The following is a 72,089-nucleotide window of genomic DNA, read 5'->3' as shown; positions in this document are numbered from 1 at the left end:
CATATCACGCTGCGCCTTGGTCCTCCTCTCTTCCACATTACGACGATCGTGACACTGACAGCATTTTAGCAACATGAAATCTTATTAAAATCTGTTTATATACACCCCCAGGAAGAATATGACGCTTAAAAAATAAAATTCTGATAGTGACCACTGTCACACCCTGATCTGTTTCACCTGTCTTTGTGCTTGTCTTCACCCCCCTCCAGGTGTCGCCCATCTTCCCCATTATCCCCAGTGTATTTATACCTGTGTTCTCTGTTTGTCTGTTGCCAGTTTGTTTTGTTCATTCATACCTAGCAGCGTTTTTCCCTGCTCCTCCCTGTTTTCCTGCTCCTGTTTTCTAGTCCTTCCCGGTTTTGACCGTTCTGCCTGCCCTGACCCTGAGATTGCCTGCCGTTTTGTACCTTACCCCACCGTTTTGGATTATTGACCTCTGCCTGCACTGACCCTGAGACTGCCTGCCGTTCTGGACCCTTTATACCTTCTCCGGATTATTGACCCCTGCAATCCTTGACCTGTTGTTTGCCTGTCCCTGTTAGGAATAAATGTTTGTTTCTTCAACGCTGTCTGCATCTGGGTCTTACCTTAAACGTGTTATCCACTTAGACATGGTTATTTTAACGTTTTCATAAATTCTTAGAATGTTTGGGAAGTGCCTATACTAAGGCATTTGTGAAAATTCTATAGCGATATAGAGTTGGAAAGTGGACGTGCACTTGGACAATTAATAGACACTGCAGTAAATAAAACCTGAATAATAACATCTGTCTTGTCCAGGACCGGAGTCTACACAGACCGGTGCACTATAGCCAATCAGAGCTACAGTAGACCTTTATACCTTTGTACAAACATGCCATTTTCCACACAGGCCTGCCATCATTCACCCCTACCGTTGTCTGCGGTGGTCTGCGAATCCACATCTTTCTGGCTACCTTCATTACAAAATGCTTACAAAATGAAGAACAGTTTCTAAAACTGCATATCTAAAGCTCTGGTCTGTCCTAGGAGTGAGGGTAAACGTAGGCACGTTCTCTGCTATACACTTTATGTTTTTATTATTATTTTGGGTATAGGAGAGGGTCACTTGTTTTTTCCCCCCAAGTGTTTATGGCGGTTCGGTTAAAAATATAGTTTATTGCCTCCCGAGTGGCGCAGCGGTCTAAGGCACTGCATTGCAGTGTTGCGGCGTCACTACAGCCTGGAGTTCGATCCCAGGCTGTGTCATTACTGGCCGTGACCGGGAGTCTCATGGGACGGTGCACAATTGGCCCAGCGTTGTCTGGGTTAGGGGAGGGTTTGGCCGGGGGGGCTTTACTTGGCTCATCGCGGCTCCTTGTGGTGGGCCGGGTGCCTACAGGCTGACTTGGGTCATCAGTTGAACGGTGTTTTCTCTGACACATTGGTGTGGCTGGCATCCGGGTTAAGCGAGTGGAGGACGCATGACACTACCTTCGCCTCTCCTGAGGCCGTTGGGGACTTGCAGCAATGAGACAAGATCGTAATCACAAAAAGGGGGTGAAAATTAAATATATATATATACAGTACCAGTCAAAAGTTTATACACACCTACTTATTCAAGGTTTTTTCTTTCTTTTAACTATTTTCTACATTGTAGAATAATAGTGAAGACATCAACACTATAAAATAACACACATGGAATAATGTAGAAACCAAAAAAGTGTTAAACAAATCAAAATATATTCTATATGTAACGGTTTTCTTCCTGGGATGAAGGAGAGGACCAAAATGCAGCGCGGCTAGTGTTCAACATGTTTAATGAACAAAAGAGACGATAACGTGAACACTATACAAAATACAAAAACAACAAACGTGAAAACCGAGACAGTCCTATCTGGTGCAGAACACAAAGACAGAAGACAACCACCCACAAACCCCAACACAAAACAAGCCACCTAAATATGATTCCCAATCAGAGACAACACAAAACACCTGCCTCTGATTGAGAACCATATTAGGCCAAACATAGAAACAGACAAACTAGACACACAACATAGAATGCCCACCCAGCTCACGTCCTGACCAACACTAAAACAAGTAAAACACACAAGAACTATGGTCAGAACGTGACACTATATTTGAGATTCTTCAAAGTAGCCATCCTTTACCTTGATGAGAGCTTTGCACACTCTTGGCATTCTCTCAACCAGAATGAGAGAATGCGGTAGTCACCTGGAATGCATTTCCTTGTTAAAAGTACATTTTGTGGAATGTACAGTCCCTTACTGCTGAGCTACTGTAGGGCTGTTTGAAGTGATTGTCTCTTACCTCGCCAATCTGTAGCAGCTTGGCACAGCTGTGTGTGTGTGTTACAGCTGTGCCTGAATTGGCTGGGCTTCCTTTATTTGTTCTCGTTTTAATCCAAGTTAAAGCCATCCACACACACATGCACGCCCGCCTGCCCGCCCGCCCACACACACACACACACACGCACGCACACAGTGGATGGTTAGGGCTCTACAGTGGATGGTTAGCAATGTTATGGTTTGTTCATAACCAAGTGGGAGGTGGGAATTTACCACATCTTACCACAATAGAAATGTAAACTTGGCTGGGTTTTTTCTGTTTTGTCCTCTGTTATGTGATGACATTTTAGTAATTTATGTAACATCTGAAAAATTCATAATAATAAAACAATAACTTTTAAAAAAAGAAGTTTTTTTTTTGTCCTATGTTATGTGAGTCTCTCACACACACACACACACACACACACACACACACACACACACACACACACACAATTTGATTACCATGAGGTGAACTTTGCCTCTGGTCTGTCTTATGTTGGCAATGAGCTGACCGTCAACATCACAGGGTTTGTATCCCAAATGGCACTATTCCCTATGTAGTGCACTACGTTTGACCAGGGTCAATAGGGTCCTGGTCAAAAGAAGTGCACTATTAGTAAATTGGGTGCCATTTGGAATGCAAGCAGTGTCAATTTGTGGCCGTTGCATTTCGGAACTTAGCCAACTTCAGCAAATGATGGCTTGGAGTTCTAGTGAATAAAATCTTATGTCCAAGTTGTTGTAAGAGAGAATGGAGAATACTAACTGTACCCTCTTCCTCATAACATAACGTAACACAAACTTAATAAGACATTTTTCTTCATAAAAGGGAAATATTAGAATGTTTAAACCTCATGTTTGTTAGAACAATTCCAGTGGGCAGAACAGGTTGAAGTTACATTATTATAACCAGATTACAACTGGTTATACAACTGGTTATACAACTGGTTGTAATGTCATTTCAACCAGCTTTGCTCACTGCGTTTAAGAGACAATTGAATTTTAGACTGAAATAGAATAGCTTTGGTTTGTGCTTTTCTACTCCAGTTGGAATTTTGAGATATGCCAGCCTGTTCATCGTCAATGGGAGATTTGCGCAACAAATTGTATTAGGCAAGCAGATCTAAAGTAAGTCTTTGTTCCTCTGTTATTATCTGTCATGATTTTTGACCTACTTTTGTCGTTCTTACTGTATTGTACTGCCTTTTGACGGCTTGTCATCAAAGCCTACAGAATAGTCAATGATAACTCTGCCCTCAAGTGTCTGAATCATTTTAGAATTGCGATGACTCTTGTATCCCTCAACTTTGCAACCATGAAAAACACTTTATAATGACAAATAGTTACACATCATACATGGTTTTGTTGATATTGATCTGTTCATCAATGATAAACCATAATGCAAGTCCTTTGTACTGCAAAACGTTATTCTGCAGTATAAAGGACCCCATATGGGCATTGGTCAAAAGTAGTGCACCATAGAGTGAATAGAGTGCCATTTGGGACGTACATTGATGTTCCCTGGTACGGGGATCACACTCTAAAAAGGCCCTTCCTGCCTGTCAACCAATGCTAATTACACAATAACAAACAGCCATCAAACACTGGCTCTCCGTCTGGTTCATTTCCATCCTTCCATGCGCCCTGATGGAGTTGGAAAAATGCCCAGGATTCACATCAGTTGGTGCTGGAGAATCGCTCGATGGGGCGTGTAAAATCCAGTTGTAGCCGGCTGACTAACTCGTCTTCCACCAAGTTCCTGTGCGTGGTCCAACCAACCCCCCCCTTCCTCCACCCCACCCATGAAAAGGCACTTTCTTTCAGTCTTTTGTGTGTTGCGTGAGCATTTGAAAAGGAGGGAGGGAGGGATGGAGAGAACACAGTGTGTATCCAAACCGGGCCCGACGCACAATGCGTCGTCTATATATCCCACTGGAGACACAAACAGAGAGGCTATTATACTGAATCAACGGCTCGACCAATCCCAAGCCAGCAATCCTCTCTCTCTGTTCCTATTTATTCAGTGAACGCATGCAAATTCACGTGCCAATCACGTAACACCGGCTAGCCCCACTTCCACGGACCAGACATGCATCCTGTGTACAATAATGAAGACAGCAAGGAAGCATTTGGTGCAAGAGGAAGGAAATAGGAAGGAGGAAAGACGAAGGAGATGTGTCGCCAGTTAATTGCGTAACTGCTTCAATAAAATAATGGGCACAGGATGTTTCTAATGGTTTGAATATTGCTGTGGGAATACTCCAAAGCTCTATACGTAGTCCCTTACTATTTTAGCTGGGAATCCCCCAAGGCTCTGCACTGGGTCCCTTACTATTTTAGCTGATCTGAAATGAGACTAGGATACCCAGGCTCCATCTCATGTCAAACTGCTGATTGCATTAATAGTGATTCTCTACTACTGTATTACTGTGTATTACATCCTGCCCTTAGGCCCCTTTGATTAACTCACAGGTTGTGTCAGTCACGCAAATGGTTGTCCAAACAGTTAGAAGACAGGCTTCAAGCTTACATATCTGACAAAGATCATCCACACACCATGTCATTATATGATGGATTAAGTGTAGGACAGTCAGTCCGCCTCAGCAATCAAATAGTTGTAACACTCATGACTGGACATTACGACAGTGTACCACAGAGCACGGTATTATAACGTGATAGAGCCTTCATAAAAACCTTATCTTTCAATCATACTACAGTATACTGTTGTAGGCATGATGTTTCACTATAATTATCTCCTTGGAATTCCAATGCAATTTCCGACTAAGCCACGAGGTAAAATTATTTAGATTTAGCCTGAGTAACTAATTAACATATTTTTCCAACCATCTTAAACTTTAATACTCTTTGGGGGTAATGTAGAAAGCTGAATGTAGAATGCTGTTTTCCCATATGTAGACCCCATAGAGTGTATATAGGTTATTTTAATAACTTGCCGCCATACTGTATGGCTGCCGTCTTAAGGGCACGAAATGTATCCTCTATCATTTCCTATGATCAACAAAATCTTTTTAACATCAGATCAGCAGTTACTAACCTCAATTCAGGCTTCAACTTTGACTTCGACTCATCTGCGGAGCTGTATAAAGCCATAAGCAAACAAGAAAATGCTCATCCAGAAGCAGCGCTCCTAGTGGCCGGGGACTATAATGCAGGCAAACTTAAATCTGTTTTACCTAATGTCTAACAACATGTCACATGTGCAACCAGAGGGAAAAAAACTCAAGACCTGACAGGTGGGGCTTGCAGGTGTCCACATCCCCAACAAACTATCATGGTCCAAACACGTCAAGAAAGTAATGAAGAGGGCACGACAACACCTTTTCCCCCTCAGGAGACTGAAAAGATTTGGCATGGGTCCCCAGATTCTCAAAAGGTTCTATAGCTGCACCATCGAGAGCATCCTTACCTGTTGCATCACCGCCTGGTATGGCAACTGCTCAGCATCCAACCATAAGTTGCTACAGATGATAATGCGTACGGCCCAGTACATCACTGGAGCCAAGCTTCTTGCCATCCAGGACCTATATACTAGGTGGTGTCAGAGGAAGGCCCAAAAAATGGTCAAAGACTCCAGTCACCCAAGTCATAGACTGTTGTCTCTGCTACCGCATGGCAAGTGGTACTGGAGCGTCAAGTCTAGTTCCAAAAGGCTCCTTAACTTAGGGCGCATGAACCGCTAGCGGGACATCTACGACAACATCCAGTGAAATTGCAGAGCGCAAAATTCAAAATACAAAAATCGTAATATTAAACATTCATGAAAATACAAGTGTATTACATCATTTAAAAGCTTAACTTCTTGTTAATCCAACTGCGTTGTCAGATTTCAAAAAGGCTTTACGGCAAAAGCATACCATGCAATTATCTGAGGACAGCGCCCCACATTAAAATACTTTTCAACCAGCACAGGCGTCACAAAATCACAACTAGCGGTTAAATAAATCACTTACCTTTGAAGATCTTCCTCTGTTTCCAATCCCAAGGGTCCCAGCTACACAATGAATGGTTGTCCTTCTTTATATCCAACAAAGTCAGTTTAGTTGGAGCCAATGATCTCAGTAATCCACTCGTTCAACATAGCATACAAACGAATCCAAAAAGTTACCGGTAAAGTACGTCCAAACAAGTCAAACGATGTTTCTAATTAATCCTCAGGTACTATAATATCTAAATAAATGATAATATTTAAGATGGAGAATAGTATGTTCATTAGCGAGGATAAATAACGAAGAGCGCTCACCTCATTCACACGCGCAACAATAGTACTTTTCTAATGAGAGACACCTTTGAAAAACTACAAATACTTGTTCATTTTTCAAGAAACAAGCCTGAAACCCTGTCTAAAGACTGTTGACATCTAGTGGAAGCCACAGGAACTGCAATCTGGGTCCTATCTATTTGTATATCCCATAGGCTAGCATTGAAATGGCCTGTGACCTCAAAAGTAAAGAATTCCAGATGGATTTTCCTCTGGTTTTTGCCTGCCATATCAGTTCTGTTATACTCACATACATTATTTTAACAGTTTTAGAAACGTCAGAGTGTTTTCCATCCAATGCTCCCAATTATATGCATAACCTAGCTTCTGGGCCTGAGTAACAGGCAGTTTATTTTGGGCACGTCAGTCATCCGAACTTCTGAACACTGCCCTGGATGCCGAAGAAACAGATTCTACTCCCAGGCCGTAAGACTGCTGAACAATTAATCAAATAGCCATCCGGACTATTTGCAATGAACCACCCTCACCTCTTAACTCTATTTTCTTAAAACTGCATTGATGGTTAAGGGCTTGTAAGTAAGCATTTCATGGTAAGGTTGTATTTGGCGCATGTGACAAATAACATTTGATTTCATTTGATCTACCGTGGGTTCTTTGTGTACCTCCAATCAAATCTTCAGGATACCCAAGAGGAAACGCTGGCGAAAAAAAGGCCAGAGAGCAGGTGTCCTGGTGAGACTAAAGGCCTTCCCACACTGTGCAACGCTACCAAATTAAAATCTGGATATCAACCAGACTGTACAATTTGCTTCAGTTTTGCCAACACATTCTGTGATTGGCTTGCAAGGCTACATCAGCCGACGTAGCCTACGCCAACTGCAGCTGTATTTGATCTTTGCATGTGCATGCACCAGCAGCGCAAGCCTCCCAAGTGACTTAGGAAAAACTGAAATTTTGTATTAGAAATAGTTTTCACATACAAACTTTATATGTGTCACACCCTGATCTGTTTCACCTGTCTTTGTGCTTGTCTCCACTCCCCTCCAGGTGTCGCCCATCTTCCTCATTATCCCCAGTACATTTATACGTGTTCTCTGTTTGTCTGTTGCAAGTTTGTCATGTCTCGTCAAGGCTACCACCGTTTTTCCCCCGTACTCCTGTTTCTTGTTAGTTCTTGTTTTCTAGTTCTCCCGGTTTTGAACATTCTGCCTGCCTGCCATTCTATACCTCTTGACTCTGCCCTGGATTACTGACCTACCTTTGACCTGTCATTTGCCTGCCCCTGTTTCATAAATAAACATTTGTTATTTCGAACTGTCTGCATCTGGGTCTTATCCTGCTTTGAGAGGCAGGTCATGGCACACATCAACTCCGTCATCCCAGACACCCTGGACCCACTCCGATTTGAATACCGCTCCAACCGATCCACAGACGACGACACTGCCCTCTCCCACCTAGAAAAGAGGAATACCTATGTAAAGGTTGCTGTTCATCGACTACAGCTCAGAGTTCAACACTAATGACCTCCAAGCTCGTCACCAAGCTCGGGACCCTGGGACTGAACACCTCACTCTGTAACTGGATCCTGGACTTCCTGACTGCCCCAGGTGGTAAGAGTATGCAACAGCACCTCCGTCATACAGACCTTCAACACGGGAGCCCCCCTAGGGGTGTGTACTTAGCTCCTTCCTGTACTCCCTGTACTCCCATGACTGTGTGGCCACGCACGACTCCAACTCAATCATCAAGTTTGCTGACGACACTACGGTGGTAGGCCAGATCACCAACGGCGATGAGACAGCCTACAGGGAAGAGGTCAGAGACCTGGCAGTGTGGTGCCAAGTCAACAACCTCTCCTTCAACGTCAGCAATACCAAGGAGTTGATCGTGGACTACAGGAAACAGGGGTGGGTACACACCCCCATCCACATAGACGGGGCTGCAGTGTCCACACGGTTCCTCAGTGTCCACTAGGTCCTCTCACACAAGCACAGTAGTGAAGAAGGCACGGCAGTGCCTCTTCTCCCTCAGGAGGCTGAAACGATTTGGCATGGCCCCTCATCCTTCAGAACTTTTACAGCTGCACCATCAAGAGCATATTCACTGTCTTGTATGGCAACTGCACCACTTTCGACTGGAAGACCCTACAGAGGGTGGTGCAGACGGCCCAATGCATCACTGGATGTGAGCTCCCAGCCATCCAGGACGTACATGCCAGGCGGTGTCTGAGAAAGGCCCCAAAAATTGCCAAAGACTCCAGCCACCGAGACATGGACTGTTCTCCATGCTCCCTACTGGCAGGCGGTACCGGTGCATCAAGGCTCAGATCAACAGACTCCTAAACAGCTTCTATCCCCTGGCCATATGACTGTTGAATGGCTAACAACTACTGCTCCCCCACACATCTACGCTGCTGCTAAAATTATTATTGATTAGATTTATTACTGCCACTATGCTGCTGTTCATTGATAATTGATTGTGATTACCATTAGTATATATCTATTTATCCTACTACTGGTCACTGTTACTCCTGTTAATACCATTAGTATATTACCATAAGTATATATATATATTCCTGCTACCAGTCACATTTCAGGCCTGTTTACATGCATATCTGCCTTTCACGCCTACACTGACCCTCTTGCACACACACTCACACTCACACTAGCTTCTATCTCAAGGCCCATCAGACTGTTAAATAGCCACATTAGAGGCTTCTGCCCTATATACATAGACTTGAAATCACTGTCCACTTTAATAATGGAACGCAAGTCGGTTTTTTAATGTTTACATATTTTGCATTACTCATCTCATATGTATATACTGTATTATATCCTATTCTACTGTATCTTAGTCTATGCTGCTCTGAGATTGCTCGTCCAAATATTTATATTTACTTAATGCCATTCCTTTACTTTAGATTTGTGTGTATTGTGTGGTGTGTATTGTTGTGAAACTGTTAGATATTACTTGTTAGATATTACTGCAATGTCGGAGCTAGAAACACAAAGCATTTCGCTACACCCGCAATGACATCTGCTATACACGTGTATGTGACAAATAACTTTTGATTTTGATTTAACACACAGATACACACACACACATACACTTACATACACCCACTCACCACCACGCACACACCCACCCACCCACCACTTATGCTGCTGCCATACACTTTACTATTATTATTATTGTTATTATTATTATTTATCCTGCTACCCGTCACTTTCTCCTAATCTATGCCCACATGTACATACAGTATATACATACTCCAGCATCACTGCACATTGTAAATTTGGTACTGGCACTGACCCTGTATGTCACGCCCTGGCCTTAGTATTCTTTGTTTTCTTTATGTTTTTTAGTTAGGTCAGGGTGTGACATGGGGAATGTATGTGTTTTTGTAGTGTCTAGGGGTGTTGTATGTGTATGGGGCAGTGTCTAGTGTAGTTGTCTAGTTAGGTCTATGGCTGCCTAGATTGGTTCTCAATTAGAGGCAGCTGTGGTTCATTGCCTCTGATTGAGAGCCATATTTAAGGCAATCATAGGCATTGGGGTTTTGTGGGTAATTGTCTATGTTCTATGTTGCATGTTTGCACTTAGTCTTTGATAGCTTCACTTTTGTTTGTTCTTCTTCTAATAAAGAGAAGATGTATTTTTCACACGCTGCGCCTTGGTCCTCTCTCTCTCTCCCATAGACGATCGTGACACTGTATATAATGTAGCTTCCTTCCTTATTGATTTTTTTCTCATGTTTTTGTATTTATTTATTCTTATTAATTATACTTTTTTGATGTTGAATACTGCACTGTTGGGTAGGACTTGCAAGTTAAGCATTTCACTGTCTTTGTGCATGTGACACATAAAACTTGAACTATAGACTGTATATAAATAGGTAGCCACTGGTTTGGTGCCTGAGGTAATGAGGTTAGAAAGTGATGAAGTGTCCCTTTAAACAGACCATGGAAAAATGTAGACATGACAATGTGCTTTCCTGCTGATGTGGCGTGATGGAACCTCTACATTTTCCTTCACTGTAGCTTCACTATTTGAACGCAGGAACATGATGTCCTAGTTACTCGCATGTCGTTATCCTCCTATCTTCCTATTCTGCCATAATCTACAAGTACTGTATCTTCAAGAGATAAGCAACAGCTCCATATGTTTTTTCCCCCTGGACTTGGTGTCACTGGTTATATACTGTAACATGAATATGAAAAGTCAAAAATGTACTTGCAATCGCATATTGACTCTTTAACAGAAAGATTTACCACAGAAAATGAAAGAGTTTCAACGGTCCTTTGTAGCTCAGTTGGAAGAGCATGGCTCTTGTAACACCAGGGTAGTGTTTTGCCCATACGTAAAATGTATGCACATACGTAAAATGTATGCACATACTTAAAATGTATGCACATACGTAAAATGTATGCACACATGACTGTAGTTTGCTTTGGAAAACATACTTCTGATAAATGGTATGTCTTCTATTTTTATTTAAATGCTGTGAGAATTTTGATATTTCAGGATATCTTTGGCTCCAAAAATGTCATTTAAGTCAATTATACAGGTTAAAGGAATGACAACTTAAGTGTGGTATAGTTCCTATCTACAAATTTTAGCAGTATTATAGCACAAGGGTGGGTAATGATATAGAAATCATTCAAGTTTTGCTGATGTGAAAGAAGGGTATTTTAAAACGGGCATGGTTTATGGCTATAAATAGGACACTTGAGCTATGATTATACTCAGCTATGTTTGGGGCATAAGTACAGGCATGAAAATGAATGCTGTGTGAAAGTCTGAATGTCTGGAATGTACAAGCAAATCTTTTTGTTTCCTTCTGAAGCCTGACCAGAGAGTCTGCTTTCATCACATGACCCTGAATAAACCATAGGATTTATATAGAGTTTAGATTTTGCTGGTGTGTGTGTGTGTGTGTGTGTGTGTGTGTGTGTTCAAAACCACAGCTTTTGGACTCTCCTCTGTCAGCCTTGTTTGACAATCTGTGCCCCCTGTCACCACTGCCCACTACCCCTTTCTTCTTCCAGATCTACAGGAGACTTGTCATGTGGTCATCATGTTGTTCCCTTCCCTCCTATACTACCCCATGAAACACACTTGACCTTTACAAAACCCAGTGCATGTACCCACTCTTTTAAGAAAACTCAGTGGCCAACCACTCAAACGGAGCCATACATGGGGATAAGTGTTCCGACACAGGGCTTTTGTGCAGATTTTGTTCAAGAAACGGCATCTATCATTTCGGACCACATTGTGTGAATGTTGTTTCTGGTTATTTTCTTTTGGTCTATTGGTACACAGACAAGGGGCTAGTACAGTCCACCTTCAGCCCCTTGCGAAAAACCCCATAGAAATAAAAATGGCATCTGCCAACCTGTACCGAGACAATTTTCAATAATATGATTTTTTTATTGAAGCCTTTGTTAGAAAATGGCGTAAATTATTTTCTTCAGAAACGAATCGTCTCGTTTGATAATAGCACACTTGGCTGTCACATTACATTTGAAGAAGTATTCAATTCTCACAGATTGTACCCTTTTGAAATGAAATTGTCCCTCTGAACGCATCCAGTGTTCTGACGAATGTCATCCGAGAAGAACAAAACAGGTTCAAATCATTCATTTTCATCCCAGACATTTCAATTTTCTTGTCTAACAGTGATTGTCGTTTGTTACAAGCTGCACAAATTGACGTTATCGAACACAATTGCATATGCAGCTTCTAGATCTGCATTTTTTGGCTTCTATGAGCTATTTCTGTGGGTGACGGTGGACTGTTTCAGCGCCTACGTTCTGGTCTCTGCCGTTTGCGCAGAACCACGAACAGATGAACACAGAACGACAATAGATCACAAGTAACAAGACCAAAAATCTGTAGGAGAAGTGTAGTTAGCTTCTGCTCTGAGGCTGAACCTTCGCCATAATCAGAGGCCATGATGAGAGAGAAATCAAGAGAGGGAAACAGATTGAAGAAGAGGAAGAAAGAGGAAAAGAAAGGAAGAAAGAGGAAAAGAGAGTGATATAGCACGTGAATGACTGACACTTCTCAAGTCCCGTTATAGTTTTCAATGTTCAAAATCTGCTTTCCAAAATAAAAAAATAAAACATTCTCTGCTCACAGTCAGCCTGTCTGCATGTGCTTCTTTTCAATACGAAAACAATGGAACTCAACTGTCATACCTGTGATGAATACTACCCCTTTAAATAAATATGTCTCCATTCTATGATAAACTCTGAACAAAGGGACAAAACCAGGGCAGGATGGGAGTCGACCTGAGGGACCTGTTGGATGAAACCCACTGATTATTGGCTAATTCTCAGACAAATGCTGATGACGTCTCCATGGAAGTTCACCCTCTGATTTGAGTTTCCCCCCAAGTCTCCCTGTTGATTTATGCGCTAAGACCTGCAGACAAAACAATTCGAAGAAGGGGCCTTTAGAAATGTTAAAGTGTCTATTAGCACAGGGCCCGTCCCCTACTGCCTGAAGGCCCCAAAGGGGAGTTTTCTTCTCATTCTCAGACACATGTACACACGCACACACACCCTAACCCTAAACATAACCCTAACCCCAAACCTAACCCTAATTCTACCTTAACCCTAAACATTCTAGAAATAGCATTTGACCTTGCTGGGACTAACAAAAGGTCCCCCAGTTGGTAAAAGTATAGTTAAACATGTACACACACACACACACACACACACACACACACACACACACACACACACACACACACACACACACACACACACACACACACACACACACACACACACTTACACACCACAAATCAACTATTTTTAGGCCATGATGAATGCTGAACAAATTGAGAACACATGCAGTATTTCAACAGGACACAGTGCTACAATAGTTGTATTTTAGGAAATCTTCAAAAGCATTGGGTTATTATTATCAGGGCTGAGGACAATTCCTTTTTAATTAAGTCAATTCAGGAAGTAATCAGAAAATCTAAGTCCACATTTTCTACAATGCTTCTCTATAAGAAAACAATGGAATAGGATTGTCAGGTTTCCGCCTGAATTGACTATATTGAAATCAAAATATGTAATTCATTGGTTTAATATGTTGGTAATCCGTTTTATATAGCAATAAGGCACCTTGAGGGTTTGTGGTATATGGCCAATATACCACAGCTAAGGGCTGTTTCCAGGAACCTACAGAGGAAACACGTTGTTAAAGGGTCAGTATGCACAGGGCACACCAAAACAAACAACTCCCCTACTGCCTGAGGGGTTTCCGTGGAAAGTTGTGAACACAAAAGGACTGGTTTCCAGTGATGCTCATGTAGAAGACCCTGTAACACAAAGGCCCCTCATTTTAAATAGGTGTTGGAGCACTAAAAAAACAGACAGAGATGTACACTCCCCCTATGTACTGTACTTATTTGGAGAGTGAAGCTAAAACGTAATTTGTCCCTAGCCTATACTCAAGCATTTTGGATTTGAGAGAAAATGTTTTATATGAGGCGACAGTACAGAATGTCACCTCTATTTGAGGCTATTTGAGGGTACCCTTTATTTGAGAGTATTTTCATACATATCTGTTTTACCGTTTAGAAATGAAAGCACTGTATGTACTGTATCTAGTCCTCCTAATTGAAGGTGTCGTAAGTATTTTGGAGTCACTTTTATTGGAAATAAGAATAGAATATGCTTCTGAACACTTTTATGTTGACGTGGATGCTACCATGATTACATACAGTATAATCATGAATGAATCGTGAATAATGATGAGTGAGAAAGTTACAGAGGAACAAAGATCATACCTCCAAGCAACAACAGCTCAGCTGCGAAGTGGTAGGCTACACAAGCTCACAAAATGGGACCGCCGTGTAAAAATCATCTGTCCTCAGTTGCAACACTTACTACTGAGTTCCAAACTGCCTCTAGAAGCAACGTTAGCACAATAACTGTTTGTCGGGAGCTTCACAAGCCTAAGATCCCCATGCACAATGCCAAGTGTTGTCTGGAGTGGTGTAAAGCTCATCTCCATTGGACTCTGGAGCAGTAGAAATGCGTTCTCTGCAGTTTTGATCTTGGGTTTGGCAGATGCCAGGACAACACCACCTTCCCGAATGTATAGTGCCAACTGTAAAGTTTGGTGGTGGAGGAATAATGGTCTAGGGCTGTTTTTCATGGTTTGGGCTAGGCCCCTTAGTTCCAGTGAAGGGAAATCTTAACTTTACAGCAGACATTTACATTCTAGACGATTCTGTGCTTCCAACTTTGTTGCAACAGTTTGGGGAAGGCCTTTTCCTGTTTCAGCATGACAATTCCCTCGTGCACAAAGTGAGGTCCATACAGAAATGATTTGTCGAGATCGGTGTGGAAGAACTTAACTGGCCTGCACAGAGCCCTGACCTCAACCCCATCAAACACCTTTGGGATGAATTGGAATGCCGACTGCGAGCCAGGCCTAATAGCCCAACATCAGTGCCCGACCTCACTAATGCTCATGTGCCTGAATGAAAGCAATGTTCCAACATCTAGTGGAAAGCCTTCCCAGAAGAGTGGATGCTGTTATAGCAGCAAAAGGGGGAATAACTCCATATTAATGCCCATGATTTTGGAATGAGATGTTCGACGAGCAGGTGTCCACATACTTTGGGCCATGTAGTTTATTAGGTACACCACCCTGTTTCACGGAAATGGATTGCTCCTACAGATGGTGAGAAACGTTGCTGTAGATTTTTATATAAAACAGGCAGACGGGCAATGAGGCATTCAGTTACTGTTTGATTGAACGTTAGAATTGGCAAAAGAAGTGACCTAAGCGACATGGACCCATCCTGCCTGGTGTCAACAGTACAGGCTGGTGGTGGTGGTGTACCGCCATCCAATCTGCAGCAACTGCATGATACCATCGCGTCAGCATGGACTATCATCCCTGTGGAACGTTTTCGACTTGTGGAATCCATGCCCCAAATAATTCAGGCTTTTCTGGAGACAAAGGGGGGTCCGACACGGTACCTAATAAACTGGCCGGTATATACTGTATATATATATATACTGAGTATACCAAACATTAGGAACACCTTCCTAATATTGTGTTGCACCCCCCAAGGCTTAAAAATCTTTCTTTAACCTGTCTCCTCCCCTTCGTCTACACTGATTGAAGTGGATTTAACAAGTGACATCAATAAGGGATCATAGCTTTCACCTGGATTCACCTGGTCAGTCTATGTCATGAAAAGAGGAGGTGTCTTCTGCAAATATCTGCAAACATCTGCAAATATCTGTATGCGACTAGTAAAATTTGATTTGTTTTTTATTTTATTTAATTCCTTCCTTATTCCAGGATTCTTCCAACCAGGATTTTTGGGGGAAATTTTAGGGAATTGGGAATTTTAGGGAAGTTTAGCATTTTGGAACTCTAGCCCTGGTTGTAGTTTGAGTGACACACTTTAGTTGAGCATTTTCACATCGTAAACCAGCACCTGCAGAGTTCATGTACTGTAGGCCTTCTATAAAATGACCTTTTCTCCTGTCTTTTTTCTCCTTTTCTCTTGAACACTTTTCCCTAGAGTCTGGCACGTGAATAGCTCAGCTGTTGGCCAATGTACAATTACAATTCGTGGTGTCTCAAAGGATCCTTTCTCAGTTAGGCATTGTGGGCACTCACCTCGGGCACTGTTGGTTGGGCTGGACTTCTATGGACAAGTCAGGGTTGCTTATATTAATTAAGCCCCAATGCAGTCTTTTTTATTGTATTTTTTTTAATCATCACTCTACGTCTAATAAATCACTGTGTGTGTTTATTTTTACGAAAATAACTCCAAATATATTTCAATTGCCATTGAAACGCTCAGTCTGATCGTGTGGGTGTGTTGATGCCGTTGCAAATATATTTACATACACAGCCCTGATTGGCGGATAGGATTGTCTGGACAAGTCTAGAGCATACCCGCATACCACTTCAAAGTAAGAGGATACATATTATACAAATAAAAGATGACTGGTGATTGGTCAGAATAATCAGGTTGTGATGTCATGGTCTAGGCCAAAAACTCCATGATCAGTGCTATCCGGGATCCTTGGGACATCCGTACCCTAACCTTAACCATAACCATAACCACCTTACCCTTACCGTAACATTGTAAATATCAACTTCAATGGGGGAAGGGAAGTCCTAAGGATCCCAAATAACAAGGACCAAAACGCCATCCCACCTGAACAGGTTGAATTTTTAGCTGTTTTTTTTTCTCTCCAAAAGCTCTTAAACTAAAAGCGCATTATCATAATTTCCCCAATTTCAGAATGTTATTGTGATCTCATAGCGCGGAAATACCATAACAATAAAAAAATTAAATCACGTTTTTGCACTGCTCCTTTAAGCAGGGAGGCAGCGGCATCAGGGAACTGGCTGCTTCTGGTTTATAGGCACATATAAATACAAAGCGGAGCCGGGTACGAGGAAAACACAAAGGAAAAGAGGAGAATTCTCACGTTTAAAACTGAAGACTAACGGAGTCAGGTAATGAGCGCCTCCTGAAATCAAGCTTGTTTCCTAGAAGGTAAAACATCTAAAACGCCATTTGTCGCAGGTTATAATATTCATCAACATTGTGGACAGCAAAGAAGTAAACAGCCGAGCTGCAGATGTCAGTAGGCTACGGTGTGTACTTGTTGTAGGCAAGTGTATTTATGCCAAATGTTGAATTATGTGCCGCTGTATTAGGCCAATAAAATATAACGCAAATGATCGTAATTATATTATTCACATCGCTTTGTAAAATTATGCGTTTAGATCTTCAAAACATTATGGCTATAGCCTAAGTTCCATTCTGTGTAAAATGTGTATTCTATTGTATTTTCTATTCCGCTTTGACTAGATATTTCTCCCCATTGAATGGTTACAGTGAGTCAGGATATCTCACAGGAAAAGAACTAGTCGTTCTTCTTTGTTTCCAACTGTGGTCTGTGTTGCCACTTTGACTATTACGTGGCAGAGGATGAGATACACATAGCCGTGCATAGCCTGTCTGGAACTCAAGGCTACTTTCTCTGTGGTCAGCAAAATGAACTTGAGATCATTTCAATTACATTTGCTCTCTCTTTCCGTCTCTATCTTGCCTGTATTATTTATCCCTCTTAATTTTTTATGAATTGAATAGAATATTAATGGAATGGAATATAATTTATTTCAATTGACTTGTTTTACAATGTTATTGTAATTCGATTAAATCCCAGCCCCTTATCTGTAACCCAATGAATAAGAAAATAGATGGAAAAAAATAACTACATCTGTTCTTGCGAAATTCCACTAGTTTATGCATGAATAATTACCAGCATATGCACATTGCCTGAAGGTGTAATACCCTTGTTCTAGAAATCAAGTGAAGTATTATCATTACGTAAGGTAAATAATATGATCTGTCTGGACTCAATGCTGTCAGGGGGTATCCACATATCTTCACCATTCAGAATTACCGCTCTTTGTTTTCAACCTTTTCAAAAGGCACTACTGTCCATTGTGCACCACCTGACTTGATAATCTCCCTTTCTGTCCCTGCCCTTTTTGCTTGTGAATGAGTTTATTGCAACCTGGGTCTTCACTAGGCACCACATGTAAGAAAACAGACTGAAATAGGGAGGGGACTAATCTGAATTTGTCCAATAAGAAACACTCATTTTAGTTTTCGGTTGCAAAGTGTTTTGGTATGGTGTACACTAATGAATACTGCTGTGAAGGAGCGCATTCCAACCTGTTCCCCTGGCGGGCGGTACCCGTTTAACTGCTGCTTACCTTTGGCATTGCCACTCTAGTCCTAGGAGCACCACACTCCTGTTTATACGGCTCCAGAATGGATGACACCCAAGCATCAGTTCTAGCACTGCCAGCCAGAGGCCGTCCCCAAGCCCTAGCATCCCAGCTCTGGAACACTGGAGCTGGGAGAGAGGTGTGGAATTTCTGGGGCCTGTCTGGCACGGGGCCCGGGCCCCTAAGGCTAGAGTGCTCTTGTCCTTTTTGATGTCTGCGGTTTTGAGGAAGTGAGATGTCATGTTGCCACGCTAGCAAGCACTGTAGTGCACACTAGGGGTTTGATCCAGACCAGAGATGTTCCAGGGTTGTCGGATATGGCATGAAAGCAGCTGTGGAGTGGACTGAAGTGCAGATGAGGAGGAGATGGATGGAGGAATGGTGTGTGTGTGTTTTAGGAAGGCTGGTATTTGGGAAGGAAAAGGGTGTTGTGGTGGCCTTACAACTCAACAATTGACGGGCAGACTTATTTTTTAACCTTACAGTCCCTTTTATGCCCTGGCCTGCCCCTGGAAAGAGAACTCGAGCGACGTCAGTCAAATGTAGGCTAGGTTGCTCATTTTCTAGGTCACACGTTGTAGAGTTCCCCACCCCGGGTCCAGCCCCCCTTAATCTGCATGCTGCGGCATGACGGGTGAGAGAGGAGTGGTGACATGTGGCGAGTGCGTTCACCAGCCAAGGATAATAGAATCACAGCGGCTCTATGTCTAGGTCCAAGGAGAGAGAGAGAGGTGTGTGTGGGTGTGTACATGCACACGTGTGTGTGTGTGTGACAGTGAGTGTATGTGACCTGGGAAACAGCAACCCCATTCTGTGATCCTCTCTCTGCAAATCATACAGCTGTTTTGTAGTAAAATCATAGTATTACTGTAATAGAACTACAGTAGGCTGCTTTACTGTATATGCAACACTGTAAATACACTGTTCTGGGACGTTCAATATCTTTTTGCTCTCCTGTGATTCAGAAAGTAAGGCTGCGTTTGCGTGTTATGCCATTTTTACACAGTGATTTATGGTAGTGCTTGCATACGGATCACAAATTGCTTCCCAAGTAAATGTGGATGCAGGAATACAGCTTTGGAGAAGCATATATCACGAGCAGGCTTTTCTGTCATTGCCTTCCTTTCTGATTGTAATCTTTCTTCAGAATCACTGATGGAATCCAGGGCTCACTAACAGTTGGTCCCAAATGGCACCCTATTCCCAATACAGTGCACTACTTTTGACCAGGGCCCTAAGTAGTGCGCAATTTGGGACTCTCTGTGTCCCATTTATTACATAGTCACAGGCCCTTCTAGCCTCTGGGAAAGGGGATACCTAGTCGGTTGCACACGGAATGCATTCAACTGAAATGTGTCTTCCGTATTTAAGCCCACCTCTCTGAATCAGAGGTGCGGGGGGGCTGGCTTAATCAATGTCCACGGCACTCAAGGGAGCAGTTGTTGTTGGGGGTTAACTGCCTTGCTCAAGGGCAGAACTGCAGATTTTTCCACCTTTCCGCCTCAGGGTTTTGAACCAGCGACCTCTGAACCGCTATGCCTCTGTAGAGTGCCTGTAGTCTTAAGGATGAGTATGGGTACTTTGCTTGTTTAGACGTGTCACCTTGTGTTGTGGGTATGGGGAAGGAACAAAGGGAAATGTTGTTTGCTTAATCTTTTTCCTTGTATTTCCTCTCACTTGATGAGAAGCGGCCCTAACACCGATTGAGGACTCTGCCTTAACACTAATAACAAAAAAGATATCCACACCTTGTCATTATTTTAAGACTGTCGGTATCTCACCATTTTGATGGCCAAATGACAGCCTAACCCAGGACCCTTTCCTGGGTGGACATTTTGGTTTTTGCCCTAGGACTACACAGCTGTATCAAGTAATCAAAGCATGATGATGAGTTGGTTATTTGAAAAAATGAGAAAAAAGCAGAAATAGTAGTGTTTGTTAATTTTGAGGCGTCTTAGCCAGTATACACTTCCTCAGAATAGTCTTAGTGGCCAATTTTTTTTTTTTTATCTAACTAAGATGTTTGATGCCGTAGTTATCAATGAAAAGATGTGCATGAAAATGAGTCGTCTCTCGTTGAATGACGACAAAGACTTTATTGAAGAATCCCTACTGTTGACCGATCACTGACGAACGGGGGCGTAGACTTCAGCTCCAAACTCCGGCTGGCCTCTAGACAAAATGCTGTGTCAAAAACGAAGAAAAATGTCACAATGTCGTCATAATATATGCACAAACTCTTCTGAACTGTTTCGGCTGGGAAGCGTGCGGACGCCTTTACCTTATCTTCCTTGGGTGAGCTCCACTGTGGGTCCTCCTCCCGGGTCAACGGGAAATGTCTCTGTGACCTACAATAAGGTCACTGAGACATCACACCCCGCTGTATCCTCACAGAGGCCCACGGTGTGCTCGTGGCTTATTTTACATGTGTCTGCCTGAACTTAGCAAGAGGTCCATTTCATCCCCCATTACCTCTCATTTCAATTACATTAAAACAACTTATTTTTGTATTTTTTTTGTTGTCCATGAAACAAGCTGCACTACAAATGAGAAAAGCATAAGTGTTGGTGTGTGTCAACATTTCAAATAGATTAATATGTGACAGAAGGAAGGATTGAAAAAGACAATCGTGAGCAGTAAAAATACATTTTCATTGTTTCCTCAGCCCGCAGGCACTTAGTCAGCCGACTCTTAACTCCACCATCGTTTCAGTTCTGAGGTGACCCGGGGATGCCTATTAGCCCAAAGAAATGGATGAATGTTGTCATAATTAGGATCGTCATTATCGGGAGTATTATTTGTGTGTGTACCAGTGGAGGCTCCTCAGAGGAGGAAGGGGAGGACCATCCTCAGTGAATTTCATAAAAACAGTGAAACATTTAAAAAGTTATACTTTTTAGATAAAACTGAACTAAATACACTGCTCAAAAAAATAAAGGGAACACTAAAATAACACATCCTAGATCTGAATGAATGAAATATTCTTATTAAATACTTTTTTCTTTACATAGTTGAATGTGCTGACAACAAAATCACACAAAAATTATCAATGGAAATCAAATTTATCAACCCATGGAGGTCTGGATTTGGAGTCACACTCAAAATTAAAGTGGAAAACCACACTACAGGCTGATCCAACTTTGATGTAAAGTCCTTAAAACAAGTCAAAATGAGGCTCAGTAGTGTGTGTGGCCTCCACGTGCCTGTATGACCTCCCTACAACGCCTGGGCATGCTCCTGATGAGGTGGTGGATGGTCTCCTGAGGGATCTCCTCCCAGACCTGGACTAAAGCATCCGCCAACTCCTGGAAAGTCTGTGGTGCAACGTGGCGTTGGTGGATGGAGCGAGACATGATGTCCCAGATGTGCTCAATTGAATTCAGGTCTGGGGAATGGGCGGGCCAGTCCATAGCATCAATTACTTCCTCTTGCAGGAACTGCTGACACACTTCAGCCACATGAGGTCTAGCATTGTCTTGCATTAGGAGGAACCCAGGGCCAACCGCACCAGCATATGGTCTCACAAGGGGTCTGAGGATCTCATCTCGGTACCTAATGGCAGTCAGGTTACCTCTGGCGAGCACATGGAGGGCTGTGCGGCCCCCCAAAGAAATGCCACCCCACACCATGACTGACCCACCGCCAAACCGGTCATGCTGGAGGATGTTGCAGGCAGCAGAACGTTCTCCACGGCGTCTCCAGACTCTGTCACGTCTGTCACATGTGCTCAGTGTGAACCTGCTTTCATCTGTGAAGAGCACAGGGCGCCAGTGGCGAATTTGCCAATCTTGGTGTTCTCTGGCAAATGCCAAACGTCCTGCACGGTGTTGGGCTGTAAGCACAACCCCCACCTGTGGACGTCGGGCCCTCATACCACCCTCATGGAGTCTGTTTCTGACCGTTTGAGCAGACACATGCACATTTGTGGCCTGCTGGAGGTCATTTTGCAGGGCTCTGGCAGTGCTCCTCCTTGCACAAAGGCGGAGGTAGCGATCCTGCTGCTGGGTTGTTGCCCTCCTACGGCCTCCTCCACGTCTCCTGATGTACTGGCCTGTCTCCTGGTAGCGCCTCCATGCTCTGGACACTACGTTGACAGACACAGCAAACCTTCTTGCCACAGCTCGCATTGATGTGCCATCCTGGATGAGCTGCACTACCTGAGCCACTTGTGTGGGTTGAAGACTCCGTCTCATGCTACCACTAGAGTGAAAGCACCGCCAGCATTCAAAAGTGACCAAAACATCAGCCAGGAAGCATAGGAACTGAGAAGTGGTCTGTGGTCACCACCTGCAGAACCACTCCTTTATTGGGGGTGTCTTGCTAATTGCCTATAATTTCCACCTGTTGTCTATTCCATTTGCACAACAGCATGTGAAATTTATTGTCAATCAGTGTTGCTTCCTAAGTGGACAGTTTGATTTCACAGAAGTGTGATTGACTTGGAGTTACATTGTGTTGTTTAAGTGTTCCCTTTATTTTTTTGAGCAGTGTATATACACGTCACCAAATCATTTATTAAAACAGTGTTTTGCAATGAAGGTCTACAGTAGCCTCAACAGCACTCTGTAGGGTAGCACCGTGTTGTAGCCGGAGGACAGCTAGCTTCGGGCCTCCTCTGGGTACATTGACTTCAAAACATAGGAGGCTCATGGTTCTCACCCCCTCCCCCACCCCCTCCACCTCCCGGGTGGCGCAGTGGTCTAGGACACTGCATCGCAGTGCTAGCTGCGCCACCAGAGTCTCTGGGTTCACGCCCAGGCTCTGTCGCAGCCGGCCGCAACCGGGAGGTCCGTGGGGCGACGCACAATTGGCATAGCGTCGTCCGGGTTAGGGAGGGTTTGGCCGGTAGGGATATCCTTGTCTCAGTATGTAAAATGTAATAAAATGTATGCACTCTACTGTAAGTCGCTCTGGATAAGAGCGTCTGCTAAATGACTAAAATGTAAATGTAAATAGACTTACACGGTAATTATGACAACTTCCGGAAGACATCTTCCAACCTATCAGAGCTCTTGCAGCATGAACTGACATGTTTTCCACCCAATCAAAGGATCAGAGAATGAATCTATTTTCTGAAAGCATCAGCTACAGCTAGCTAGCACTACAGTGCATACAATTTGGTGAGTCGTTGACTCAAAGAGAGAGAAAGACAATAGTTTTGAACAAATACATTTATTCCAAAATGAGGGAGGGAGAGATTCACTTACTTAGCTAGCTAACGCAGCTAGCTAGTTTAGCCTGCTCAAACAGAGGGATATTACAGTATGTGTGTGTAGCCACTCAATTCTTGCTGATGAGGTTCCCCCCCACCCCCCCCCCCCCCCCCTTGCTGCTCGGTTGGCTATTCGTTCCATGCCTCAAGGCCACAAGACTATTCCTCTGTTCCTAAACATGGCCTATATACGTCATTGCTATGCCAAATGAGAATCCATTATGAAATAATAAGTCATTTCACAGCATTGTTTTTTTTAGTATTAAACGTTTGTCATCTGTGACAAATACCACAACTTTGTTGATAGAGTTAATTGAGATATGATCAGCACTTTTCAGGATCGTGTGAATATTCCAGTTAAGGCATCACAGACAATGAATGTGAAGAAATCGATGCAGACAGAGAACACATCCCAAATGACAACCTATTCCCTATATATTACACTACTTTTGACCTTTGTAAAGTGCTACAAAACAGATGCAGAAAGAGGATACATCCCAAATGGAACCCTATTCCCTACGTAGTGCACTATATAGGTAATATGGTGCCATTTGGGACGCACACAGAATCATTGAATGGTCTAGCCAGCTAGGACTTGTCCTGACATGTTTTGCTTCCTTCTCAGCCCGCTACTATTATAATTTCCCACTACTCAACACTCTTAGTCTTGTGATGCAGACAGCTGTGAGGTTAAAGGTGAACACAGCTGGGAAGAAGGTTCTGTACTTGTAGTGTTGCAATCACTGCTGCTTGAGCTTGAAATGTATCTAACCTTTCTGCGACATACTGTGAACTATATTAGTTCCCATAGTCTGTACAGCATTTTGAATATGATCCACACTGCAGTTGGTGCCTGTAATGTTGGTGTCTAACTCTCCTGAGATATTTAGGCTGCGTTTACACAGGCAGCCCAATTCTGATATTTTTTCCACTAATTGGTCTTTCGACCAATCACATCAGATCTTTTTACATCAGATCTTTTTCAGAGCTGATCTGATTAGTCAAAAGACAAATTAGTGAAAAAATGCCTGTGTAAACACACCCACTGTGTACTCTATTCAAGCCTTATTACACACGGCTAGTTTGAAACCGGTTTCGAAGAGACGTCTTACCCATGGCACATTACCCATGGCACATTGCCCATGGCACATAGTGTAAAGAGACAGTTAGTTCCCAGAGTCTCTACACCGCATGTGATATGATTAAGCAATAAGGCCCGAGAGTGTGTGGTATATGGCCATTATACTATGGCAACGCGGAGTGCCTAGTTACAGCCCTTAGCCGTGGTATATTGGCAATATACCACAAACACCCGAGGTGCCTTATTGCTATGATAAACTGGTTACCAACGTAATTAAAGCAATAAAAAAAAAAGGTTTTGTCATACCCATTGTATACGGTCTGATATACCACAGCTTTCAGCCAATCAGCATTCAAGGCTGAAACCGCCCAGTTTATAATCCACATTTTGGTCTGGGTGGTAGTAAGTGTACTCAAATTGGTTTGTTGTTTTGGCTCCGGAGCTGCAGTTCTAAATAGACGGGTAACCGGACTCACGGACTCACTGAACCGGTTTGACCACTTGACCCTGATTCCGGAGAAACCGCCTTTTTCTTGTGTGAGTGCGAGACGTTTCTCAGTATGGTACCGTGGTACCGCAGCATTTCCATGTGCGGCAGCGTTGCCATGGTGACAGAGCAGGGAGGTTTTGTGGGGGAGAGGGGAGTGGAGAGCGTCACATGTAGGAACTGGAGGTAGCATATGGTCTCACCTCTGGGTGGGGGGGGGGGGGGGGGGGGGGGGGGTGCTCTCAGGGATGCAACAATTGAAAGATGGGGAAAATGGACCATGTTACTACTCTGTTTAGTCTGCTTCATAAATGCATTTTCCTCCCTGATCCTTCCATCCCCTCTTCATCTTTTTCCTTTCCATCCGACTCTTACCACCTCCCCCTTCCCCTCTTTCTTTCTCTCTTCTTCTCCTGTGTCCTTTCTTCCGCTGCCTGCTTTGTGTCAAATGTGCGTATTTTCCATTTGGCAAGGTGCTGGGGGTACAGCACTTCAGCTCACTTGCGTATAGACACACTACATCAATGAGAGAGGTGGAAGGAAGTCTGTGAGGAAAAACGTGTTTCGTTCCACCTCGACATTTCAACCCTGCAATGCCCTGTCGCCACCAAAACAGTCAATTAAGGATCCGAATGGGCCTCGTTCATTTGGTGTTGCTTAGCGTTTTGTTTTGAGACTATTAGATTAGTATAATGGGATCAGCGAGATGCGCTTTAAATATGCTCCCTTTTGCATTTGTTTCCTCAGACACAGTTGTCTGTACGTTATGATAAACTGAGTGGTTCAAGACTGTATACCACGGGTATGGCAAAACATTTATTTTTTACTGCTCTAATTACGTTGGTAACCAGTTTATAATAGCAATAAGGCACCTCGGGGGTTTGTGGTATATGGCTAATATACAGGCACATTGCGTCGTGCATAAGAACAGACCTTAGCCATGGTATATTGGCCATATACTACACCTCCTCGGGCCTTATTGCGTAAATATAATAAGCCCCCACTACACAGCACAGCTACTTGTTAGCCATGTAACAGTAAGGTGTTTTAAGGTCTAGGGTAGATAGAAAGGTCTAGGATATGTGTGTTTTCCAGAGACAGTGGCTTAGACAGCTAGGCCACACTAGGTCACAAAATAGCAAAAACTGTTTTAATAACGCGATGAACCTGTTCCCCTTTCACACTCAAAGTATGCATACTTAGGAAAGCATGCATACTTAGGAAAGCGTGATGAAATTCTATTTCCGGAATGGATTGATGTCGTAACGGGTATTTGATCTGAAAGAGGGTTTGTGTACATTCCTTTGTCCGGAGGCCTTTACTTTGAACTGAAAACACTCAATTGAGTACACACTGATACCCAACGATGCTATTTTCCCCCGTGTGAAAAGATACTTTCTGTCCTCATCTTGCCTGAGGGAAACTGACTTGCTTATTTTCATTTTTTTGTGTGCGGTCCCATTCCATTCATGTTTATTGGACAGGACAGTGAGGAAGAATGAGAGAGCAAGGAGTCCGATTCGAACCCGTGCTGGCAGCGGTATGGGTTCCAAAGTCAGCGCTTTAGACCACCCAAGGCTCTCCTTGTTTTTAACTAATGGCTTCTCTGTTTCTGCTTCCCCCTCAGACCCCCTAGAAGAGGAGCTTGGACGGCATGCAAAGTTGTGAAATATCTTCAGACAGCACTGATGACCCCCTTAGTAGAGACCTACGCACTCGTCGACAGCCTCGAATAGTAGTGATCGGCGCGGGCTTGGCCGGTCTCGCAGCTACCAAGAGCCTCCTGGAAAGCGGCTTCACGGATGTCACAGTCCTAGAGGCGTCAGACCGCGTCGGAGGGAGAGTTCAAAGCATTCAGCACGGTAAGAAATGATGTTGTGAACCTTACTGTACAAACACACAAAGAGTGAGTGAGGAAACAACACGTTGGAAATTATGCTAAACCAGACCTTGGCATTTCATGGGTTATGACTCAATGGGGTGTTTTTGTTTCTTAAATACTTTACATTTTCTGTAAGCTGAAAGGTCCAAACCTCACTTACCGAGACATTCGACATGTCTGTGTGAGTGTGTAATCATCAGGTTGTTCCCCCCCCCGCACTCACATCTAGCTGTCAAAAAGTGCCCCCGTCTATTCTCTATGGGGCTACGCTATCAGTGCTAATGCTAAAAGCCTTTCCAAAATAACACTGGATCAGAATGTGTGCTTTGCAAAGCCCAATTAAGCTTTCCCAATTCAGAATGTGAAATGTGATTGGGGAATTTGTCTCTATCTCTCGGATGAATGTGTGGTTAGTCCTGCGAAATCCCCTTTTGAGCTGAACAAGTTAGAAGATTACTCCCATTGCCACACATGGCTTTAATTCAATATTTTAAAAAGTACATATTTATCCCTGTTCCTCATTCTCTACGAAGTCGTTTCAATAACAAGTATCTCTCGAGTATGTGGCCTCCTCAAAATGTCCTGTAGACTGCAGTCACATTCATTGAATTGACTCCCTCTAATTGCAGTTCCTTTCACTTCCATTCAATTAAAACAACTTCCTGTTCTCATTTCTCTGTTTTATTTAATTAAATTCAAATTCCATTCAACTTATTCCCAAATGAACCGACACAATCAAGTTCTTTCCCTATATATTGCACCAGAGCCTAGGCCTGTCCCAATATCTCCACTACTTACTATGCCAAAACATTGCTTCATATTGGGACAGAGACTAAGTCTATTATATATTTATATGCCATTTAGCAGATTATTTTATCCAAAGCTTACTTTTGTATGTATGGTCCCAGGAATCGAACCCACTATCCTAGCATTGCAAACGCCATGCTCTGCCAACTGAGCTAAAGAGAGGACTACATTCTTCTTCATCTTATTCTCCTCTATCTATTCCAGGACAAACGACTTTGGAGCTCGGAGCCACCTGGATCCATGGCGCTAACGGGAACCCGGTGTACCACCTGGCAGAGGACAATGGGCTGCTGGAGCACACCACGGACGGCGAGCGCAGCGTGGGCCGCATCAGCCTGTACACCAAGAACGGCGTGGCCCACTACCAGACCAACAGCGGTACCAGGATCCCCAAGGACCTGGTCGAGGAGTTCAGTGACCTCTACAATGAGGTGAGGGTAGAGCGGTGTGTGGGAGGTGTGAGGTGTGTGTGTGTGTCCAGATTACCACTGATGTGTGCACATGAAGGGAGCCACCCGTGACTGAATGTAGATACTTTACGTATACAGTGGCTCGTATGCAAAGGTGTGTATAATACAGGTGTGCAGGGAAACTCACCATGGTCCAGTGAAGCGTGTCATTCCCTGTTCAGCTACCTCAGAGCGTTGTGTTACTCACACAACATTGCCCCCCCCCCCCCCCCCACTACCATTCAGATCTGTGTAATTAGACACAGTGCAGAGGAAAGGGGGGGCGCTTTCTACACACTTCCCTTTGTCTGTGTTCCGGAGTAATTCTCGCAATAGTTCCGTTCCATAAGTGTTGCAAGCACCAATAGAGAACACGTACCAGTCAGTTTTTTAAAAGGATTCTCATTGGGTGGGCCAGAAAGAGGTGTAATCGAGCTCGTGGTGACTTCGGTTGTTCGGAACGCTTATGGAACTGGAACTATTTCAAGGCACTTGAATACAGAAGCACTTTCTCTATTATCCACCTTAACACAGCGTTCTCCACAGCAGCGCCCATTCCTTTGAGAACACACTGTACGAACAGGGATGATACACGGTAATAACGCAGAGTTTCTAAACCCAGAGGCGCAACATTGCGAGGCTTCCCGAGAACGCTTGCGACGCGCTCGGCAGACCAGGGTTTGGGGTTTGAGCAGTTAATGAGAGAAGTGAAAAATTCTTCCTTTTAGTTATTGATTTTCTGGATCTATAAGCACGTCTTAGACTCGAGCAAATAGGTAACTGAACTTGTTATTACTCCAACATGGGGAATGTGACAAAATGACACGTTTTCGTTTCCGTCACAAACGACTTCATGTCTAAGGAGTGCACAGTTCGGCGTGAGACAACCGCTATACCCGATAACGTGTTTCTGCGCATGAGCTTAGCTAGCCAACGTCTCCATGACATCGCCTACAAGCGATTTCTACTGGAAGCAGTTTCTACATATCTTCATACTAAAACCATCTTTGGTAATAACTAGGGAGCTGCAACGTACAGTGTGATCAATGCTTTTATCCTGATTGCTTGTGTGTCAGTCTGCACACCTCTATGCTGTATATCCCTTGTATGATCCATTTCCAAGATGCCAATCACTTTGCAGTGTAGCAGCAGCATCAACACAGCAGAGCATCGCTATGCATTAGGCTAACCGCCAACGTGCATCCTTACAGCAGCAGGAAATGGTTATCCCCACCATGTATCATTACAACTGCGCTAATCCCCACCGTGCCTCTGCCTGGAAATCAGCATAATTAACTAAGCTGTAGGATTAGCATAACAAGGCTGACTTGTTTCGTTTCACATCAGGATGTGAGGTACATAGACATCCTGTTGGTTTAGATTTAGTGTTTCATGATTGTGAGGCAATGGACAATAAATAGCTTTACATTTATTAGTCTTTGAAAATGTGTTTCTTGAGGATCCCATCTCAACCGGAGGCTATTTTATATTGTCAACAAAGGTGTGCTGCGTCCTGGGTCGGGTTCATTAAGGTAAGGTTTTCAAGTTTTGCAAAGGAATTTAAAAAAATGCACTTTTCAGGTAGTCCCTCCCTGTTTCAGTCTGTTTTCTTCCGTTTGGTGCCTAATGAACACACGCCTGGTCTTTGTATGCAAAACATTCCACCAGGGAGGTAAGACAAGATGATAAGGTTATGGAATCGAATATCATGTCATATTATCACATGACCTTTGTGGCTACAATGTAACTTGGTGCAGCAATGGTAAACATAAACATTCTGAGTCCATGGGATAAGAATGTGAACTTCACTCTGGGACAGCTAAAACAGTTATTTGAACTGCTCATGAATAAAATAAATATATATAATACTCTGACATTTTTAAAGTCATGACCCCCTCCGTCCTTGCCTTTTCCTATTTAAGTCTATATCAAATCAAATCAAATTGTATTGGTCACATACACATGGTTAGCAGATGTTATTGCGAGTGTAGCGAAATGCTTGCACTTCTAGTTCCGACAGTGCAGCAATATCTAACATGTAATCTAACAAATTCCACAACAACTACCTAATACACACAAATCTACTGTAAGTAAAGGAATACATATATGGATGAGCAATGACAGAGCGGCATAGGCAAGATGCAATATATGGTATAAAATACGAGATGAGATGAGTAATGCAAGATATGTAAACATTATTAAAGTGGCATTATTAAAGTGACGAGATCCATTTATTAAAGTAGCCAATGATTTCAAGTCTGTATGTAGGCAGCAGCCTCTCTGTGTTAGTGATGGCTGTTTAACAGTCTGATGGCCTTGAGATCGAAAGACTGAAAAACAGATTCTGTCCCAGTTTTGATGCACCTGTACTGACCTCGCCTTCTGGATGGTGGCGGGGGGAACAGGCAGTGGCTCGGGTGGTTGTTGTCCTTGATTATCTTTTTGTCCTTCCTGTAACATTGGGTGCTGTAGGTGTCCTGGAGGGCAGGTAGTTTGCCCCCGGTGATGCGTTGTGCAGACCGCACCACCCTCTGGAGAGCCTTGCGGTTGTGGGCGGTGCAGTTGCCGTACCAGGCGGCAGGATGCTCTCAATTGTGCATCTGTAAAGGTTTGTGAGCGTTTTAGGTGACAAAAATTATTTAGCCTCCTGAGGTTGACGGCCTGTCAGAAAGTCCAGGACCCAATTGCACAGGGTGGGGTTGAGATCCAGGGCCTCAAGCTTAATCATGAGCTTGGAGGGTACTATGGTGTTGAATGCTGAGCTATAGTCAATGAACAGCATTCTTACATAGGTATTCCTCTTGTCCAGATGGGATAGGGCAGTGTTATGGCAATTGCATTGTCTGTGGACCTATTGGGGCGGTAAACAAATTGAAGTGGGTCTAGGGTGACAGGTAAGGTGGAGGTGATATGATCCTTGACTAGCCTGTCAAAGCACTTCATGATGGCGGAAGTGAGTGCTACGGGACGGTAGTCATTTAGTTCAGTTACCTTTGCTTTCTTTGGTACAGGAACAATGGTGGCCATCTTGAAGCATGTGGAGACAGCAGACTGGGATAGGGAGAGATTGAATATGTCTGTAAACACAGCAGCCAGCTGGTCTGCGCATGCTCTGAGGACGCGGCTAGGGATGCTCCTATGCACTTCCTTATAAACCCACTCTCTGAATCAGCGTATACGTCAATATTATTCTTTAAGGCTACCTGGAACATGTCCCAGCCCACGTGATCAAAACAATCTTGAAGCGTGGATTCTGATTGATCAGACCAGCGTTGAATAGTTCTTAACACGGGTACATCCTGTTTGAGTTTCTGTCTATAGGAAGGGAGGAGCAAAATGGAGTCCTGGTCAGATTTGCCAAAAGGAGGGCAGGGGAGGGCCTTGTATGCATTGCGGAAGTTAGAGTAGCAGTGATCCAGAGTTTTGCCAGCACGCGTACTACAGTCAATATGCTGATATAATTTAGGTAGCCTTGTTCTCAAATTTGCTTTGTTACAATCCCCAGCTACAATAAATGCAGCCTCAGGATATATGGTTTCCAGTTTGCATAAAGTCCAGAGAAGTTCCTTGATGGCCGTCGTAATATCGGCTTGTGGGGGGATATACACGGCTGTGACAATAACCGAGGAGAATTCTCTTGGGAGATAATATGGTCGGCATTTGATTGAGGAATTCTAGGTCAGGTGAACAAAAGGACTTGAATTCCTGTATGTTTAGGGGGCTCCCGAGTGGCGCAGCAGTCTAAGGCACTGCATCTCAGTGCAAGAAGCATCACTACAGTCCCTGGTTTGATTCCAGGCTGAGTCACATCCGGCTGTGATTGTGAGTCCCATAGGGCGGCGCACAATTGGCCCAGCGTCGTCCGCGTTTGGCCGGGGTAGGCCGTCTTTGTCAATAAGAATTTGTTCTTAACTGACTTACCTAGTTAAATAAAAAGTAGAAAAATTACACCATGAGTCGTTAATCATGAAACATACAACCTCGCCCATCTTCCCTGAGATATGTTTATTCCTGTCGGCGCGACATACAAAGAATCCAGGTGGCTGTATCGACTCCGACAGCATATCACGAGAGAGTATGGTACAATCCCTGATGTCTCTCTGGATAGCAACCCTTGCCCTAATTTCATCTACCTTGTTATCTAGAGACTGGACATTAGTGAGTAATATACTCAGATGCGGTGGATGTTCTGCGCGCCTTCGTAGTATGACCAGAAGACCGCTCCGTCTACCTCTTCTCTGGCGGCATTGTTTTGGGTCAGCCTCTGGAATTAGGTCAAAATGCCTTGGGTAGTTCGGACAAAGGATTCACTTCGGGAAAGTCATATTCCTGGTCGAAGTGCTGGTAAGTTGACGCTCCTCTGATATGTAATTGTTCTTCCCGGCTGTATGTAATAACACTTAAGATTTTCTGGGCAAACAATGTAAGAAATAATACATAAAAAAGCAAAATACTGCGAAGTTTCTTAAGGACTAGAAGCGAGGCAGCCCTCTCTGTTGGCGCCACTTTGTTTCTATATATCCACACCGTTTCATTTGGTGGTTGCTCGGACACCTGCTCAGTGCTCACCGTTCTAGCTTTTTTGTGCTTAGGCCTCGGCGGTGTACAGTATGTTCAGGCTGAGGCTCAGAATCAGAAGAATAATCATCAGAGATGACATGATTCATTTCTTCCCACTGTCTGAGTTGCCTAAGCACAAAGCTTGAACGGTGCGCACTGAGCAGGTGCCCGAGCCACCACCAGATGAAACGGTGAGACAGGAGAGAGGAAGGGACTGCACCGTTTGGGTAGAACAAGCCGGTGATAATGCTACGGGACAATTATCAGCACAAAATGTAATCACTGAGAGAGCAGGCCCTCAAGCAAAAAACAACATCAGTAACGCGCTCACCAGCTTTCGTTGTTTAAGTGACATGGACATGCTCCAACTGATGCAATTGCGTTAAGACACACACCATGTAAGCAAGACCTGACAATAATTGACTATTTTTTACTATTGTCATATCGGCGCTTATTCATTATAATGCCATTAATTGCTTTTGTGCTGATTTTCACCATTTATCAAGCACACTTGGCGCTTATAAGGATGTTTAGGCTACACTCTTAGAAAAAAAGGTTCCAAAACAGTTCTTCAGCTGTCCCCATAAGAGCACCCTTTTAGTTCTACGGGCAACCCTTTTCCTCTGTGGAAACGGTTCTACCTGGAACCAAAAAGGGTTCTTCAAAGGGTTATCCTATGGGGACAGGTGAAAAACCCTTTTTAGGTTCTAGATAGCCACTATCTAAGTGTAAAGGGCGGCAGGGAGCCTAGCGGTTAAGAGGTTGGGCCAGTAACTGAGAGGTTGCTGGTTCGAATCAGAGGTGAAAAATCTATCTGTGCCCTCGCGCATGAAACTTAACCCTAATTGCTACTGGATAAGAGTGTCTGCTAAATTTTTGTTTGGTTGTTGTTATAAAAATAAGCTGTTACCACGTTCCAACACATGCTTTCTGTTTCATAGTTAAAGTTAAATATCCCAATTTTATTTAAACTTTTAACGTTTAAACGTTCACACCCCTACATGACACATGTATTTATACTTATCACGTTGCATAAGGATGGGAGACATGCGCAGGAATAAGTAATAGGGTTTTTAAATTCTCTACCCAAAACAAAAGAGCGACGTGTAAACCTCTAAATAATAATACAAAAACAGAAATAAAACCGAGCATAGGTACTCACAAGACCAACGGACCTAGGACAATGATTGACAAGGACAATGGGGAACAGAGGGCACATATATACACATACTAATCAGGGGGAATGGGAACCAGGTGTGCTTAATGAGACAAGACAGTCCGGGGTTGGTGGTAATGATCCAGTTCGGTGATGCCTAGAAGGCCCTCCGGAGCTGGTGAACGGAATGAGCAGCAGTACCGGGGGGGATCCGTGACAATACTGTATCAACCGTGACTTTGGGTCCTTGAATAGCGTCCTTGAAAAACACAATTTTTTAGGTTTGGTGCTGTGTCAACCAAAGATATTCTGTGGTAGCCTACCCCCATCACCCTCATACTTGGGCAGAAAACCCACAGACTATTGAATAGGCGGACGCCTTTTGGCTACTTTGCGGTAGCTTAGCATAGATCTTATTTCCCAGTGCCAGTGGTGTCTACCTGTTGTAACCCGGCACTCCCTAGGAATGGCCCCCGGGCGATCACCAGTCTCGTCACTGATTGACGGCTCAGCTCCAGTTCCCTCCTGCCTCTTTTTTTTCAGCTCACTGTTTAACTTATTTAAATAAGACACCTTCACGGTTGCACTTTATTTTACGGCACAGAAACGGCTAGGGCTGCATCCCAAAGGGCACCATATTGCCTATACTGCATTACTTTTGACCAGAGCCCTATGGGTCAAAAGTAGTGCACTAAATATGGAATAGGCTGCCATTTGGCGTCATCCCAGGTATTTACTGAGAAATTACATGTGAAATGGTGCACAGTAATAATCTATGAATGACTTGTTTGTTTTTAAAACGGGAACGGGCACCAATTGGTACCAGGTCATTGCCAATTGTGTTGAATTGTTGGAACTAAGTACCAGAAAGTATTCATTAAAACAACATAATTTCCTAGTAAATACCAATTGATATAGTGCTACCCCCTTCACTATGTGACCTCTCCTACACAATGATGCTCCCCCTATTGTGCAATGAGTGGGCAGTTCCTTCTAAAAGAGGTGTGTGCTTTGGATAAAGAGTTCTGTCATGCATGTTGCTATATATCCTGTACTGTAGAAGTCACGGACCTCGGAAGAAAGTGTTGAAAAATTAAAAACGATCCGTTGTTGAATAATGTTCTAAGTTCCACCCTCCCATGTAGTCATGCCAAGGTGTTAAATGATGTTATAAATTCTCTCCTGGCTGCACCCTTTCAAGGGCAAATTTGGCATTCAAACAAAGCGATCACCTTACAGATTGCCCCTTTAAAGTTTTAGAAGCACCCCAGTAGATTCTGAATGTTCAGACTCCGTTATAGCCACAGTAGCAGGAACACTCTACGCTATTTTGGATTACTTGGCTGTTGGTTAAGGTAGTAGCAAAATACTGCCTGTCTATGAAACTCTGGGTTGTCCAGTGTAGAACCAGAATGAAAACAGACTGGCACCCAGACAAAACCTGGCAACAAACCCTTTCGACCAGAGCCCTATTTGCCACGGTCAAAAGTAGTGCCCTATAAAGGGAATAGGGTGCCATTTGGGATGTAGACCCTCTGCACATTCATTACTGCTTATACCATGGCCGTCAAACTCACATTTCTCTCCCCTCTACCCCTCTCCTCTCCTCCCCCCTCTCCTCCCTAGGTGTACGAGCTGACTCAGGAGTTTTTCCAGAGTGGGAAGCCTGTGTGTGCTGAAAGCCAGAACAGTGTTGGAGTGTTCACGAGGGACGTGGTGCGCAAGAAGATCATGCTGGACCCCGACGACTCGGAGAGCACCAAGAGACTCAAGCTGTCCATGCTCCAGCAGTACCTCAAGGTGTGTGTGTGTGTTTGTGGAGGGTGGGGGGTCCTTCTAAGAGACTATACAAGATGCTAGAGCTCTATTTTATATGGTTGGAATGCAGTGATAAGCCTAGACAAACATGCAAATCCAATAAGCTAGAGCAAATAATGGTTTCCTTCTCGGTATGTAAGTTTGCTCTGTGTTGCAAGAAAAACAGTTGTAAAAATCGCCACGGAAGGCATGACTTTCTTTCTACAGTGCTGTATTCTGAATCACTCATCGCTGGAGAGAATTGGTGCACCTCTATGGCCTCTCTCGCTGTTCTGATTCTAAACAGTTCTTTATACGCTGATAAATGACTGAAGTAGCACGTGATGCTCCTGCTATGTTTAGTTTCACACAATACAAGAGTTTACGGCATGTTTTATGACTCAACTGAACAAGCAGATCAGGAAATCAAGTGTAAAACTCTGACTTACATCGCCAAATGCTAATGTTGGCATTGCTGTTAGCTATAGCTACATTATCTTGTTCATGTTAGCAATAGCTTAATTAGCTTAATTTACTTGTTAATGTTATTGCTCCATCGGTGATCCTTGCTCCTTGTAATTATACCCAATGACTCATTGGATTCAAGTTAGTGTTGATCACTTAAAGGTCAGTTTGCTAATGAAATAGAAAGACAGAGGACAACAAAATGGACGCCCTTTTTATTACACCTTGAGCCAACTGTGGTACAGCAGGGCATCCAACAATTTACCTCAGGAAATGTAGCTATTGCAAGCCTTATTATGTTTGTATATTTATTAAAATAATTTCTTGGTCCGCCGGCACATTTGGGCTACATTCCAAATGGCACCATATTACCAATGTAGTGCACTACCATTGACCAAAACCCTATGCACTATCTAGGGAATAATGTAACACTTAGGATGTATCCCCTGATGTCAAAAGTTTCCTTTAGTGGCAGCCAAGGGTACGATTAAAACTTTTCCTCAGGGAAACGTTAGGCTCTATTGTTGAGGCTACAGATGACATCCTTAATGTCACTCCAGTTAGGTAAACAAACGATTGGGTTCATAGACTTGAGCCATAAAACGATATCCCAACGAAAGTTTAATAAGGCGTAATGGCCAATAAATAGGTCATTCAACTTGGACTAAGTAGCACTTTGATAGAGGTTCATTTGGCCTCAATTCAATACGGAGTTTTAGCCAATCAGAGTAACAGAAAGAAAATCTACTTGAAACAAAGTAGATACATTTGACCAGAATTGAACAGACTTATTTGTCTGTGTTTCTATACGGTAAAGCCAGTGTCTGCTTCCTCTTTAGGTTTCTTCCATCCAAGGAGTTTTTCAACTGTTCTGCTGCTTGCTCTCTGGGCTTCTAGGCTGGGATATTAAAAAGAGCTCAAATACATTTGACTGATTCTCTGATTGAGTTGATTGATTGATGGAAAGAGGCGGAGAGTTGTGAGAGCAGCTGATAAAGGAGCTCAATTTGATCTTGAGTCAAACTGACTTTGTTTGTTTGTATGTGTGTGGTTCCCAAGGTGGAGAGTTGTGAGAGCTCGTCCCCCAGCATGGACGAGGTCTCGCTGAGTGAGTTCGGCGAGTGGACGGAGATCCCCGGGGCCCACCACGTCATCCCGGGAGGCTTCATGAAGATCGTGGACCTCTTGGCGCAGGACATTCCGTCCCGCATGATGCGCCTGGGGAAACCCGTCCGCTGCGTCCACTGGAACTACTCCGCCCAGCAACAGGAGGAGATCGCCCATGGCGACAACAACAATCGGCACGACGACGGCGACCATAACGACGACCGACGTTGCCATGGTGAGCCCAACCCCAATCCGGGTCACGCGTACCCCATCAGCGTAGAGTGCGAGGACCTCGAGTCGCTCCCCGCCGACCACGTGATCGTAACCGCCTCTCTCGGCGTCCTCAAGAACCGCCATGAGGCGCTCTTCTCACCCTCGCTGCCCGAGGACAAAGTCTTCGCCGTCGAGAAGCTCGGCATCAGCACCACTGACAAGATTTTCCTGGAGTTCGCCGATCCCTTCTGGAGCCCCGAGTGCAACAGCATCCAGTTTGTGTGGGAGGACGAGGCGCAGCTGGAGCAGCCGGTCTACCCCGAGGAGCTGTGGTACCGTAAGATCTGCTCGTTTGACGTGCTGTACCCGCCCGAGCGCTACGGCCACATGCTGAGCGGCTGGATCTGTGGCCAGGAGGCACTGCTCATGGAGCGCTGCGACGACGAGACGGTGGCCGAGACCTGCACCAAGCTGCTGCGACGCTTCACAGGTCAGTGTGCATGTCTGTGTGTTTGTCATTCTGACATTGACATAGGTCAGTTGACATTGTGTGTGTGATATGCAGTAACAATCAGAGTTTTCTGAATCGAACCGCAGCTTTTGCACTAACACTAGATTTCAGCTACTCAAGTTCTTAGTTGATTAATCAAATCATATGTTCTTGATGGAGTGAGGACCACTGACCTAAATAACTCGCTGAGATAGTGAGGGAATGCTGATGATGGCCTGAGTATGAATCAAGCTCTGTGCTTCAACTCATCAGTATAGGGCAGGAATACTGTTACACCCATCACACACACTGTTACGAGCACACTGTAACCTTGAGGGCTGAATGGGTGCATCACTACTGTGCTCCCAGTGAGTCACGGTGACGCACTGAAGAGTAATTCCACGTATTCAGCCCTAGTGGGCCTCTAGGTATACATTAGATACAGGAAATGACATCATCATGTGACATCATTCCGAGCCTTGAGGTATGGCCTTTCCCAGAAGGGGGTTTGGGGGGCTGATGCTGAATCAGTCAGATAGATGTCTGAGTGAAGGTGTTGAACACTTGTACATCCCGTAACAACTGGTCCAGGGTCATTTTTAGTCACTGTGCTCGTTATAGGTGGAATAAGGATTGGATGAAGAAATGCTGATCCCTACAAAAGTTGGTAGAGGAGTTGCCTGTGTGTCTGCGTCCCAGACACACTTTATGAATGACCCAATATTCTCACAGAAGAGATGAGTGAGTCAATGCCATAGCTGCTCGACTTTATCAAGTTGTTCATTTCTCTCTTTCACCCACGAACAGCCCCCTATTAAGAGTAACGATGACAAAAAGAGATGCAGCAAATTGAAATTGGCTGTAACTTTCGTCGAGGCTCCTCAGCCTTTTTTTTTTAAGAAAACCTGACAGAAAATCAATTGTTCGATTCGACAGGTCTCTACATGAGACGGGAAACATTGCTCTCTTACGTTAAGGCCTTATTAAGGTTCTGCTCCCTTGAAAACACTGTAAATGATAGTGTAGACAAGACCCACACAGTCGTTCTTGGGATGCCCTACACCGGGAAGAAAATAATGACTATTGATAGAGATGAGCCTTGTGGCTCTGTATAGCTTCAGTCTGTTTCATATTGACAGAGGAAATAGGTTAAAAGAGATATAAGAATGCTGTCCTGGTTTAAATAGTTTAGATAAAGGTGTGTGTGTGTCTGTGGAATGAACATAAAATACTTTTGACAGGGTCACCATTACATTAATGTCATGAAAGAGCAAGGAGCAGGTCTCGAACCCTCGACCTTCTAGCCCGAGGTCCGGCGCGCTATCGACTGTGCCGCAAAAGCAGGCTCGTGCGGCAGAGTCGATATCCGTGCTTATAAACCCAGGGTCGTTACACTACTCCCTCCTTTCAAAGAGCGCGTCCTCGCGCTAGCTTGCGACTCTACGTCTTACAGGAACGCGCTCATCGGCCAAGCACACGCACTGTCGTGGATGCAAGGTCCGATCACTTCTGACACCAATGTAATGAAACAGGCAGGGAGCAGGTCTTGAACCCTCGACCTTCTAGCCCGAGGTCCGGCGCGCTATCGACTGTGCCGCAAAAGCATGCTCGTGCGGCAGAGTCGATTTCCGTGCATATAAACCCCGGGTCGTTACATTAGAATGGTTGGTTGTTTAGCGACAAAACCGACGCGTGCCCTACTATGGGGCAAAACAGACAGGGTTGGCATAGAATGTTGACAACATGTTAACAATATTTAGTCTCCAATGTTTATTGAAAACATAAATACATTTGCACAATGAGCACGTGTTGTCTCTCAAAAACATCGTTACAGTTGTTGTTTAGCTAGCTAGCGAATTTGGGCCATATTAGCATTGACATGAAATCAGTCAAACACCTGAATACAAGACATGGTATCAAGAACAAGAGAAAACTAGCTGAAATCAGCCACTTTCTATTCCCCACATGGCAGTTTATTGTCATTGTTGCTAGCCATTTGGCTATTTAGAATCGCAACAACTCACGGACTTCTGCCCCAATTAAAGCGTGCATATTGCTTTTGTGACGTTGTCCCATCTATTCCTGCGTCCCAAATGACACCCTAGTCCCTACAGAGTCCACTACCTTTGACCAGAGTCTGATGGGCCTTGCTCAAAAGTAATGCACTAGGGAATAGGTTGCCATTTGGGATGCGTCCCATCTCATGGGTGGACAAAGCTCGGTATTATGGCAGACAGTAAGTGACTGTTGTCCTCCTTCAAGGACTAAGTTATCCTCTGGTCAAGCCAGTTAGCTGACAAATAGGTCATAGTAGAGTCACGTCTAAGCTTAGCGTATGTCTCCGACCCGGTTACCATCACTTAATGATGACGTCAGAGGCTTTCCTGGACACACACACAAACACATACACACCTCGCTGCAGTTACTCCTCCCTATACAGCCAAGCCAACGGACACAATAAACCCCAAACCCTGCCTTCCGCTCTGAGCAATACTCGCTTCCTGCCCTCACATTGTTTACTTCCATAGGAAGTGACTGACACACTCCCCTGATGTAGGTCAGTGCGGTTTAATCCCCTACGAAGCAGATTCATCACAGACAGACTAGAGTGTGTGAGTGTGTATGGCCTCAGAGGGACCGTAGCTTAATAGTACCGATACAGGAGATTGGATTGGATGTGTTGGAGGATCACCTATGGGAGATTGGTTGAGGATCACTCACCATGCATCGCCATTACCTTAGGAAGCTTTCAATGGCTTATTTCCACCTGCGGAAGAGTTGTAAGAGAGGGTGTGCCTGTGTTTGTGTGTGTGTGTGTTTGCGCGCGCGCATGACTGTGTGAGGGAGAGTGTGTTGGTGTGCGTGGATGTTGATGTTTCCGTGTCCATCCAAAGGGTTTATATTGGACTGACCGTCCTCACCATCCACCTCACCCGTTCCTTTCTCTCCCTCCTTCTCCTTCAGGGAACCCCAACATTCCGAAGCCGAGGCGGATCCTGCGCTCGTCGTGGGGCAGTAACCCTTACATCCGGGGCTCCTACTCCTTCACCCGGGTGGGCTCCAGTGGGGGTGACGTGGAGAAGCTAGCCATGCCCCTGCCTTACACCAAGAGCACCAAGGCTCCGGTAAGAACCACATCTGGATCTGGATGCAGACTTGGGTTCAAATACTATTTATGGTATTTCAATTACTTTCTCAAGACATTTCAAAGTAAGTGTTTTGGAATGCATTTGGAAGTACACTTGGAAAGTATTGGCTTGTATTTGAAAATACTAAACTCGGCAAAAAAAAGAAACGTCCCGTTTTCAGGACCCTGTCTTTCAAAGATAATTTGTAAAAATCCGAATAACTTCACAGATCTTCATTGTAGAGGGTTTAAACACTGTTTCCCATGCTTGTTCAATGACCCATAAACAATTCATGAACATGCACTTGTGGAACGGTCGTTCTGACACCAACAGCTTACAGACGGTAGGCAATTAAGGTCACAGTTATGAAAACTTAGGACACTAAAGAAGCCTTTCTACTGACACCAGAATAAAGATGGGACAGTTGATCGTCCTCGCAGTGGCAGACCACATGTAACAACACCTGCACAGGATAGGTACATCCGACCATCACACCTGCGGGACAGGTACAGGATGGCCACAACAACTGCCAGAGTTACACCAGGAACGCACAATCCCTCCATCAGCGCTCAAACTGTCCGCAATAGGCTAAGAGAGGCTGGACTGAGGGCTTGTAGGCCTGTTGTAAGGCAGGTCCTCACCAGACATCACCGGCAACAACATCGCCTATGGGCACAAACCCACCGTCGCTGGACCAGACAGGACTAGCAAAAAGTGCTCTTCACTGATGAGTCAGGGTTTTGTCTCACCAGGGGTGATGGTCAGATTTGCGTTTATCGTCGAAGGAATGAGCGTTACACCGAGGCCTGTACATTGATTTGGAGGTGGAGGGTCCATCGTGGTCTGGGACGATGTGTCACAGCATCATCGCACAAGCTTGTTGTCATTGCAAGCAATCTCAACGCTGTGTGTTACAGGGAAGACATCCTCCTCCCTCATGTGGTACCCTTCCTTCAGGCTCATCCTGACATGACCCTCCAGCAGGACAATGCCACCAGCCATACTGCTCGTTCTGTGCGTGATTTCCTTCAAGACAGGAATGTCAGTGTTCTGCCATGGCCAGCGAAGAGCCCGGATCTCAATCCCATTGAGCACGCCTGGCACCTGTTGGATCGGAAGCTGAGGGCTGGGGCCATTCCCCCCAGAAATGTCCGGGAACTTGCAGGTGCCTTGGTGGAAGAGTGGGGTAACATCTCACAGCAAGAACTGGCAAATCTGGTGCAGTCTATGAGGAGGAGATGCACTGCAGTACTTAATGCAGCTGGTGGCCACACCAGATACTGACTAACTTTTGATTTTGACACCCCGTTTGTTCAGGGACACATTATTCCATTTCTGTTAGTCACATGTCTGTGGAACTTGTTCAGTTTATGTCTCAGTTGTTGAATCTTGTTATGTTCATACAAATATTTACACATGTTAAGTTTGCTGAAAATAAACGCAGTTGACAGTGAGAGGACGTTTCTTTAAATTTTAAATAGTCCATGCATTTTAACCCAGGTCTGTTCGGTCCTAGGGCTCTTTAAAAATGGTTTTGTATATTTCATAGGAAGTTATTTGAAAATACTTAAAAATTTGGCCACATTATTTGAAAATAAGTATTTTAAATAACACATAGTTAAATATGCATGTATTTGAACCCAGACTGGATGTAGTGTATATCAGCTGAGCCGTGTTAATTAGGGCACACCGTAGCAAGACGTTTTAAAACATTGTACAATGGCTTGGAAACTTTATTGGACAAGTTCAGGTAGTGCCTCCTCGTTTCACTCAGTTTCCAAACATTTTCTCCTTACTGATCATGACTCTGATTAGCCAAGGTGCTGTGACAAGGAGCAATGTGTCAACCACGGTGGGTTACAGTGTGAAAAGCATTCTCCAATGACTAAGTGTTGTTTGTGGAACTGCATGTTAATGACAGTGTATTGAGAATGTCTTTACTTTCATTGGTCTTTGGAGGCGTGATGCTTGTTTACAGCCACCGGAGGAACTCGTAGCATGTTGTCAAAGTGCCTGTGTCATCACTGTCACCTAATAAGGCAGTAAGGGACATGGCAGTCAGTGTTGGATCGATTATGAATCATGGGTCTTGGCCAGCAGCGTAGCCCCTGAAACTTGATGCATGTGTCCTTATCTTAGTGTGTGTGTGTGTGTGTGGTTCTGTGTGTGCGTGCGCGTGTCTACTGTGTGTGTGTGGCCATTTAAAGACTGCTAAATGAGCAGTGTGGCCTTTGAGAAATCCCCCTACCGTCAAAAGAGCGACAGATCGTCACACGCAGCCTTATTACATATAGACAGATACACTCTGTCTAGAGCCTAAAATAGCTCCCCATGCCTGTGTCTAAATGGCTCACTATTCCCTATATAGTGCACAAATTTTGCCCAGGGACCATAGAGCTCTAGTCAAAGGTAGTGTGCTATGTAGAGTATAGAGGGCCATTTGGGATGCAGCCCATGGCTCGGAGGCAGTAATAGAGTACACATGTCATATGTTGGGTCATGCCGACATTCACTGGTTTGTTTAGATCTTGTCTTTTTTTCTCTCGCCTCTCTTCTCTATCTCTGCCCTCACCTCTATCCACCTATCTCCTTCTCTATTCTATTCTTTTGTATATCATATCTCTGCCCTCTCCTCTATCCACCTATCTCCTTCTCTATTCTATTCTTCTGTATATCATATCTCTTCTCTATCCTCTCCTTTTTCCAACCTCTCTCCTCACCCTTCCTTTCCTCTTTACCCTCTCAGCCTCTACAGGTGTTATTCGCTGGGGAAGCCACCCACCGGAAATACTATTCCACTACCCATGGTGCATTGCTGTCGGGACAGAGAGAGGCCACTCGTCTTACAGAGATGTACCAGGACTTGCACAAAGAAACCATAAAGCCTAACATGTAAAAATGACAAATGAACCACTGACTAGTGATAAAAAATAAACAACTTGTTTTATGCTTTCTATATTTTAAGTTTTTTAGATTAAGTTATACATGTAAAAGCATAATAGGGGCATTAACAATTATAACGATGATTATGATGAATACTGTTTTTACTGTATTGCGCGGTAGATTTTACCACTTATATGAGATGTACTGTAAAAAGGCAAAGGGTGCCGTCATCTCTGGTCCTTCATCAATCTGTACGTTTAAAAAAAAAAGTCATTGATAAGTTCATGTTTATATAATAACACGTCTATAATTGAACTGTTTTTTTGTAAGTGCCTTCTGTATTTAATGTCATGTTATTGAAAAACAAACAAAAAATAATGGCAAGAATTAATAAACTTGTATATTAATGTGAGAAATGGTCATGTTTAATTGTAAATGTAATTCCATTTGAACTTGTGCCAGTCGAGGACCGACATTGGCAGACGTTGACACTATGTTCCTTATCTCAACCAATCATAGACGAGGACACTGAAGCACACTGTGTAACTGTGCCAAGGTAGCAGATGGCAATGGAGCCTCAGTCAAGTCTCCCCACCTCTCAGATGTGTTATCATGTGTGTTTGTTCTTTCCTTGTGGGTGAACTGAAACAACGTGTTGTGCGTGCTACATCAGGTATGTACAGTTGCAAAGAAATATTGTCTCAATTAGCAGAACTAGATCTGAGGGATGCAATGCAACAAAATTGGTTCAGTTCCTTCCAACAGGACTGGTCTGTGACCATATGTATCGAGCGTCTCATAATAGTTTAAAGTTCCAATGGCACATGCACAAGTACAGCGAAATGCCTTTCAAACTCAAAACCCGACAATACAATAATCAATGACAACGTTTCACAAGAAAGAAGTACACAAGAAATATGAAAGACACAAGTAAGTAAGCATACCATATACAGGATATATTTAAAAAGTCAGTTCCAATACCATATTTACATGTGCATGGATACTGGAGTGATGGAGGTAGATATGTAGTAGGGATGTAAACTAGTTACCTTTCGGGCGTTATTACCTATTCGGCGTTGGATGACTACTGGCTGTATGCAAACGAGTGATGCACGTTTGGAGCAATACTGGCTGTATCCACGGCTCAGCCAATCAGTTCACATACATAACAACAGAATGGAGGACGCTACTGACGAGGGAAAAGACAACCAATTTGCTACAGTAGTTACAGCATCAGTTCTGGAAATACAGCGGGAGAGGGGAAAGGCAGTTTGTCGGTTCATGTACAGCAGACCGTCCCCTGAACGATAACGAAGGGGTAGGTGAGAAGGTGATGAAGCGTACTTCATTAGCTTTAACCGAAAAACAACTGGCTATTGGAAAGTTTGAGGTGAGGGAGAAAGTGTGGTGTACCAGGTAATGTTCGCGTTAAGTATCTTGCTAGCTGGTTCGAATGATTTGTTAGCCAGCCAGAGAAATGATGAGCGTTGGCCAATTTAATTGATCAAATAATTGAGTTTATGATGTGAAAACTGCCTGGCTAATAAAGTCAGACAGCTAACGTTACAACAGATGTGCTAACGTTGGTAACCTAACCGATTCGCTACGACTCCTTGCCGTTCCTCGAGTTATAACGCGTTAGTTGCTTACTGGACCCTGGCATTCTGAAATGTTTACTAGTTATGGTTAGCTAGCGAACGAACTACTATCTGTAAACTAATGTTTTTCCTCTACGGTAACTTATGTGGTTAATTTTCAAAATGAGAGAATTAGGTGAAAACGAGGCGTTGCTTGTTCTTAAACAAGTGTAGCTGGAGCAGTACAATGCCACTGACACAGCCCGCCACCAAAACCTGCAGGCTCGCCTTCACAGCAGCCAACTTGAGTAAAACATTTAAACGTGTTAACCCTCGCAAGGCTGCCGGCCCAGATGACATCCCTAGCGCGTCCTCAGAGCATGCGCAGACCAGCTGGCTGGTGTGTTTACGCACATATTCAGTCAATCCCTATCCCAGTCTGCTGTTCCCACATGCTTCAAGAGGGCCACCATTGTTCCTGTTCCCAAGAAAGCTAAGGTAACTGAGCTAAACGACTAGCGCCCCGTAGCACTCACTTCCGTCATCATGAAGTGCTTTGAGAGACTTGTCAAGGATCATATCACCTCCACCCTACCTGACACCCTAGACCCACTCCAATTTGCTTACCGCCCCAATAGGTCCACAGATGGCGCAATCACACTGCACACTGCCCTAACCCACCTGGACAAGAGGAACACCCATGTAAGAATGTGGGGTCGAGACCCTGGATCTCGACCCCACCCTGTGCAACTGGGTCCTGGACTTTCTGACGGGCCGCCCCCAGGTGGTGAGGGTAGGAAACAACCTCTCCACCCCGCTGATCCACAACACTGGGGCCCCACAAGGGTGCGTTCTCAGCCCTCTCCTGTACTCCCTGTTTACCCATGACTGCGTGGCCATGCACGCTTCCAACTCAATCATCAAGTTTGCAGATGACACTACAGTGGTAGGCTTGATTACCAACAACGACGAGACGTCCTACAGGGAGGAGGTGTGGGCCCTCGGAGTGTGGTGTCAGGAAAATAACCTCACACTCAACGTCAACAAAACAAAGGAGATGATCGTGGACTTCAGGAAACAGTAGAGGGAGCACCCCCCTATCCACATCGACGGGACAGTAGTGGAGAAGGTGGAAAGTTTTAAGTTCCTTGGCATACACATCACGGACAAACTGAAATGGTCCACCCACATAGACAGCGTGGTGAAGAAGGTGCAACAGCGCCTCCTCAACCTCAGGAGGCTGAAGAAATTTGGCTTGTCACCAAAAACACTCAGAAACTTTTACAAATGAACAATCGAGAGCATCCTGTCGGGCTGTATCACCGCCTGGTACGGCAACTGCTCCGCTCACAACCGTAAGGCTCTCCAGAGGGTAGTGAGGTCTGCACAACGCATCACCGGGGGCAAACTACCTGCCCTCCAGGACACCTACACCACCCGATGTCACAGGAAGGCCAAAAAGATCATCAAGGACAACATCCACCCGAGCCACTGCATGTTCACCCCGCTATCATCCAGAAGACGAGGTCAGTACAGGTGCATCAAAGTAGGGACCGAGAGACTGAAAAACAGCTTCTATCTTAAAGCCATCAGACTGTTAAACAGCCATCACTAACATTGAGTGGCTGCTGCCAACATACTGACTCAAATCTCTAGCCACTTTAATAATAAAAATTGGATGTAGTAAATGTATCACTAGTCACTTTAAACAATGCCACTTTATATAATATTTACATACCCTACATTACTCTTCTCATATGTATATACTGTACCTGTCACGCCCTGGCTTTAGTTATCTTTATTTTCTGTATTATTTTAGTTAGGTCAGGGTGTGACAGGGGGGATGTTTGTGTGTATTTGTCTCGTCTTGGGTGGTTGTATTGTATAGGGGGTTTTGTAGAGTTTATGGGGTTGTGTTCAGTGTAGGTGTCTAGGTATGTCTATGGTTGCCTGAGTGGTTCTCAATCAGAGACAGCTGTCTTTCATTGTCTCTGATTGGGAGCCATATTTAAGGCAGCCATAGGCATTGGGCTGTTGTGGGTAATTGTCTATGTGTAAGTTGCCAGTGTCTGCACTTATTGTTTGAATAGCGTCACGGTCGTCTGTTTGTTGTTTTGTTTAGCTTGTATAGTGTTCGTTTCGTTTTCGTCTTCTCGTCAATAAAGAAGTATGTATTGTTATCACGCTGCGCCTTGGTCCACTCTTCCTCATCAAGACGATCGTGACAGTACCCTATACCATCTACTGCATCTTGCCTATGCCGTTCGGCCATCGCTCATCCATATATTTATATGTACATATTCTTATTCATTCCTTTACACTTGTGTGTATAAGGTAGTTGTTGTGAAATTGTTAGATTACTTGTTAGATATTATTGCACGGTCGGAACTAGAAGCACAAGCATTTCGCTACACTCGCATTAACATCTGCTAACCATGTTCTTGTGACCAGGGTATCATGCTCTGCTGGCACATTGTAGAGTAGATGTCCACAGGCAGAAAGTGTACAATGTAATGATGTGCAGTGTAGCACAAAGATACTGCATTTGTGTTAACTTGACAGTAACACTTGTGTGTGAGTGAGGGGGGATTATTACATTTTTTCCTCAGTGAACGTTGTTTTTGCACAGATGTAGCCTTGTGCACTTGATCGATGTCTATAGTGGCCACTATAATAGAACAAAAATAGAATGCATGTTTGTTTCATTCTATTTCTACTTTAAGATATTTTTTTCCCCCCAAGTGTAATATTTAGATGTGTGTGGTCACAAGCGTTCTATTATAAAGGCTGTCATGGCTAACTGCAATATTAGTGTACTGTATTGTTCTTTCTCATTTGCAGTATAGTCTAGGCAACAAATAACATTGGAGTGCTTTCTTTACATTTTTTTAGCTGTGAGTTCGGTTCACATGAACCACTTTTCATTTTACACACAGAGACTGATCATGTACAGTTCCTTGCGAAAGTATTCACTCCCCTTGCCATTTTTCCTATTTTGTTTTCTTACAACCTGGAATTAAAATGTTTTTTTTTGGAGGGGGGGGGGGGGGGTGTATCATTTGATTTACACAACATGCCTACCACTTTGAAGATGCAAAATATTTTTTATTGTGAAACAAACAAGACTATGATGCTGCCACAACCATGCTTCACTGTGGGGATGGTGTTCTCTGGGTGATGAGAGGTGTTGGGTTTGCGCCAGACATAGCATTTTCCTTGATGGACAAAACCTAAATTTTTGTCTCATCTGACCAGAGTACCTTCTTCCATATGGTTGGGGAGTATCCCACATGCCTTTTGGCGAACACAAAATGTGTTTGCTTATTTTTTTCTTTAAACAATGGCTTTTTTTCTGGCCGCTCTTCCGTAAAGCCCAGCTCTGTGGAGTGTACGGCTTAAAGTGGTCCTATGGACAGATACTCCAATCTCCGGTGTGGAGCTTTGCAGCTGCTTCAGGGTTAACTTTGTTCTCATTGTTGCCTCTCTGATTAATGCCCTCCTTGCCTGTTCCATGAGTTTTGGTGGGCGGCCTTCTCTTGGCAGGTTTGTTGTGGTGCCATATTCGTTCCATTTTTTAATAATGGATTTAATGGTGCTCTGTGGGATGTTCAAAGTTCTTTTTATTTTTTATAACTCAACCCTGATCTGTAATTCTCCACAACTTCGTCCCTGACCTGTTTGGAGAGCTGCTTAGTCTTCATGGTGCCACTTGCTTGGTGGTGCCCCTTGCTTAGTGGTGTTACAGACTCTGCCTTTCAGAACAGGTGTATATATACTGAGATCATGTGACAGATCATGTGACACTTAGATTGCACACAGGTAGACTTTATTTAACTAATTATGTGACTTCTGAAGGCAATTGGTTGCACCAGATCTTATTTAGGGGCTTCATAGCAAAGGCGGTGAATACATATGCACGCACCACTTTTCCGTTTAGAATTTTTTGAAACAAGTTATTTTTTTCGTTTCACTTCACCAATTTGGACTATTTTGTGTATGTCCATTACATGAAATCCAAATATAAATCCATTTAAATTACAGGTTGTAATGCAACAAAATATGTAAAACGCCAAGGGGGATGAATACTTTTGCAAGTTACTGTAGATAATATTATTTGTTGGTTAATTAGTTAAAACCTGCATTTCCCCCTAGCGGGGATTTTTTTGCATGTTTCAGTGCAAAAGAAAAAGTATCACCTTTTTGGGCCCTCAGCTGTTTGCATCCCTGATGTATAGGGGTAAGGTGACTAGGCAACAGGATATTAGATAAACAGAGTAGCAGCAGCTTACATGTGAGTTGGTGTGTGGAGTCAGTATAAATGTATGTGCATATTATGTGTGAGTGAGCAAATGATGGAGTGAGTCTTTGTGTGTGTGTGTGTGTGTTGGAGTGACAGTGTGTGTAGGGCCCTGTGAGTCGTATTGTTTGGGGATAGAAGCTGTTCAAGAGCCTGTTGGTGTCAGACTTGATGCACTAGTACTTCTTGCCGTGGGGCAACAGATAAAATAGTCTATGGCTTGGGTGGTTGGGGTCTTTGACAATTTTCTGGGCCTTCTTTTCACATCTCCTGATATAGAGGTCCTGGATGGCAGTGATGTACTGGGCTGTCCGCACAACCCTCTGTTGCGCCATGTGATTGAGGGCCGTGCTATTGCCGTACCAAGCAGTGATGCAGCCAGTCAATATGCTCTCAGTGGTACAGCTGTGTAACCTTTTCCGGATTTGAGGGCCCATGCCAAACTTTCTCGAACTTGAAGCTGTCTTCCTGCCCCACTGACGCCCGGTCGATGTGGATGGGGGGGGGTGCTCGCCCTCTGTTTCCTGTAGTCTACGATCAGCTCCTTGGCCTTGCTGACTTTGAGGGAGAGTTTTTTAAATATTTTCTTTTACCCCCTTTTCTCCTCATTTTGTGGTATCCAATTGGTAGTTACAGTCTTGTCTCATCACTGCAACTCCCATACGGACTCGAGAGAGGCGAAGGTCGAGAGCCATGCGTCCCCCGAAACACGACCCAACCAAGCTGCACTGCTTCTTGACACAATGCCCGCTTAACCCAGAAGCCAGCCACACCAATGTGTCGGAGGAAGCACCGTACACCTGGCGACCGTGTCAGCGTGCATGCGACCGGCCCGCCACAGGAGTCGCTAGAGCGCGATGTGACAAGGACATCCCTGCCGGCCAAACCCTCCCCTAACCCGGACGACGCTGGACCAATTGTGCGCCTTCCCGTTGGTCTCCCGGGCCCCGGTTGGCTGCGACAGATCCTGTACTCCAACCAGGATCTCGAGTGGCACAACTAGCAACTGCGATGCAGTTGAGATCAGGCTTACCACCGTCGTGTCGTTAAAGAAATAGATAATGGTCTTGGAGTCGAGTGTTGCTACACAGTTGTGGGTGAACAGGAAATACATGAGGGGACTAAGCACACACCTCTGTGGGGCCCCTGTGTTAAGGATCAGTGTGGTGAAGGTTAGGTTGCCTACCCTCACCACCTGGGGTCGGCTTGTCAGGAACTCCAGGTTCCAGTTGCAGAGGGAGATGTTCAGACCCAGAGTCCTAAGCTTGGTGACGAGGATAGGGCTGCTGATTTAGGATTAGTTTTGCCTTTAAGATCACAAACAATATTACACAGACAGAGCGACCTGATCCCAGATCAGCACTCCTACTGTGAGACACTTTATGAATACAGGCCCAGAGTTTGATTCTATTTGCCTAGAGTTTACAAGGGATATGACTGCCATCTACTGCATAATATTATGTACTGTATATGGGACTCAAGTGTATGGTAGTCCCAGCAGTTTTTCCATCTGTTGTCTCTAGGTACTCGATAATGTTGACATGGCGGTTAACGTTAGGAATGCTGAGAACAACGTTAGCGAAGCTACCGTGACCCCTGCTGTCACTTCAACGTCCACTGTAGCCGGTGGAGGGAGAACATATAGATTCAATGCGAATTGGCTCAAAATGTTCCCATGGCTAGAGTTTGAAAACAACGTCATGTTCTGCAAATATTGTAGAGGGCAGAAACAAGCGGGCAACACGTCCTTCGTGTCAGGAAACCCGCATCTGAAAAGAGATAGGGCAGCGAACCATAACATCTCGCGGCGGCATATCCAGTGCAGAGAGCTGTACCTGTTGAGACAGGAGAAACCATCAGGCACGGTGTCAGCATCCTTGAGGCGGCAAGTGCTGCTGTCTGAGGAGGAGAAAAGGAGGCATCTGAAAATAAAGATAAACATCGCTTACTTCATTGCGAAAGAAGAAGAACCTTTCGTCAAATTTGGGCCGCTTATCAGACTCCACCACAAAAACGTAGTTGAAATTAATCCCACATACGACAATGATGTAAGATGTGCGGAGATGATCGGTCAAATTGCTGACATAATGAGAGAGCCTGTCAGCGACGCTGTATCTTGCCGTTCTAATAGACGGAGACACTGATATATCCAACACCGAATGCGAGATTTTCTACGTACGCTTGCTGGAGGATGGGAAGCCAGTCAATCTCCTGGTCGGACAACAGACCCTTGAGCACTCTCATGCCATTGGTAAGTTGTTCCTCTTTATAGGCTTTATTCTTGTGTAAAGTTTCATCATTATTCAGTTTGTCAGAAGTACTTTTGTATAATTGTTTTTTTTGTGTTGTCATTCGAGGTGTTTTGGATGCCACCAAGGCCACATTTCGTGCTGTTTGCCCAGAGGAGGATGGAGGGTCATGGATGAAGAGGTGCATCTCCTTCGGGGCAGATGGTGCCTCCGTGAACATGGGCCACCGTGGGGGAGTGATTGACCACCTGCAGAGAGAGGCAGGGAGGCATATAATCCCAATCCACTGCATGCCACATAGAGAATGTATTAGTTACAAACCTATGATTTAGTTTTATTTGCTAGCAGAGAATGTCGAAGTGCAGCGCTAAGTGCTGGAATGGTAAATACCACAGAATTATTGTTTTCTGTTGGCACAAGAGACGGGAGGAAGGAGACGGTGAATTGTTAGGAAGATTCTGTTCTGACTTCCACAGACTAGAGCTGGCAATACTGACCATTCAGAAGAAAGAGCCAAAGGTGTCTGTCGTGTACGATCTTCTGAATCTGATATGGAAGACATATCACTTCAGCGGAAAATCCAAACGAGAGCTCTATGTACTCAGGCAAGAGCTCGGTGTGGATATTTGCACACCGTCTAGCGTCAAGGGAACTCGCTGGATCCACCATGTCCACAGAGCCGTCAAAGTGTTCCTACGACATGGACAAGACAAGGACCGTGCCGCTGACGGAAGATCCAGACCATGCTTGCTCAGCAGCAGGGTGATGAGAGGACATTCCATGTGTGTTAGGATGAGAGCTTGTTAGGATCTAAGAGAAATCAAAATCGATGATTAAGACAGATTCTCAGTGTGAGAATCAATGTATTCGTTGCCCAATATAACAATTTGAGGATAAGGAGGGAAATGCAGTGGAGAAGTCTTTAATTTTGTTTTATGGGAGACAGACAAATTGCCAGACATTTCATTGTGTGTTGGTGTGTGTGTCTCTGTGTGTGTGTGTGTGTGTGTGTGTGTGTGTGCGTGTGCGTTATTTCTGTTGAAGGGAATAACACTGAAGGGGAATCTGAAAGGCTTCACGGACCTCACCAATCCCCAGCTGAAGTCGCACATGGAGGCGGCCATCAACATCGGCGTGGATGATCTCAAAGCCAGGTTCGGTGGTTTGCTGAAGAATGAGGGTGTCCAGACATATGGCCAGAAGACCAGGCCAGCCTTCTCACCTTTGGTGATGATGGTGTGGCATACCTGATGAGGCATTTCAAGGAGCCTCTAGAGAGGTAACAATTTATTTGACACTGCATTGCCATGTGAGACAATGTAACGTTTGCATATTTGCAAACTCACTTGCTCTGTTCAATCCTGTAGATCGGGGTGCAACATGGCTGCAATCCAGGAATCATGGTCAGCCACAATTTAAAGGACAAGTCCTACAGTGGCCTGTGGGAGACCATGTTGACAAAGGACCCCTACAGGCACGATTACAACGTAGATGTCAAGGGGTGAGTGTAGCTGGTGCGTGGAAGTCAGGCGCAGGAGAGCAGAGATGAGTGGACAAAGCACTTTACTAAGGCAATCATCTGAACAGAACGCAACCGCGTCACAAAAACAAATGCCCAAAGAACACGTAAGGCAGCACAAAGGACAAAACCCAAGTACAAAGTACCGGCTGCCACAAAGCACGGGTAATAAAACAAAACCCGGCGCTAACCAGCCGGAAGCGTTCCAACCTCGACAGTAAACAATTTCACACACAGACATGGGGGGAACAGAGGGTTACATACACGACAAGTAATGAGGGAAAGGTAAACCAGGTGTGTGGGAAAACAAGACAAAACAAATTGAAAATGAAAGGTGGATCGGCGATGGCTAGAAGACCGGTGACGTCGACCGCCGAACACCACCCGAACAAGGAGAGGAACCGACTTCGGTGGAAGTCGTGACAGTAGACTAACAGTCCTGAGTGGTAATATATGGTATCCTATGGTTGGTTTAGATAAGTTAATGGTAAGAGTTTAAATAAGATTGAAAGATATAATCTTTTCCCGAGAACAGACTGGAGTTGGTGCAGCTTATGCTGGTGCTGCCCATTTCAGCCGCCCAGTGTGAGCTAGGCTTCTCTGCGCAGAACCGGATTAATAATTCGACAAGAAGCTGCCTTGGGGTCTCCACCACCGAAGACCTGATGAGGATCAGTCTGGAGGGGCCTTCTGTCGAGGAGTTTGATCCCACTCCTACCGTGGACCGCTGGCTGACCTCTAAGCGTGCCAGACGGCCAACATACAAAAGCAGCTGGACAACTGGTATCCTTTGAGTCTAGTAGGCATGGGTCAACGGGTGATTTTGGTGATATGTGATTTTGGTGATATGTGATTTTGGTGTGTGTCCCTTAGTACACGCACTCACACTCACACACGCAGTATAAATATGTATATAATAAATTGTTTGTTAATAAACTCTGTGTTGCATTTTTCACTGTGCTCCTATATTTCTTTGTGTGCTCCTACATTTTTTCATTTAGGAGCGCATGTACTCCTTGGGAAAAAAGTTAGTGTAGAGCTCTGAAGTTAGGGCATGTTATGTCATGCTACAGTTGAAGTCGGAAGTTTACATACACTTAGGTTGGAGTCATTATAACTAGTTTTTCAACCATTCCACAAATTTCTTGTTAACAAACAATAGTTTTGGCAAGTTGGTTAGGACATCTACTTTGTGCATGACACAAGTCATTTTTCCAACAATTGTTTACAGACAGATTATTTCACTTATAATTCACTGTATCACAATTCCAGTGGGTCAGAAGTTTACATACTGTGTTAACTGTGCCTTGATGTCATGGCTTTAGAAGCTTTTGTTAGGCTGACATCAATTGAGTCAATTGGAGGTGTACCTTTGGATGTATTTCCAGGCCTACCTTCAAACTCAGTGCATCTTTGCTTGACATCGTGGGAAAATCAAAAGAAATCAGCCAAGTCTGGTTCATCCTATAGAACATTTGTGGGCAGAACTGAAAAGCGTGTGCGAGCAAGGAGGCCAACAAACCTGACTCAGTTACACCAGCTCTGTCAGGAGGAATGGGTCAAAATTCACCCAACTTATTGTGGGAAGCTTGTGGAAGGCTACCCGAAACGTTTGACCCAAGTTAAACAATTTAAAGGCAATGCTTCCAAATACTAATTGAGTGTATGTAAACTTCTGACCCACTGGCAATGTGATGAAAGAAATAAAAGCTGAAAGAAATCATTCTATTCATCATTCTAATCATACTATTATTCTGACATTTCACATTCTTAAAATAAAGTGGTGATCCTAACTGACCTAAGACAGGGCATTTTTTACGAGGATTAAATGTCAGGAATTGGGAAATACTGAGTTGAACTGTATTTGGCTAAGGTAAACTTCCGACTTCAACTGTATGTTATGACATTGGCAAAAAAAATGTAAATCCATCTCCACCATTTAGCTCAGCAGCCACCAGCACTAATGCCTGTCATGATCTTGTTGACAATAAATCACTGCAGCAAAGCAACAGTCCATGACCTGAAAGTAATGGAAGGTCACCTAGCACCACATCAACACCTCTCTATAGTAGGCCTACTGACACATTACTCGCTCGCACGCTTTCTCTCACGCTTTTCGCCCTCACTCACGCAGTTGCAGGCACACATGCAATATCAACAGTGACGGAGAGTAAATGGCTGACCGATATCTGACTAATGACCAACTCGTGTCAGGGGTTAGGGTTAAGGGGGTGAGATTGTCATTATTGAGTCAGAGGTCAAAGGTGAGACTGAAAGGGGATAGAAGGTTAGAGTCTAAGCAAGCCTACTGTTGGATAGGAAAAAACGGAAGTGTGTGTTTGTGCATGTAAGGGGACACTTTCCAGAGGGCCTTATTGTGTGATCATTATCTTTAGAGATAAGATTCAAGTATAACCCCTACAGGGGTTTACCTGACCCAGATTTTGTGCTCAGTGCTTTTTGGTCCAGAAGTAGGTTTAATCCAGGTCAGGGACTCTGGCCCCTGTAATTTAATCTTATCTACCCAATGTGACAATTCAATATTTTGATGTTTCTTAATCCAGTTTCTCACTGGAACATCGCCACCATGAATGACGTGCTACCATGTTGTTTTAACATTGACTTCTGAATAATTGCTACGATACTGACTTGGGTCCAGTCCTCAATATAAACTGTTTTTCTAAGAGGAAGCTACTCTTTACTTAAACTTCCATCTTCAGGCTGAGCAGATATAATTTGTCTTTATTTCTCATACAGACGAGTGGTGTTGAGTCTATTTGCAGTAGCGATAGGCCTCCTTTGGCTTTCAGCCTGGTTGGAGCTTCAAACCATTTCCCACGGTCCTGTTTTCTCACAGTTCATAGATAGGGGGACTTTTGTCAATACATTTTTTTTCTTCTTTTTCATATATATATCTTGTGTTTTTCATAAACCTTTTGGCTATTTTACTTCCCAAATCCCCTGTGAAATAAGACAAATGAGAAAACAACCATTCTTAAAAAGGGAATTGTTTGAAACTGCACTTGGAGAAATCTATTAAATTCAATGTAACGTCCCAGTTAGGACTGCTAAACTGTAGCCCCAAGGAGGAAGTAAACCTGAACAACTTAATTTAGTAAAAATTAACAATCTCAGGGTTGGGCAGGTTACTTTCTAAATGTAATCCGTTACAGTTACTAGTTACCTGTTCAAAATTGTAATCAATCACTTAACCTTTGGATTACTCGAAATTCTGTAACATAATTTGATTACTTTCTGTTACTTTTGTACTGCTTTAAGAGGCATTAGAAGAAGACGGGTCCATTAAACATATTTGGTGTGTCATCATAGTGGTCTCTGACTTACGGTGAGATTCACTCAGGTGGAACAAACATAAACTTGCACCTTTTTTCAATTCTGAATTGAATGTCATTGCGAAAACAGAAAAGTGTCAATCTATTATTTTCGCAAACTTTTTTGAATTCAAAAGTAATCCAAGCAATAATCATGTAGTGGAAAAGAGGTAGTGTGTGTCCCAATTGGCACCCTACAATACAATACAATACGACATGGGAATTTTGGGAATGCTACTGGAATTTTATAACCTTAGGGCGAATCAATGAATGGTGTTGATGTGTTGTAGGAGATGTGGATGACTCCGTGGCTAAGCAGGCCTACCAGGCTCTGTTTCTACTCTCTCTGTACAAACACAACGACCAGAGGTACTGGAACTTATCCAATGACGTCATCCGCAGATCCAGAGAGGACTTTGGCTATACCTACGCACCCAATGAAAAAAGTGTGCTATAAAACACACACACACCTGTCAATTGACCCTGTCTGGAGTACCAGATGGGATGGCCTTTGTACTTTTGGGACTATTTCATTGGTTCCATTGTGCCAGGCAAGCTCAATTAAGAGCAGCTAAAAGATTTGACCGATTTCCAAATACTATTTTGAACCCGGGCCTGGTACTTAGCTACTATGTTTAACTGTATAAATACTGTACACTCTTAGAAAAAAAGGTGCAATCTAGAACCTAAAAGAGTGCTTCGGCTGTCCCTGTAGGAGAACTCTTTGAAGAACCTTTTTTGGTTCCAGGTAGAACCCCAAAAGGGTTCTACCTGGAACCAAAATGGGTTCTCCTATTGGGACAGCGAAGAATCCTTTTGGAACCCTTTTTTATAAGAGTGTATATACAGTATATGTAACTCTCTGTTTCTTAACTGTTTGTCCAATGGCAGGTGTCGGTCCTGGCAGCCATAGCCCATGACTCTGTATGGCTGTACGCTCAGGCTTTGAATGAAACCCTAGCGGAACGCGGAGACCCATACGATGGGTTCACCATAACTCGCAAGATGTGGAACCGAACCTTCACAGGTCAGCCATTTTGTATTATTCATTTCACCTGTATGTTATCAGGTAGGTAGTTATAACTTTAATGGTTAATGGTTGCAGTTAAAGGTCATTGATATTATTTACAGTTATTTACAAGAGTAATTGTGTTTCATTTCTAAAATACAATTATTTCATTTAATTTTGTTATGTTTTGCACAGCAGTCCCATTGAGGTCAAAATACCTATTTTTCAATGGAGACCCAGCCAATAAGGCAGCTTCATTACCTCACAGAGAGATGTACAGGTAACTGCAAAAACAAAGAAAAAAACTTGAGTAGATGAGGAATACAAAGTATATTGAAAGCAATTGCTTCAACACAGGTGTGGTTCCTGAGTTAATTAAGCAATTTCCATTCCATCATGCTTTGGGTCTTGTATAAAAATAACCAGTAGCCTATTATTTTGGCCCAATGCCTTATTAAGACACTATGTTGGTGTTTCCTTTATTTTGGCAGTTACCTGTATATGACTGTGTTTAAAACATAATGACACTTCAGGTGTGGTTAGCCCACGTGTTTGTTTTCTGGACGTTACCATGAACGCCAATGGAGACGGGGAGTCTGCCTATATGACGAAACGCATCAAGGGCGGAGACAACGACAGGGAGCTCAAAGTCAGACGCTAATACACTGTCACTCTTTCTCTCTGTCGCTTGCTCACTTTTCTTTCTATCACTCTCTCTCTCTCTCGAACACTTTCTTTCTGTCTATTTCTATCACTCTGCCACGCTGTCTTTCAGTCCTTCTGTCTCTTACACCCCGCTCTCTCTCCATCTTTATCTTGCCATACCTCTGTCCCTCTGTCTCCCTATTTCTCTATTGAAAAAATAATAATATAATAATTTATACCTCTCTCTTGCTCTCTGTCTTTCTTTCTCCCTTCTGACCCCTTTTTAAAAATCTCCTTCCCCCTCTCAATTGCCTCTCTCTCTCCCCCCCCCCCTCTCTCTATATATATAGAACAAGTATTTGATACACTGCCGATTTTGCAGGTTTTCCTACTTACAAAGCATGTAGAGGTCTGTAATTTTTATCATAGGTACACTTCAACTGTGAGAGACAGAATCTAAAACAAAAATCCAGAAAATCACATTGTATGATTGTTAAGTAATTCATTTGCATTTTATTGCATGACATAAGTATTTGATACATCAGAAAAGCAGAACTTAATATTTGGTACAGAAACCTTTGTTTGCAATTACAGAGATCATACGTTTCCTGTAGTTCTTGACCAGGTTTGCACACACTACAGCAGGGATTTTGGACCACTCCTCCATACAGACCTTCTCCAGATCCTTCAGGTTTCGGGGCTGTCGCTGGGCAATACGGACTTTCAGCTCCCTCCAAAGATTTTCTATTGGGTTCAGGTCTGGAGACTGGCTAGGCCACTCCAGGACATTGAGATGCTTCTTACGGAGCCACTCCTTAGTTGCCCTGGCTGTGTGTTTCGGGTCGTTGTCATGCTGGAAGACCCAGCCACGACCCATCTTCAATGCTCTTACTGAGGGAAGGAGGTTGTTGGCCAAGATCTCGCGATACATGGCCCCATCCATCCTTCCCTCAATACGGTGCAGTCGTCCTGTCCCCTTTGCAGAAAAGCATCCCCAAAGAATGATGTTTCCACCTCCATGCTTCACGGTCGGGATGGTGTTCTTGGGGTTGTACTCATCCTTCTTCTTCCTCCAAACACGGCGAGTGGAGTTTAGACCAAAAAGCTCTATTTTTGTCTCATCAGACCACCACATGACCTTCTTCCATTCCTCCTCTGGATCATCCAGATGGTCATTGGCAAACTTCAGATGGGCCTGGACATGTGCTGGCTTGAGCAGGGGGACCTTGCGTGCGCTGCAGGATTTTAATCCATGATGGCAGAGTGTGTTACTAATGGTTTTCTTTGAGACTGTGGTCCCAGCTCTCTTCAGGTCATTGACCAGGTCCTGCCGTGTAGTTCTGGGCTGATCCCTCACCTTCCTCATGATCATTGATGCCCCACGAGGTGAGATCTTGCATGGAGCCCCAGACCGAGGGTGATTGACGTCATCTTGAACTTCTTCCATTTTCTAATAATTGCGCCAACAGTTGTTGCCTTCTCACCAAGCTGCTTGCCTATTGTCCTGTAGCCCATCCCAGCCCTGTGCAGGTGTCACGTTCCTGACCGGTTTTCTGTTATTTTGTATGTGTTTGACGGTCAGGGCGTGAGTTTGGGTGGGTAGTCTATGTTATGTGTTTCTATGTTGGTTAAAGGGTGACCTGATATGGTTCTCAATTAGAGGCAGGTGGTTTTCATTTCCTCTGATTGAGAGCCATATTAAGGTAGGTGTTTTCACATTGTTTGTTGTGGGTGGTTGTCTCCTGTGTCAGTGTCTGTGAATGTTACGCCACACGGGACTGTTTCGGTTTGTTTGTTCGTTCGTTTTGTTTGTAGTCTGTACTGGTTCGTTCGTTCTTCGTTACGTGTAAGTTCGTAGTCCAGGTCTGTCTACGTGCGTTTGTTATTTTGTAATTATATGGTGTATTTCGTGTCAGTGTTCGTCTTGTCAAATAAATCATTATGAATTCACACCCCGCTGCACTTTGGTCCAATCCTTGCTACTCCTCTTCGGATGAAGAGAAGGAGGAAGCCCGTTACAGAACCACCCACCAACAAAGGATCAAGCAGCGGTGGAACGGGAGGAAGGGACAGCGCAAGAAGGAGGAATGGACATGGGAGGATGTTTTGGACGGTAAGGGTTGCTACACATGGGAGGAGATCCTGGCTGGAAAGGATCGCCTCCCATGGGAACAGCTGGAGGCAGCTCGGAGAGCGGAGGAAACCGGAGAGAGGATCCGGCGTTATGAGGGGACGCGTCTAGCACGGAAGCCCGAAAAGCCCGTGAGTACTACCCAAAAATTTCTTGGGGGGGGGGCTTAGAGGTAGTGGGCCGAGGGCAGGTAGGAGACCTGCGCCCACTTCCCAGGCTAACCGTGGAGAGCGGGAGTACGGGCAGACACCGTGTTACGCAGTAGAGCGCACGGTGTCTCCTGTACGTGTTCATAGCCCGGTGCGGGTTATTCCACCTCCCCGCACTGGTAGGGCTAGATTGGGCATTGAGCCAAGTGCCATGAAGCCGGCTCTTCATATATGGCCTCCAGTACGTCTCCTTGGGCCGGCTTACATGGCACCAGCCTTACGCATGGTGTCCCTGGTTCGCCTACATAGCCCGGTGCGGGTTATTCCACCTCCCCGCACTGGGCGGGCGACGGGGAGCATTCAACCAGGTAAGGTTGGGCAGGCTCGGTGCTCAAGGGAGCCAGTACGCCTGCACGGTCCGGTATTTCCGGCACCACCTCCCCGCCCCAGCCCAGTACCACCAGTGCCTACTCCACGCACCAGGCTTCCAGTGCGTTTCCAGAGCCCTGTTCCTCCTCCACGCACTCTCCCTGTGGTGCGTGTCTCCAGCCCGGTGCCTCCTGTTCCGACACCACGCACCAAGCCACAGGTGCGTCTCCAGAGCCTTGTACACACTGTCCCTTCTCCCCGTACTCGTCCTGAGGTGCGTGCCCTCAGCCCGGTACCACCAGTGCCGGTACCACGCACCAGGCCCATAGTACGCTTTGAGAGTTCAGTGTGCCCTGTCCCTGCTCCCCGTACTAGCCTGAAGGTGCGTGTCCTTAGCCCGGTGCCTCCAGTTCCGGCACCACGCACCAGGTCTACAGTGCGCCTCATCCGGCCAGAGCCATCCGTCTGCCCAGTGCCATCTGAGCCATCCGTCTGCCCAGTGCCATCTGAGCCATCCGTCTCCCCAGTGCCATCTGTGCCATCCGTCTCCCCAGCGCCATCTGAGCCATCCGTCTCCCCAGCGCCATCTGAGCCATCCGTCTCCCCAGCGCCATCTGAGCCATCCGTCTGCCCAGCGCCATCTGAGCCATCCGTCTCCCCAGCGCCATCTGAGCCATCCGTCTGCCCAGTGCCGTCTGAGCCATCCGTCTGTCCCGAGCCATTAGAGCCGCCCGTCTGTCCTGAGCCGTCAGAGCCGTTAGTCAGTCAGGAGCCGCTAGAGCCATTCGTCAGTCAGGATCTGCCAGAGCCGCCAACCAGACAGGATCTGCCAGAGCCGCCAACCAGACAGGATCTGCCAGAGCCGCCAACCAGACAGGATCTGCCAGAGCCGCCAACCAGACAGGATCTGCCAGAGCCGCCAACCAGACAGGATCTGCCAGAGCCGTCAGCCAGCCATGAGCAGCCAGATCCGTCAGCCAGCCATGAGCAGCCAGATCCGTCAGCCAGCCATGAGCAGCCAGATCCGTCAGCCAGCCATGAGCAGCCAGATCCGTCAGCCAGCCATGAGCAGCCAGATCCGTCAGCCAGCCATGAGCCGTCCAGCCAGGATCCGCCAGAGCCGTCCAGCCAGGATCCGCCAGAGCCAGCCATCCAGAACTGCCCCTCAGTCCAGAGCTGTCTCTCTGTCCGGAGCTGCCCTTCAGTCCGGAGTTGCCCCTCTATCCTGAGCTACCTCTCTATCCTAACCTACCTCTCTATCCTGACCTACCTCTCTGTCCTGAGCTACCTTATCCCGGTGCTGCCCCTTATCTCGACGGTACCCTTTAAATTAAGTGGGTGGAATAGGAGGGTGGTCATTCAGAGGGGAATATGGAAGCTGGGATTGACTATGGTGGGGTGGGGACCTCGCCCAGAGCCTGAGCCACCACCGTGGTCAGACGCCCACCCAGACCCTCCCCTAGACTTTTGGTGGTGCGTTCGGAGTACGCACCTTGAGGGGGGGGTTATGTCACGTTCCTGACCGGTTTTCTGTTATTTTGTATGTGTTTGACGGTCAGGGCGTGAGTTTGGGTGGGTAGTCTATGTTATGTGTTTCTATGTTGGTTAAAGGGTGACCTGATATGGTTCTCAATTAGAGGCAGGTGGTTTTCATTTCCTCTGATTGAGAGCCATATTAAGGTAGGTGTTTTCACATTGTTTGTTGTGGGTGGTTGTCTCCTGTGTCAGTGTCTGTGAATGTTACGCCACACGGGACTGTTTCGGTTTGTTTGTTCGTTCGTTTTGTTTGTAGTCTGTACTGGTTCGTTCGTTCTTCGTTACGTGTAAGTTCGTAGTCCAGGTCTGTCTACGTGCGTTTGTTATTTTGTAATTATATGGTGTATTTCGTGTCAGTGTTCGTCTTGTCAAATAAATCATTATGAATTCACACCCCGCTGCACTTTGGTCCAATCCTTGCTACTCCTCTTCGGATGAAGAGAAGGAGGAAGCCCGTTACAGCAGGTCTACAATTTTATCCCTGATGTCCTTACACAGCTCTCTGGTCTTGGCCATTGTGGAGAGGTTGGAGTCTGTTTGATTGAGTGTGTGGACAGGTGTCTTTTATACAGGTAACAAGTTCAAACAGGTGCAGTTAATACAGGTAATGAGTGGAGAACAGGAGGGCTTCTTAAAGAAAAACTAACAAGTCTGTGAGAGCCGGAATTCTTACTGGTTGGTAGGTGATCAAATACTTATGTCATGCAATACAATGCAAATGAATAACTTAAAAATCATACAATATGATTTTCTGGATTTTTGTTTTAGATTCCGTCTCTCACACTTGAACTGTACCTATGATAAAAATTACAGACCTCTACATGCTTTGTAAGTAGGAAAACCTGCAAAATCGGCAGTGTATCAAATACTTGTTCTCCCCACTGTGTATATACATATATATATATATATATATATATATATATATATATATATATCTCTTGCGCTCTCTCTCCCTCCCTCCCTCCCTGCTTTCCAACCCTCTGTTTTCAGTGTTCACATCCTAAGCCATCCCTTTTATCACAGCCTGTCCAAAAGTAAAACGCCCATGTCAACAGTCTCCTGAACAATTACTGTGCTGATTTAATGCCCTGCCACTGTATTTATTGTCGTTTTGCCTTTCAACCCGAATCTGTCTCCTTGGCCCACATTTCAGTTGTCTGATTTCAGTGTATTTCTGATCATGAACACCCACCCACCCACACATGCACACACACACGCACACGTAAATAGTCCCGAAATCTCCAACCATGCCTAACTGGCACTGCAGGCAGGCTTAATCAAATGCTCAGACAAATACTACTTGAACCCAGGTGCGGTAATTGAAAAGAACAACAGAGTTGCAGAGTGGCGGAGGCCCCGTTGTTAGGGATGGCCGACTCCCACTTGCAGTACGCGAAAGGGCGACATGACGGGCAGACTCCTGGGAGAGAAAGAGAGAGACGTGGACATGCAGTGGAACACACACACACACACACACACACACACACACACACACACACACACACACACACACACACACACACACACACACACACACACACACACACACACACACACACACACACACACACACACACACACACACACTCTCCCTTACTCTTCTATCAAATACCCACCTATGAGTAGCTAGGCATTCTGGGCCACTACTAAAAGCTCTGGAGAGTGCAGTCTTTTAGTTATCGCCTTGAAATGGCTCTGAAGATATAGTTATTTATACACTTATTTTGTTGCAACTTTCTTCTCTGTGGCCCCTTGCTGCTGGTTTCAAAACAAAATGAAGGACTTTCTTCCCATGTTATTTTGGTTTCTGTCAACATGCTTTCATCCGACCATTCATCACCTTCCCAGACTCATGTCTTCCCAGCAAACGAGTGATGTGGCAATAAAATGAGGGCATGCATACCGGGAAAACAATAATGATCATTAGCATGCACTGTAAGACATTCGGTATTACAGTAGATCTGGCTTGTATTTTGGAAAGCAGCTGGATGCTATCTTGATTACTATGGCAAGTTAAGATCATGCCAGCAACTACATCCATAGACCATTTTTAAAGAAAATCACTTGTAAACTTCAACTTCCTGGCCCTCCTTCCTGTAACTGACATCTTTGAAATGGGCTGCGTTCAACACACAGCCTTTAATGTGCCAAAAATGTTAAGTATCTTCTCCCCTGGTAGGTTATCGCCTATTACTTTGGTACGAATAAGGCTTATGAGCCAGTGGAGGGGGTCCAAGTCTACTGGCCAGGAGGGAGGAAGAAGACTCCACCGAAGGACACACCCCACTTAGTCTCTGCAGTACTCAGATGATAATGTTGTGTTGGGTTGATAGCTGACCCTTAACAGACCTGCTTGGGTTAGGTAGATATGCCCAAAAATGCAGCTGCTGGTGAAGTTTTGTCCCATGCTTTCTGGTAATACTTTTTGTCAGTCTAATGCAACGATGTATATAAACCCTGGATTGCGGATGACATGTGCCATTGAGAGGCTTTGAAGCCATCGGTCGGCCATGTTGGCACGCCCCAGTAGGTACAGTCATCCATAGGAATGAATGGAATTCTACAGTATTTTAATTAAATGTTTCAAGAACAAAATGTATTTAAGTATTTTGATGTTGTAGCGGGGACAGTACGATTAGAAAAAAAAAAAAAGATATACTTTAAATAAGGAAAATGTGTGTATATGTTTCTATTTTTATGTTTAGCTCACGTAATATAATTTAAAAGTATGCATTAAAGTGTCTGTAATATAATAAATGTGACAAAAACGAATGTAGACATTAATAAATGCATTTCTATAGCTTCCAAAAATATTTTTTGCAACGGTGGGGGAGTGCCAAGATGGAGGCAAAGTGGCTTCAACACATCACCTCCTATCAGCCATCTAGTGTATATATACATCATTGGTCTCATGATATACATTTATAATTTAATTAGTCATAATTTATTTCCGATCTTTATTCATTCATCAAAATACATTCATTTGATTAGTTAATTTGTTTACTTGATGAAAAACAGCAGGCAGCAGGCATTGTGGTCTGTCCTCTCCAGACTTGTATGTCCTTATATGTCATGTAAGTGTTGTCACTCGACAGCACTTGCAGTGTGTTGCCACACCAACAGGGGGGGCCAGAGCCCCATATATCCTCTAAAGCTGTGTCTGTTCTGTTGCTGTCTGTCCTACTTCTCTGCTCTCTGATATGCTGTGTATGGACCTGATTGCTCCGGCTACACCATAGGTCACCCAACTCCATCAACCTCGGTACCGGCACTGTCTCCCCCAAGATTAACACAAGCAGGGAGGGAGAAAGAAAGGAGTGCGTCAGAGAGAGGGAGAATGACAGTGGCAGAGAGAGAGAGAACCAGAGAGAACATGAATTGACTCCCAAAAACAGTTACACATTGAATTATTCACTTATGCCTGCAGGACGAAAGGAAATCGTTATTTTTTCCCCCCACTGAAATATTACTTATTTTAATGCCGTTTTATTAAAGTCCCCTCAGCTACCTAGGTGGACCTCAGTCTACCTCATAACGGTCTAGCCGGGGTTATGTAACGGGTTACGTTACAAATGGCACCCTATTCCGTACACAGTCCTGGTCAAAAGTAGTGCACTGTGAAGGGAATAGGGTGCCATTTGAGAAGGAAACAAGGTTTGTATGCTTTGTTATCAATTGTTTTCTATCTGGAATTCTCTCTGGATGGATTTGATATATTGTCCGAAAATGTTTTCTTTGCCGTTGCTTCTAGCTTGCTTTGGCAGACGGACTCGTACATATGGCCCCTAGAAGAATGTGTGGAACTTATTGATGTTTGGGCTTTATTATATATACTTTTTAATTAGTGTTAAGACGGTATTCGTGTGGAAGAGATGCAAGAATGCAAATGAGAAAGTTTAGTTTGGCCACCTGCTTATGAAAATAACACTTTTGTGCGTGTGTTGATAAATGAATCCCCTTAAAAGGATGATACAGATTAGAACGTGTAATCTACTACATTAGATACGCAGTACATTATTCATTTATTTCTCCTTTATTTATTCAGGAGTTTATATTGAGATGAGCAAATCTATTTTCCAAATGAGTCATGAAAAGCAATAAAATCAGTGTTTAATAAAAGGTTTGTTTGAAAATAGTCTATGTCGCCGCATATTTCGGGCAGTACCATTTGACATTGTTGACCTGTCATCGAAGCTTATGCTACAGTGTATACGCGTATTTGTGTTGCAGAGAGGCGGTTTGCTATAGGGGAACCTGTGGGAACCATTGGTGTTTTCCTGGCCATCGGGACACTTATCATTTGTCTTCTCTACAGGTACACACACACACACAGAGAGAGAGAGAGAAAGAGAATGGTACACTGTACTACTGTGAAGGCCCTATCTGCAGCTGACGTGTAGGCATTGTCTTCACAACACATGAAACACGTTCTGACATTGTTTATTATGTAGAGCAAGTTTGTAGATTTGAAATTGCGTCTAAGTCCCATACAATAGCTCTGCAGTACTGTTGCAGACACTAAAATTATCTAAAAGCATGAAAACAAGAATTGACAATTGTGTTCCCCTACCTGTAAATGAAGTAGATGAAATACATTTGACATTGTGTATAAAACCCCCATTGAACAGGTGCCAGTGTTGTGACCCAGATACAAACATGTGCATGTGTGACAGAGTGGAAATTCCAACAATTACATATGCACTGAACCCCCTTGGAACAGGCTTTGACGTTGCTTGGGACTGTTATATGGGATTTACATACAATAGAAAACCTGCAGAGTTTCTCAAGAGAAACCCAATTCAATGTTGTTCCCCATGTCGTGTTAAGTTCAGGCTAAGTGCAGTAGGTCATCATGATGTTATTGACCCAGGAAGTGCTTCTCTTGTGACACAGGAAGCACAACCTCCAGAAGAAGGTGTCTGTGATCCTATGGAGGGTGAGCGCCAGTGATGTCACCCTGATGGAGCATAGCTTGTCGTCGGCAGGAAAGGTGAGGCAGGGGAGGAGGAGTGTGAGTCACTGGCCACGTTCCAGGCTGAATACACTGCCAGATCTCTGTTTAACGTATCAGCTAACATCTGATGCTTGACTGCACAGTTGATGACGTTGCACATTACCTTTGGTTGATGACAAACCCCCTCCAAAGCCTGTATTCTCTACCGTACCACCTTACTCTCCTTTCCCAAAAACTGTAACTGTAGCTTTACGACCGTACTGAAGCAAACACTTCATTGTTCTATTCCTCTACTTTCTTTTACAGCATCATTTCATCATTATACATTTTTCATTTTGCCATGACCATACTACCTTTACCATTATGAATTGGTACTCAACTTTGCGCACCCACTCCTCTCAGTTAATATACCCTGTTTTTTCGTTGTTTAACTCTAAATGGGTGTCCCTATACCGGGACGGTTGAGCTAACGTGCGCTAATGTGATTAGCATGACAGTTGTAAGTAACAGCAAACTTTCCAGGACATTGACATGTCTTATATGGGCAGACAGCTTAAATTCTTGTTAATATAACTGCACTGTTAAATTTACAGTAGATATTACAGTGAAAAAAATACCATGCTATTGTTTGAGGAGAGTGCACAACAACAAAAAACTTTAACACGGCAACTAGTTTGATACATTCACCTCTGTATGTAAATAATGTACTTACATTCAGTAATCTTGCTCTGATTTGTCATCCTGAGGGTCCCAGAGATAAAATGTAGCATAGTATAGTTTTGTTTGATAAAATCCAATTTTATATTCAGTTTGAACCCCTGCTGTGTAACGGGCCTCCTCCTTCTCTTCATCCGAAGAGGAGTAGCAAGGATTCGACCAAAGTGCAGCGGGTTGTGAATACATAATGATTTATTAAAGACAAGACAAAAAACGAACTATACTTGACTAACTAACAAAATAACAAAACGGAGTGTAGACTGACCTAAACCATGAGAACTTACAATTAACACGAAGCACGTAGGAACAGGTACAGACTATAACAAACGAACGAACAAACGCTACAGTCCCGTGTGGTGCGCAGACACAGACACGGACGACAATCACCCACAAACAAACAGTGAGAACAACCTACCTTAATATGACTCTCAATCAGAGGAAACGTCAAACACCTGCCTCTAATTGAGAGCCATACCAGGCAACCCCAAAACCAACATAGAAACAGAAAACATAGACTGCCCACCCAAAACTCACGCCCTGACCAATAAACACATACCAAACAACAGAAAACAGGTCAGGAACGTGACAGAACCTCCCCCTCAAGGTGCGAACTCCGGGCGCACCCCTACAACTCAAGGGGAGGGTCTGGGTGGGCATCTGTCCGCGGTGGCGGCTCCGGCGGTGGACGAGGACACCACTCCACCACTGTCTTTGTCCCCCTCCTTAGCGTCCTTTGAGTGGCGACCCTCGCCCCCGACCATGGTCCAGGAACCTTCACTAAGGCCCCTCCTACATAGAGGAGACAGCTCAGGACAGAGAGGTAGCTCAGGACAGAGAGGTAGCTCAGGACAGAGAGGTAGCTCAGGACAGAGAGGTAGCTCCGGACAGAGAGGTAGCTCCGGACAGAGAGGTAGCTCCGGACAGAGAGGTAGCTCCGGACAGAGAGGTAGCTTAGGACAGAGGGACAACTCTGTACTAATGGCAGCTCCGGACTGGGTGGCAGCTCCGGACTGGGTGGCAGCTCCGGACTGAGTGGCAGCTCCGGACTGAGTGGCAGCTCATGACTGGAGGGCAGCTCATGACTGGAGGGCAGCTCATGACTGGAGGGCAGCTCATGACTGGAGGGCAGCTCATGACTGTAGGGCAGCTCATGACTGTAGGGCAGCTCATGACTGTCTGGCGGTTCTGGCAGCTCCTGACTGGCTGGCGGCTCTGGCAGCTCCTGACTGGCTGGCGGCTCTGGCAGCTCCTGACTGGCTGGCGGCTCTGGCAGCTCCTGACTGGCTGGCGGCTCTGGCAGCTCCTGACTGGCTGGCGGCTCTGGCAGCTCCTGACTGACGGACGGCTCTAGCGGCTCCTGACTGACGGACGGCTCTAATGGCTCGGGCCAGACGGGCGGCTCTAATGGCTCGGGGCAGACGGATGGCTCAGAAGACGCTGGGCAGACGGATGGCTCAGACGGCGTTGGGCAGACGGATGGCTCAGACGGCGTTGGGCAGACGGATGGCTCAGACGGCGTTGGGCAGACGGATGGCTCAGACGGCGTTGGGCAGACGGATGGCTCAGACGGCGCTGGGCAGACAGATGGCTCAGACGGCGCTGGACAGACGGATGGCTCAGACGGCGCTGGGCAGACAGATGGCTCAGTCGGCGCTGGGCAGACAGATGGCTCAGACGGTGCTGGGCAGACAGATGGCTCAGACGGTGTTGGGCAGACAGCCGACTCTGACCTGCTGAGGCGCACAGTAGGCCTGGTGCGTGGTGCCGAAACTGGAGGCACTGAGCTTGAGACACGCACCACAGGGAGAGTGCGTGGAGGAGGACCAGGGCTCTGGAGACGCACTGGAAGCCTGGTGCGTGGTGTAGGCACTGGTGGTACTGAGCTGGGGCGGGAAGGTGGCGCCGGATATACCGGACCGTGCAAGCGTACTGGCTCCCTTGAGCACTGAGCCTGCCCAACCTTACCTGGTTGCATGCTCCCCGTAGCCCGTCCAGTGCGGGGAGGTGGAATAACCCGCACTGGGCTGTGTTGGCGAACCGGGGACACCATGCGTAAGGCTGGTGCCATGTACACCGGCCCGAGGAGACGTACTGGAGGCCAGATATGTTGAGCCGGCTTCATGGCACTTGGCTCAATGCTCACTCTAGCCCTACCAGTGCGGGGAGGTGGAATAACCCGCACCGGGCTATGCACACGTACAGGAGACACCGTGCGCTCTACTGCGTAACACGGTGTCTGCCCGTACTCCCGCTCTCCACGGTTAGCCTGGGAAGTGGGCGCAGGTCTCCTACCTGCCCTCGGCCCACTACCTCTTAGCCCCCCCCCCAAGAAATTTTTGGGTAGTACTCACGGGCTTTTCGGGCTTCCGTGCTAGACGCGTCCCCTCATAACGCCGGTTCCTCTCTCCGGTTTCCTCCGCTCTCCGAGCTGCCTCCAGCTGTTCCCATGGGAGGCGATCCTTTCCAGCCAGGATCTCCTCCCATGTGTAGCAACCCTTACCGTCCAAAACATCCTCCCATGTCCATTCCTCCTTCTTGCGCTGTCGTTGCTGTCCGTTAACCCGCTGCTTGATCTGGGTTTGGTGGGTGATTCTGTAACGGTGTTCCTCCTCCTCTTCATACGAAGAGGAGGAGTAGTGATTTGACCAAAGTGCAGCGGGTTGTGAATACATAATGATTTATTAAAGACAAGACAAAAAACAAACTATACTTGACTAACTAACAAAATAACAAAACGGAGTGTAGACTGACCTAAACCATGAGAACTTACAATTAACACGAAGCACGTAGGAACAGGTACAGACTATAACAAACGAACGAACAAACGCTACAGTCCCGTGTGGTGCGCAGACACAGACACGGACGACAATCACCCACAAACAAACAGTGAGAACAACCTACCTTAATATGACTCTCAATCAGAGGAAACGTCAAACACCTGCCTCTAATTGAGAGCCATACCAGGCAACCCCAAAACCAACATAGAAACAGAAAACATAGACTGCCCACCCAAAACTCACGCCCTGACCAATAAACACATACCAAACAACAGAAAACAGGTCAGGAACGTGACATGCTGTCTCTGGCTCCACACCCACCCTGCTCGGCCATCTAGATTTATGAAAGTTAGTGTAGTGTAGTCACTTTAACTATACATTCATGTACATACTACCTCAATTGGTCCGACCAACCAGTGCTCCCGCACATTGGCTAACCGGGCTATCTACATTGTGTCCCGCTACCCACCACCCGCCAACCCCTCTTTTACGCTACTGCTACTCTCTGTTCATCATATATGCATAGTCACTTTAACCATATCTACATGTACATACTACCTCAATCAGCCTGACTAACCGCTGTCTGTATGTAGCCTCGCTACTTTTATAGCCTGTCTTTTTACTGTTGTTTTATTTCTTTACTTAGCTATTGTTCACCTAACACCTTTTTTCACTATTGGTTAGAGCCTGTAAGTAAGCATTTCACCTGTTGTATTCGGCGCACGTGACAAATAAACTTGGATTTGATTTGATTTGTATA

At 44.8% G+C, this 72,089-nt stretch overlaps 1 protein-coding gene across 1 annotated transcript; it reads left to right on the top strand.

The window, feature by feature from the left end:
• Positions 1-16,959: 16,959 nt before the first annotated feature.
• LOC120035115 (spermine oxidase-like) lies at positions 16,960-44,469 on the top strand. Its single transcript, XM_038981908.1, has 7 exons — positions 16,960-17,064; positions 26,759-26,993; positions 28,025-28,251; positions 35,612-35,785; positions 37,307-38,057; positions 41,022-41,182; positions 43,932-44,469. The coding sequence occupies exons 2-7, from the start codon at positions 26,786-26,788 to the stop codon at positions 44,079-44,081; spliced, it is 1,671 nt and encodes a 556-aa protein (XP_038837836.1). The 5' UTR covers positions 16,960-17,064; positions 26,759-26,785; the 3' UTR covers positions 44,082-44,469.
• Positions 44,470-72,089: the final 27,620 nt, after the last annotated feature.

This window comes from Salvelinus namaycush, chromosome 42 (assembly GCF_016432855.1).
Source record: "Salvelinus namaycush isolate Seneca chromosome 42, SaNama_1.0, whole genome shotgun sequence".
In the NCBI taxonomy this organism is placed as follows: Eukaryota; Metazoa; Chordata; class Actinopteri; order Salmoniformes; family Salmonidae; genus Salvelinus; species Salvelinus namaycush.
The sequence above is the reverse complement of the archived record's forward strand: the minus strand, read 5'-3'. Positions and strand labels throughout refer to the sequence as shown.

Excerpts from the sequence above, each read along its gene's own strand:
- LOC120035115 (XM_038981908.1), top strand. The coding sequence starts at position 26,786 with ATGCAAAGTTGTGAAATATCTTCAGACAGCACTGATGACCCCCTTAGT. Across the intron at positions 26,994-28,024 it reads AGTTCAAAGCATTCAGCACG|GACAAACGACTTTGGAGCTC; the intron begins GTAAGAAATGAT and ends TATCTATTCCAG. Across the intron at positions 28,252-35,611 it reads TCAGTGACCTCTACAATGAG|GTGTACGAGCTGACTCAGGA; the intron begins GTGAGGGTAGAG and ends TCTCCTCCCTAG.